The sequence below is a fragment of the Prosopis cineraria genome, unplaced genomic scaffold (genome assembly GCF_029017545.1).
Source record: "Prosopis cineraria cultivar Desert tree isolate PC_DT_omini unplaced genomic scaffold, ASM2901754v1 PC2, whole genome shotgun sequence".
NCBI classification, from domain to species: Eukaryota; Viridiplantae; Streptophyta; class Magnoliopsida; order Fabales; family Fabaceae; genus Prosopis; species Prosopis cineraria.
Window position 1 is genome coordinate 15,095,502 of NW_026555333.1, and position 72,089 is coordinate 15,167,590.

General features: G+C 31.3%; 4 protein-coding genes, 1 long non-coding RNA gene, 1 other non-coding gene and 1 pseudogene across 6 annotated transcripts in view; 2 read left to right on the forward strand and 5 right to left on the reverse strand.

Annotated features, from left to right (window-relative positions):
• LOC129303680 (U-box domain-containing protein 4) overlaps positions 1–2,023 on the reverse strand; it is a 3,529-nt gene extending 1,506 nt beyond the window's left edge. The window contains exon 1 of the mRNA XM_054943154.1: positions 1,671–2,023. Within this exon, the coding sequence (XP_054799129.1) occupies positions 1,671–1,984 (314 nt within the window). The 5' untranslated portion in view covers positions 1,985–2,023. The remainder of the gene's footprint in view (positions 1–1,670) is intronic.
• A 23,437-nt stretch (positions 2,024–25,460) lies between these two features.
• LOC129299216 (transcription factor RHD6-like) lies at positions 25,461–27,175 on the reverse strand. The gene is made up of 5 exons (XM_054937684.1): positions 26,578–27,175; positions 26,367–26,480; positions 26,170–26,235; positions 26,006–26,071; positions 25,461–25,866 (listed from the first exon to the last, which is right to left on the reverse strand). The coding sequence occupies exons 1-5, from the start codon at positions 27,118–27,120 to the stop codon at positions 25,735–25,737; spliced, it is 921 nt and encodes a 306-aa protein (XP_054793659.1). The 5' UTR covers positions 27,121–27,175; the 3' UTR covers positions 25,461–25,734.
• A 3,757-nt stretch (positions 27,176–30,932) lies between these two features.
• Positions 30,933–31,620, forward strand: LOC129303003 (uncharacterized). The gene is made up of 2 exons (XR_008591373.1): positions 30,933–31,152; positions 31,276–31,620. It is a non-coding gene; the product is annotated as an uncharacterized LOC129303003 (long non-coding RNA).
• Positions 31,621–34,857: 3,237 nt separating this feature from the next.
• LOC129303002 (double-stranded RNA-binding protein 2-like) lies at positions 34,858–40,149 on the reverse strand. Its single transcript, XM_054941979.1, has 6 exons — positions 40,073–40,149; positions 39,738–40,000; positions 38,794–39,062; positions 37,854–38,061; positions 37,390–37,783; positions 34,858–35,160 (listed from the first exon to the last, which is right to left on the reverse strand). Exons 2-6 carry the CDS (start codon positions 39,919–39,921, stop codon positions 35,067–35,069), a joined length of 1,149 nt encoding a protein of 382 aa, XP_054797954.1. The 5' UTR covers positions 39,922–40,000; positions 40,073–40,149; the 3' UTR covers positions 34,858–35,066.
• A 4,027-nt stretch (positions 40,150–44,176) lies between these two features.
• On the reverse strand, positions 44,177–44,258 carry TRNAS-AGA (transfer RNA serine (anticodon AGA)). The gene has a single exon. It is a non-coding gene; the product is annotated as a tRNA-Ser (tRNA).
• Positions 44,259–54,866: 10,608 nt separating this feature from the next.
• On the forward strand, positions 54,867–58,271 carry LOC129301659 (probable serine/threonine-protein kinase PBL7; annotated as a pseudogene).
• Positions 58,272–60,222: 1,951 nt separating this feature from the next.
• LOC129301862 (probable fructokinase-6, chloroplastic) lies at positions 60,223–66,170 on the reverse strand. The gene is made up of 7 exons (XM_054940474.1): positions 65,725–66,170; positions 65,336–65,544; positions 63,977–64,189; positions 63,590–63,787; positions 63,301–63,438; positions 62,434–62,550; positions 60,223–60,686 (listed from the first exon to the last, which is right to left on the reverse strand). The coding sequence occupies exons 1-7, from the start codon at positions 65,858–65,860 to the stop codon at positions 60,552–60,554; spliced, it is 1,146 nt and encodes a 381-aa protein (XP_054796449.1). The 5' UTR covers positions 65,861–66,170; the 3' UTR covers positions 60,223–60,551.
• Positions 66,171–72,089: the final 5,919 nt, after the last annotated feature.

The window sequence follows — 72,089 nt, forward strand, 5'->3', positions numbered from 1 at the left end:
AACAAAAAGGAAACAAATAAAGGGGCTATATGCAACGATTTAAGCTAGAAAATGTGATAAATGTGTGATTCTTGCCCAATTGTCAAGGCACCATCCTCTCTGTTAATGGGAAAAATTGCGCCACAGAAATGACAGAAACAGGACAGGGAGAGAAAAATCAATAAAAAAATACATGTATTCTGTCCTCAAACTCCATCCGAATTATAAACACCGTTTCATCAGGAAAAGTAGAAAAGAAACAGCACCACGTACAGGCACGCCCCAGAAGCGTCATCCTTCTCTCAAGTGCATCAAGAAATTTCAGTTATGATTGAATCATTTCAAAGAAAAAGCAGGAACAAGAATTACCAAGAAAAAAGTAGGAAAGCGATTCAATGATTCAACGCCAAACCGAGACATAGACATAAAACGACTCATTAAAAACAATCTGCTGGTTTCACAAAGCAAATATGAAAGCCGATCCACAACTGTCACCATGATAATCATAAACAAGGAAAAAGTGAAAGATGACAAAAGATCAGTATGCTTCTATAAATCATTACAGTATGCCTAAAATTCTTCCTTTCAAAATTTATCAAAATATTATCCAATTTTTTGAAGGACAAGACATTATCTGTTAGAAGGCGAAATTTTTTCAAGAACAAGTGCCCCCATCCCTCCCCCAAATTTTCTAGAAGGTGAAATTTAACTCTCACCAACAAATGATATCAGGATAACTTGAAGGTGAAGACCAAAGAAACAAAGACGACAAGGAAAAGGGAGTACACATGTAAACCAAAGTTAGTAAAGACTCCAATCAGATAAACTTAAATTCCAAGGCACCCAATTCTTTCTTATGACATGATATGCTCGCCTCCAACCCATCAAATATAATCGTAAAGCAACTCAATTGAAATTCCAGAACCCAACAGTTCACCAAAAAAAGATTCTAATGACAAACAAGTGATTGATACTTTTAATTAATCACGGGCTATTCCTCCAAAACTTTTCAGCAATCCAATCTACTGGGGGAAAAAAAAGTCCCTCAAGCATTTTAAACTATGAAAAAAATCGTTAATTTCAAGTGAATTTCATTCAAGCCATCGTTCCCCACCCAAAAAAAAAAAAAAACGGGAAAGATTAAAGAAAAATACTATCTAGCCAGCTGTTGGAAAAGAGTATAATAGTATATCCAACCATCCTACTTCAAATATACCAAAATTTATTTTAATTGGCACACCCACCAATCAGATGCAAATAGAAACTGGGAAGAGGGAAAAAGAAAGAGAAAATAAAAGAGACATGGGGAACCGTAAAGATTACAGAATCTATAATATTCCACCAAATTCCACAATTATATTCCGCGAATTCGTGTTATTTTAATTCTTTTTCTTTTTTTAATCGAAATCCCAACTGGACGACTCCAATGCATCGCGCTTTATAAAATAAAAGGCACGATTTCTTAAATCAGGGAAAGCAGATAAAGCACTTCAAACGAAGAGAAACAGAACAAATCACGAATACGGGCATCAACTTGCATAAATACGCAAATAGCACATAAAAAGAAATTAAAAAAAAAACTCCCACCTCCAATAATCACAGATTTTTGAAAAACAATTTCAAAAAGAACAAGCAATTCGGAACTAAATCATCTGATTTTGTGGAGGAAAGAAGAACGGAAGGTGACGTACTTTTCATCTTTAACAGCAAGGTTGAGCAAAGCGAGAAGAGCGGATTCGTGGAACTCGGAGGAGTCGAATCGGAGCATGGAAACGAGGGGACCAACAGCCTGAGAGAGCTGGCGGCGACAGCGCTGCGAGGTTTTAGTGAGGCGGCGAATATCGCGAGCGGCTTGGAGCATGAAATCGCGGTCGTTAGATTGGAGGAGCTGGAGGGCTCCCCGGACGGCAAGGGGCGTCCGGGGGGTGTCGGCATCGAGATTAGCGTCAGGACTGAGAGCGCCGGAGGAAGAGGACGAGGAAGAAGAAGAAGAAGAAATGTCCATCGAAGGAGCGTGAGAGAGTAGAAAGAGGAAAAATCAGAAAGGGATTTAAGAGAGAGAGAGAGAGAGAGAGGAGAGAAGAAGGGGATGTTTGGGAGAGGCGTTAAGCAACAGTTGGTGTTGGTGGTGGTGTAGTTATAAGGTAAACCAAAAGGTCACATTTTGAGAGAGAAAGGAAGACAAATAAAAATAAAAAGAAGAAGGCAAAAAAAAAAAAAAAAGTGTGGTTGAAGTAGCAATAGCTAATACGTGATGGTTCTGGTAGCAACAGTGTTCGGCAAGATAAAGTCCTCGTTAGACAATTAGACCATTTGCAATTATGTATGTTACGAAATTTCAGCATTAAATTTATTATTTATAATTCATAAGTTATACATTTTTATAAATTTTATAGTAAAATGTTGATATATTAATTATCTACCTATATATGCATCACTAATTTGGCTAATGCTTGTTTAAATGTGTGATTGTTATTATTAATGATAACTTTTTTAGAATTATGGGTATTTTAAAAATATCTTTAACATTTTTATTCAACATGAATGACATATTTTAAAACTTAAATTTGAGACATTATGATAAGCTTATTCTACTTCCTTGACCAATGGAACCAAACTTCCCTTGATCAGAGTAGATCTATTTTACTTTATGCTTATTGAATAAAAAAGAAAAAGAAAAAAAAGAGGCTTGAATGGTAAGGCTATTGGTCTTTAAACAATTTATTGAATAGTCTGTTTTTAGATAAGAATAGCGTATATGAATCAGATATAGTTAAGAATAGTCTGTTTTTAACTCTTGTATCTCTAAAGAAATTAGTTGCTCATGTCAATAAAGGATGCTCCTGGTTTCCTCTATTGAAAAATAAAATATATCATTATCTATAATTTTTGAGTCATATTCTTTAAATGTGCGAGAATATAATATATCCTTTTTTTGTATTAACTTTTTTTTACAACATGTATTAAACTTTTTTATTGTAAAAGCGTTGATACACTTTTGAAATAATTTAAATTTAGTTTTTTAAATTATTTGGAATCTCTTTACATGATCAAGCTATTGTCAAGTATCTAATCGTTTTTATTTATTGACCTCCAGAATCAATCAATCATAGAAATTGATAAAAAAAAAAATCACCTGCGTGGATTAAAAAAATAAATGATCCAGCCAATCAAAGCTCAACAGGTTAAATAGGTAACTTAATTTTAAATTTGTTTACCTATTGTACAATGCAACACTTTAATCACTGCCGTTGCACAAATGGCTCTTCGACCTTTTTTTCTTTTACTTTTGCTAAGCTTGCATAAGTTCCTTACAGGAATTGTTATAAATTATCAAATAATATATCATAGTTAGATAATTTAAAAATTAACATTAAAATAAATATTAATCAATATAAATTTAAAATAAAAAATTTATAAAAAAAGTTATAATATAGATGACTAGTTTACTAAAAGAAAATTAAATAAAATGATGATTAAATACATGCGTGGGTTTACATGCTTTTTCTTTTTATACGCTGACACTATACTGCCATTCTTTATTTGTAAAATCAGATTTTGGTTTTCCAAATGAACTTGATTTGTGCAACTTAATCAAAAGAAAAAGGAAAATTCAAAGGTGTAATTGAAAACATCTACTCCTAGTTTTTGACGAAGGTTCCTTGTTGCTCAAGAATTTTAGTCGAACAGTTTCAACTAAATAAATGTGTCAAATTGATGTGAGAATTCTTTCTTCATATATATGGTCAAATTGATAAGGGAATTGAATAAATATGTTATATACTTTTTTTTAATTTGGTCAATATGCATCTTCATTTTTTATTCTCTCTGAATTGATTGGTAAATTGTACGGTTTATTATTTGTGGGGGGAATTCAACCTTTATCATCATGGTGTGTTTATGTTCTCAAAATGGTATGATTTTTCATGAGTATGGTTGTTGAAATAGTTCAGCATCCAATTTGTAAGAAAACAAAAAATTGTTATGCTTATCAATGGTATCTACTAAATATTTTTTAAATAAAATCTCAAATTTTATCGTTATAGATAAAAAAAAAAAAGAAATATGATAAGTGAGTTTATCATTAAATAGATCAGATGGTGTATGCTACCCTAAAAGATATGCCACTGCAAATAAATAATAGAAGGAAGAGGAGGAGGAAAGAGAAAAGAAAGGAAAAGAAATTGTCGTTTTCAATTGGCTTTTTCTCACCCATCAAAAAAGTATTTTTTTTAATATAGTTTCCATTTGGGCAGAAGAAAAAAATTGATATTCCTTGTTTTATTGGTATTATGTTGTTTTAATGAACAATAATACAATTATATTATCGCACTACCGACTCATACATAATATCATGAAAATAATAATGCTAGAAATATTGTTTTTGTACGACACTAATTATTTCTTGATCTGTTACGGCTGAAGATAAAAAGTTAACGTTGCCGTCCCAGACAAAAAAAAGGAAAAGAAAAGAAAAGAAAACTGCTTTTTCGAGATATATCGTTTTTCGTCTCCATGTTTTTTTTTTTTTTAAGAAAAACAAACGCATAATGCTCTCAATTATAATATTCATAGAAGTCTTACTTTTATTATTTTATTTCAAATATTTTTTTCTTTTTAAAAGCACAAGAAACATTTTCTTTTCCCTTTTATTCTTACTGTCATTCGTTTCATCTGATGCTCTTTATGTTTTGAATAATTTTCCCTCATCTTACCACAAAATATTTATAATCGACGTGACAAATTATAATTATAGGTTAAAAAAAATTATTACAAACAATACAAAGTAAGTCACTATTCATAAGTCATTGACTTCCTATAAAAAATATATAATGATGATTGTTTACTATTTTCTTCCCTTGAAGATAATCCCACTCAGCCCTATGAATTTCTAGTTTCTTATAATTTACTCCCTCCATTTAATATTATAAAAAAAATTTCAAGTATCATGTTTAAAAAATATAAGATATCTTGAGTCTTTCATGTTATAATTAACAAGATTTTTTCAAAAATAGTCTTAATTAAGAAATATAATTAATAAAAATTTTCAACTAGGACACCCCATCAAATAAAGATATTTATGAAAAAATATATAATTTTAAAAATAATTAATAAAATTTAATAAAAATAAAATTTAATTAAATGCCTCTTTTAATAAAGAATAGAAGTAATATAGTCAATCATCCTCATCCCTCTCACGGATTAAATCAAGAAGTGAGTGCGCGTTACTTTCTTTCTTTTTTTGTTTATAATTAAAATCAAGAGCTAAAAAAATTTATAAGAAAGAAACTCAAGAAAAAACTTTCTTATCATCATCCACCACCTTCAAATAAAAAATGAAGGTGGATCAAAAGATTAAAACACACTTATTTTATCTAAAGCAAACTTAATCAAAAAAAATAAATACAATAATTGACTTTTCTAAACATAAAGTTAATCAAAATATCCTATTTTCTATAAAGAAGGGATTGAGCTTGATTAATAATATTCACAAATGGGTGATAATCTTTCTTAAAACTAATGAAGAGGTTCATTACATCTGCACAATTAATAAATACTTTAATTTTTCACAGCATCATAGTTCAACGTAGTTGAAAATTATATATAATCAGGCCACAACCTAATGAGTGCGCGTTACTTAGAAAAAAGGACAAAAACAAAAATAAAAAAATTGTGGACGAATTAGATTGTGAAAATTGGTCTGATAAAATCATGAAGCCATTAAACAAATTTGTTGTGTGCACGTCACATGTTTGTGTGTGTTTGTTATCCTCCACTTTTTCTTTAAACTTCTGTCGGTTGTGAAGTAGAAAGTTAAAGGCAACTTTTACACAGAAATTGACATTAATAATGATAATAATAATAATAATCACAGATTATTCCAAAGCGATATTATATTGTTGTGATCGGCGTAGTGCTCCAATTATAAGGATCCAACATTCATGGATCTTTTTCACTCGTCTCTTAAATTAAAGGGACACTAATAAACATTGCAATTAGATCAAAAGAAAGCAAAACAAAGTAAATAAAGCTTATCAAAGAAAAAGAGAACAAAAGTGAGTGCACTTGTGTCACCCTCCCTCCCTCCCTCCCTCTTAAACTTGTATTTTTGCATTGAACGAGTTGAATGCGAGAGATTTAATTTTTCTATAAAAAGTTGTGTATTTTATATTGTGGTTAATTTATATGATTATGTGGTGTTTATGATAAACAGAGAATAATTCTTTAGAATACCTTCACATTTGGCATGTATTTAGTTTTTCTATATATAAATTATATATTGGACTATACTTGTTTCTATGCATTATAAAATTACCAAAAAAAAATCTTATTATCCATAAGTTGTTAACAATAAATTGCTATATATATAAGAGTTGAATTTGAATCTTAACCCTTATATATAGTAATTTAATTAGTTGAAAAAATCCTTATTCACTGCTTTTGATATTTTGGGGAGACATTCTATGTTATTGATAGAGTATGCTCTTCCTACTAAAAATAAAACTAACAAAACTCATCTTAATTTCATTGCATCTAGCTACCCCATAAAATTGTGTAAATTATGCAATTTTTTCATTGATTAAAATGAATGAATCCATGTATATAATTAGAAAGTCAGAAAACATAAAACTATCGAGAGTGAAACATGATATTAATGGATACATAATAATATTAATTAGTTAGATTTTGAGTGTACAAAGTCATTAGCTCTCCTTTAATTTATTAAGAATTATGAATTTTTACACTATATTTTGTCATCGTAAACACTAAAATGATAACCAAGGTGGGATTAAATTTAAAATTAAGGTACAAAAATACACTTGTGCTAATAAGAATTATCATTTTACTTATATCAACTTAATTTTTTTATTAGAAAAAACTAGGTGAGTTGGATTCCAATTGTTTATGTCATCAAGGCATTTATTTAGGTAATTGCGTCATTTTTTTATATAAATTTACATTAGACATTTAAGCCAAATTGATATTGATTGTGATGTTAATTTTAATATTTTTAATGATTAATGGGAATCATGGATTCTAAACTATTATCGGAATAGCATCTTAAATTATTAACTCTTAAAATATGTATCATAAACCTTAAACTATTACTCAAATAGCTAATTAACCCCTACCATTAATTTACATATAATTCTCACTACTTTTTACTCTGTGGGTTTAATCAAAGGCTGATGTAGTATTAATCCTCCACTTGACACATGACATGCCATTGAGTTACATAACAGTTAACGTTATATGAATAAAACTAGGAAAATTTGTTTAGAATTTACAAGTTAAAAATTTTTTTTACTCATTTTAAGAGTTTAGAGTCAGTAATGCTATTTAAGTAATACTTTAAGATCAAAGATGCTTATTAACCCAATTTTCAAAAATTTATTAATTTTATTAATAATTTTTTTGATATATCAAGAATATTTAAACTTTTACTTCTACCAACATCTCGCCCAATCGCAAGAGGTAGCGTCTTTTTTTTAAATAAAATTATGTGGGATAAAATATATTTTTAATCTAATAATTTTATAAATATCTTTTCAATCATTTAATTATAATATTATTAATTTTGTAAATAAAAAATTTTTATATTAAATATTTAAATATTAACAAAACATTCTTAAATGTTAACATATCAAATTTAAGTGTTTTAAATAGAAATAATTATACAAAAAAAATTATTTAAAATTAATGATATTAAGGTGAGAACACGAAAAAAATAGATTATAAAATTAAAGAACTATATTAAAATCATATATAAAATCAAATGACAAAAATAAGTAGCATCTAACAAATCGACAAAGTATTTATTTTATGGTGGTTGCCTTCATACTATGTCATTGCGTAGTTAATGCAATAGTTAATTAGGCCACTTTTACTTGCTAATTACTCATAACTAACTATTCCAAATTCAATGGCTTCCACACCGGTACTCCCTTTTTTTTTTTTTTGGCCAACGGGTACTCCAATTATATAGATCAATCATCTGCCTACCTATTTTTAACCTATCTACTCAGGAAAAAAAAATCAAAATAAAAAAGTAAAATGCAATGATTAATTTAGGGAAGCATCTGAGAACATTTTTTATTTTTTTTATAACTTCCAAGAAAATTATTTACATATATTATAAAAGAAGTAGCTTTATCAAAATAAATTACATTATTAATTCGATAAAAATGTCACTAATTTTTTTAATAACTTTCCATTTGTCAAAATTCTGCTCGAATTTGAAACTTTACTGAAAGAATGAATATTGAACTCTATCCATCTACTGGACGCAACTAATTTCAATGAAAATAATTTGAACGGTCCTTAAAAATAATGCAACTTTTCATTATTTTTTAACAGAAAATATTTGAAAATACAAGTTGTTATATGTGACATTCTCAACAATATTTATGCCCTTTTGGTGTACGTGTCAAAGTAGATAAAGCAACATTATCATTTATCAGCAAAAGAATGTGCTTATAATAATAATAAATAATAATAATAATAATAATAATAATAATAATAATAATAGTAACAGTAATAACAAGACTTGAGGTCGGTGCAACCACTGCGTACTCTTGCCACACGTGAGTCCGTAGTGTATTAGTCCACTTGTAAACTTTGAAAAAGGCATTTGTAATTGTAAATTCTATCCATTCAGTATTCATGAATTATTATAATTATTATCATTTCATTATCTCTCTCCAAAAGCAGAAAAACAAAAGCGCTAAAGGCAAGCTTCAAAATTTATTGGATAGGTCCCTTCCTTCTGCCTCAAGCGATATTTTTTCCCCACGACTTTCATCTTTTTTTTTTTTGGTAAAATTCATCTTTTTCTCATTATTGCTGCGTTCCTCCCTCACGTTATGCGTGCGGCTTCCCTCACATCTGTCGGTGTGGTTTTTTTTTTTTTAAAATGGCAATAAAATATTTTTAAATTATATAAATGATAATTTAATTTTTCAAAATACTATAATTTTACTGAAGTCTCTAAAATTTTTTATCATTAATAAATTTATGTAAATGATCAATTTGCCTTTATAACAATATTAAGAATTTGTCATGCTAAATTGTGATTTGCTATTGCATTGTTGCGAATATAAAAAATAAAATTATGATTATTTAAACAAAATTTATAATTATTGCTTGTTATTTATAACACTTGTCGTAATCTTAAAAATTTGACATGCGAATTTATGATTTACTGTTATATTATTGCAAATATAAGAAAAAAATTGTTATTAAATAAACAAAACCTGTGATCATTACTTGTTATTTTCAACACTTGTAGCAATATTAAAAATTTGACATGCAATATTGTAATTTATTATTTCATTGTTGTGAATATAAGAAAGAAAATTGTAATTATTTAAACAAAATTTGTGATTATTTTATTTTCAACAATGACAATTTGGACACTTATATAAATTTCATTAATGATAGAAAAGTCCTTAAAAATTTCAGTAAAATTATAATATTTTGAAAGATCAAATTATCATTTATAAAATTTAAAGAAATTTTATTGTCACTTTCCCTTTTTTTATCCTTTTATTTTATTATTAACATTATTCTTACCAGGTTAATTAGGTCTAACTTGAAACGTAATTAATTATAATTCGATATAAAGGTTCACATGAACTATTTTATGATTTAAATAATAACTTTTTGGCAAACGAAATAAAATAAAATTAGAAAGAAAATTGAAAATAAGAATTCATAAGTGAATGAATATTATATTTATTTTGGCCAAGATTAATAATTATTATATATTATATAAATAATTTAAGAAAATAGTGCAGTTTATTTTTTCGGACTCCCTCTAACGCTATACTACATGCTATATATACATAACATTAAAATCACAAATGCTTGGAAAAATCTGCAGTTAAAGTAATTTAAACTGGTATTTGTTTAGCAACTTCATTTAAAAGAAAAATGGGATAACCTTTTTTATTTGCCAACAAAATGGTACAACCTTAATTAGGTATAAAGCTAGGCATGCCATTAAAATAACTTTTGTTTTTCATAAAAATTACATTTATCCTGTAACACACCAAACAAAAACATAATGATTATCATTATATTATATTCCCTTTGATCTATTACATCAAATAGGCCATAAGTTACTTATTATAAGGATGAGTAAACAACTCGCAGCCTGTTAAATCTATTCCGAATGAAATGAACAAGCTAAAACCTACCCATTTAAAGAAAAAATGAGCAAGTTGGTTTAACAAGCTAGCCCGTATTCAATATAAACAAGTAGGACAGGCTATATATATATGCATGTATGTATAAGAAATTTCAAACCGTGCATTGCGTATTACGCTCTCCCTCCCCCAGGAAACCCTTATTCAATTTGGAATTGCTCTTGGCCTTTCGTTCATCTTGCTCTCATCATCAGTCATAGCTACTCGCTCTCATCTCTCCACCCTACCCATTGTCATTGACTCGTTGTCCCTTGTCCCTCTTCATCACTCATTGCTAGATCTTCTTTTCGAGTCATCCCCCTCTCCTCGTTTGTCGTCCCTCATCTAGCTTCAACCTTTGGTTTGAGTTTAGCAATAGATCCCCTCACCTCGCCTCCTTTGTCTCTCGAACTCACGGTGTCAAAACTCCCCAATCACTACTAGATTTGAAATTCGAAGCTCACTCCCGCATTTGGATCAAGAAAGTTATCTCCTTCCTTGGTTCTCCACTCCTTTGTGAATGGACAACATATTACTAGATCTAAACACCTAATTCATGGCTTTTTTTTTTTATTCTTTAGAATTTGTCTTACTGTGATTCAAACTTGGATGCTTCAGTTCTGGCTTCCAAAGATAAATTTGTTAGAACTTAGAAGGTTATCAATATATGGTTATATGTTTTCTGGCTTGGCAAGTAGAATCGAATGATTTGATTATTTCTACTCCTTCACACATTGATTGATATGAAAATTTTGGATTTTTGTTTGTTAAGTTTTGCTTTCATTGATTTTATTTAGACTTTTGTATTGAAATATACCATAAAGCCATATGTTAGATGACTTATTTCTTGATTTTTTTTTAAAAGGGTAATCATGAAAATAGGATTAGTTTAATCAATTTTAATCTGTCTAAATTAGCCTAACCTATTTTGGAATGGGTTGAGCACAAATATGAATTAACCTACCCCATTTTATCCAAAATGGGACAGGTTATAGATAATCTTTCGAGCTAGCCAATCTTGCCCATTGCACACCCTCATCAACCCTTGTTGGGTTGAGAGCTTTTTTTTTTTTTTGGGTCAGAATGTTGGCAACTATCTAATATAATTAATATTATTTACATAAAATCCAAAGGATATGATAAAAATTTACATTAATTATCCTCAATATTCTAAAAGAGATTAGTTTTTCCTTGTATGTGAACAAAAAATACTTTGGTTAAAAAAATATACCTTTAATTCTGACATTTGTGTGTATGTGCGCAGTGTGTATAAATTTTAAAGAATAGCATATATAAAAATAATTGGAGTGCATGCCGAGAAATATATATATATATATTATATATATATATATATGAAATTAAATATCGGACGAAACAAGATTCATTAAGGTGACATGGCGGGGAGACATAGAATTGGTAAAAATAAAATGGGGAGAAAAATGGGATGTCGGGGGGCCACGTGGCAAGGCATTGATGGCCGAGAAGAAAGGCAGGTAATGGTGGGCCTGAGGCAATAGGCATCTATTGGGTCGCAATCGCATCACGCGAATCTCGTGGGGCTGCCCTCACTGACTCTTTGCCCCTTGGGCCACCCCATCCCGCCACCCTAATTCCTTTCTTGTCTCCTTCATTTTCCCATTTTATACATCTTGCTTCACTTCTTAATTGGCCATAAAAATCGTTATTTTTTCACCATGGTGGAGTCTAGTAAAAAAAATTAATCTTTTATAATTAGGCATATGATTTATTAAAAAAAAGTGAGGAAAAAATAGGATAATTTTTTTCTTCAAAAATAATGATTTTTTTAATATTTTTAGGAATCTTTCCTCTTAACTTTCATTTTTCTCATCCAGATGACAGGTGAAAGACTTTATATACATATACATATACATATATATATATATATATCTAAACGTTAATGTTAAGTCAGGATCTTTTAAGATTTTCAGTGTTGAATTTAAAAATTTAAATTGTGATAAGATCCTAATTTAGTATTAACTTTTTTATCAGGTGGTGAATAATGGTCATTCTCTGATAAAAGGTCGTTATTTTTCCAATCTCACGACGGTGATTTTAAAATTGACGATATATGGTATCATCCCAGTCAAACATTAGGTAAAAAGGAATAAAATAACCCATGCAAACCAAATTTCGTTGAAAGCAATAACAAATGGAATTTGAGTTTGAATTTTGTAAAAATGTTCTCTTTTAATTGTTCTATCAACGTCAGACACTTATACAGTTGATCATGTGTATTAAATTCAAATTGAAAAATAATTATGTGGGGGAGAAAAATGAATATGAAAAAGTATCTACCGAGAGGATATGGATCGACGAGGGGCATGACGATTTAGCCCATATCTGTAAATGCATACGTGGCCGCATTAGAATGATGCAGGCGCAATTCATGGGGTCGGGACCACCTGATTGAAGTTCAAAATAAGAAAGAAAAAAGCAAGAATTATGGAAATGATGGGGTCAATTATGTGAGCGAGTGGGCTAACAGAGAAGCCAGAGGGTCAATTCTATCAAACATCACCACTCACATCTCCTTCTCAATTCACTTCTCTTCTTCATTCGTGTGTGGCTCTACACTCTCCTCTCTTCACCCTATAATCACCAGCCTCGCCTTTATTATTGTTTTCATTTTTCCCTTTCTTTATTATTAATTTAATTGTACATAACCCTCACTCATATAATCCTATGTGGCATCCTAATTGACATCCTATGTATAAAATTCAAGATGATATCCTACATGACGATCATACATCATACTGCCATAGTATATTGTTGGCTTGATCATCATGTGGAATCCCTCCTTGAATATAACATAATATCACATACTCACACTTCGGTCACATCTTTCCAGCCGGATCAACCACAATTGAAAAAAACTCTCTTATAACCTTATTATTATTATTATTATTATTTGGCTTGTCGCTCTCTTTCCTTGAAGAGATAAGCCATGAATGCTATTGCGGTAACTTATTTACTATGTCATGCATGTTTATATATGAGCAGTAACAAAAGAAGGGGAAAAAAAGAACTCGCTTATATCAGTTAATTACGCTGTTGAAGATTATGCAAGTTAGGCATGGTCCTTAATTATGGATCTAGACGTTATACCTGTGAGTCCCTCAAGTCATGTCCACATTAAATCATAACAGAGACGCTTTTCTATATCAATAAGTCCCATAGGAGGGTCTTGTTATAACCACCTACGTATATGGACATCTATAATGATAGGGATTTTTCAAGGAATTATATATATGCACGTCCTAATCGTGGATATGAGGATTCAATTTGTGGAGGACATTATCCACATGTAAGCGAATTATTAGACGTGGTATTGTTTATGATAATTGTAGGAATCTAAGATAAAATTATATATATTGTCATGACGTAGATTGTATAGATGAAGTGTTGGCGAAGAGTAGCCTGTATATCGTGTGGAAGCAAATAAAAACAAGTGATGACCAGAATTTATTAATATCAAAAAGTTTTGTATTGTACATGAATTATTTGATCTACCGACATAAGTTATGAACAGAAAAAAAGATGCAAAATAATATTCATGCCATGGGATAAACATAAAAAGCTAAATACAAAAAATAGATCATTGATTAATGTCCTCTTGCGTAACCAAGTTTACTTGCAAGTGATGAGTGAGTAGGGAAATGCTCTATATAGGGGAAATAATTAATATATTAGTTAGTTACAAATTAATGGTGGGTATAAATTAGCGATGAATGATTGTGCACAACGTAACAATGTCATTAAATGATTGATAATTCTGACGAAAAAACAATGGATCCTTGGTGAGAGACACGTACAAATGAAATGAACTACATATGAACAATTTGTTTTTGGTGCCACGTTTACTAAAGCCAGCTAATTACCAAATCAATGAATGGATTTCAATACATTTTTGTTTGCACAAGATGGATGGTGATGCCTACCTTATCCACTAGGGCCTCGAAGCAAATAGCACGCACCAGAGATTTGATGTGAAAAATATGCGACATCCTCAATAAGATATTCACTAATTAATTATTACATATGTATGTACGATCGAGCATCATTCAACCAATGATTACAAGTACCGTAGGCACACGTGGCTCTCGCTCTGACTCTACAAATTGCTTCATCATACTCCCATCCTAGTCATGGCACAAGTGTAATTAACTTGCAAATAATAAAAGTTGAGAGAGAGAGAGAGAGAGAGTGGAGGGCTACGTACCTATATGTAGTTATTTTGATAACAATGTGGTTTATTGTTTTTTAATTCTTTGTTCGTTTAGAGTTTTAGACAGTTTGAATTGCGAAACGCATACAAGAAAACAAAAACACTCGTAAATAGGACATGGCGGGGATATTATATTATAACACGCACATAAAATATTGCATATAAGCTTTTCCAATTCCATTTGATGAGCAAAAAATTATGATACCTTTATTTCTAGATTCATATATATATAGACACACACACATATCTAGTCTAGCCTTAGATAGTTGTTGATTGGGTTGACAAGAAAACAAAAACACTCGTACGTGTAGAAATAATTGTTTAAAATAAGAAGTAACCGCCCAAAATAAAAGAGAAGATAAATGGGTAAAAGTAATAGAAAGACATCATATCTTAACTCAAAAACTTCAAGACTCAAAAGTTATGTATTTTTTGACTTTAATATATTATTAGTTATTAAATTTTATTTTATTTGATGTGAGACTTCTTATATCAACTCAAGTTTATTTACATTTAGACAATCTAACAATCTTTTTCTTAAACGTGAATCCACAATTTTTTATATTAAAGAGGCACAAATATCAAGTCCCCGGGACCATTTGGACTTCAAATAGGGTGACGCAATAAGTTTCAGCTGGCTACGATGGAAATATAGACCCACTCACCTAGACATCCTAACATGCTGATATTTTCAACATGTAATATTGTTCAATGTTTCAGTAGGATTAAAGGATGTTCCCGTTCCTGCTATTTTGTTGAAACAATTGAAATGTGCTGATTGAAGTTCTAATTAATTCAAAATTTAACGACTTTTTGTTTTTAAGTATTGAGGATAGAATCAATATTTCCATGTGTAGTTGGGTTCAAATTAATTAATTCAATTTTTTCCTTAAGTTCAAATTTAATAAAACAATACACTTTATCTATAAATGATGAATAGTATCGTTGACCTTCCTGTTATATATATCATACAAGAAATTAAAATATGTTTAGTTCAATCCAATAAGTTATTCCGATTGATCCTACTGTTTTGAGAAAGGACTAATCATTTTATGTTGATTTTTGATCACCTGTTGAATAAGTTTTAAAGATGTATCTATATTTTGAATGGTATAATAATTTGTTTATGAATAAGTTTTAAAGATGTATCTATATTTTGAATGGTATAATAATTTGTTGGGTAAAGGTGTGAATTTAACCATATAGTATTTTTCAAGGAGCAGCCAGTAGCCTATACTATTAGTTGGTTCAAAATAAATGCTGAACGATGAAAAAGGGAGCATCCAGAGCCTCCCATCAAAACTGTAGTCACGGACATTAGTTTTTTTTTACAGATGATAGTCCATTAATTTGACTGTTGTGCAGGTTGGTGTGAGTAAACTGTTCATTGTGTTAAAATAACTCCCCACCTACACTAGAAGAACTTGTCGAAGGAAGTCTTCTGTGCAAAGTGAGTGCCATGGCTGAATCAGGTTCATCTTTTACCGCAACAAGTAGACGAAAGGTTTCATTACTAAGGAAACGTGGTGGGGAGGTCAAATATGAAGGTTCAAGGAGAGTATGCCATTGTGGATTAGTTGCTCCTCGATGGACGGCATAGACAGAAGGCAACTCAGGAAGAAGATTTTATATGGGTGCCAAAAGTATTACGAGGTTAGTATGTAAGTATAATTTATCATTCACCCATATGGTTTCTGGTTCCTATGTCTGAGTTGTCGAAGAAATTGATAGGGAGGTGGTTGTGGGTATTTCACATGGAATGATGATGATCTTAGAGAGAGGTCAAAGGTTGTGATCAAAAAGCTTTTGGATCAATAGACAAGCTATACAAGTCTAATTGCAGTTGAGGAGTAAAGAGATTAGTGAAGGCTCAAGTGCAGAGCTTGGTTCGAGTTATTTAGAATTGATGAAGATTAAGAGAAGGATAGCAAAGAAGGAAAGTGAAGTGGCTATGGAGAGAAGGAAGGCTAAAATTGCAGTGGCAGTTCTAGCTTTGTCATGGATTATGTTTGTCTTTTATAGTTTGTGTAATTGAGATGAAGGGATATGACTAATGCTTTGATCAATTTTTGGTTATGTTTATTTGCTAACCTTTGAATATGTTTATTTAACTCTTAATGTCACTATGAAATCTATCTCTCTATATATATAACAGAGTTAGACACTTGTCTCTGAATATATCCATTATAACACTTGTCTTTGAATATGTCTATTGCCTCTTATGTGAGCATGAATCCTAAAATGCTAGAAATAGTCCTCATGCACAGTTATAACATTAACCATGTTAATTAACTAGTAATTAATCAGAAACACAATATACAATAATTAACTAGAACATCAATGTACGTGATTTTCGGTCATTAAACCAATATCAGATTAGTCATAGAAGCTTGAAGGCTTCATTCCAACACCAGATCTATCACAATAAAAGGTCGAAGGCTTCATTCCAACACCATTCTAACAAAAAAGAAGCTTGAAGGCTTTATTCTAGAAATTAAAGTTACAAAAATACAATACTAAACTACTGTGACAGATGCTTTTTGGTCCGAACACATGATTGTGCTTGTAGTTATGAAGTTGTGATGGCTGGCTGTCCACTCCACATGAGTCCTCCTGGTGTGAATGGAAGATTGGAGGGTTGTGACATACTTGATCCCTCACCAGAAAATGTAATCTTTCGAGAGGCTATATTAGAACTTTGTGGAGTGCTTTTTTTAGTCTTTCTCATTTCCCTTCCTCTCATTAGGGATAGGAAATTTAATTTCGAGATCAGCATGATGCTCCATGTACTCAACAGCCGTTCCATCAGTAAGCACCACTTTAGACACCATTTCAGGTTGGAAAATACCATTATTGTTTAGTGTTAATCATAGTTGGAAAATAAAACTTAATCACAATTGTTTTCTCATATTATACACTGTTCTACTAGTGTGGGTCCACTCGAATACCAAAGCCAACTTCTATTCTATTCTTATAAACAGGCCTCTTCTAAAGTTGTCTAGCAGGTGGTTCCTGGGAGGGTGCAGCTTGATTATTCTGGTGGCTTGATCCTGTTTAAATGTTTGGCTAGATTGATTTCTTGAAGCCTATATTAAAAACATAAGAAATTAGTTTATTAAGGGGTAAAAAACCACAACATACTTTAAGTCATTGCAAATAATATTACCCACTTACCTGTTTGCACCTTGATTTGTTGTGTCTAGTTTTCCTACACACACTACATCTCATTATGATTCCCTTTTTACTTAATTTATCCGTGACAGTAAGACCTATTTGAGATGTACTTTGAGGTTGACTTTAATGCAATGCTTGTCCTTTCATTCTTCTTCTTATTGATTATTTAGCCCTCACTCTCTTCTTTTTAGGTCTCCCAAGCAAGTTTGACACTGGAGGAGGCTCTATAGGTTGGAAGTTTTGTGTGTGCCAAAATTTTTTTCCCTCTAACAGGTTGGAATTTAGTCCTATAGGTAGCCTTGAAAATATCCTTATGATAGTAAGTAAAAATGGGTTGAAGGATCAAGCTTAGCATGGTACATCGCATAAATTGCATGCTGGCATGGAATCCCTATTAGATCGCATGCCCTACAAATACATGCCTTTATATCTAGGAACACAGTGTGCCTATCCCTACCTTCAAAAACTTTATAACCCTCATCGCCATTAAAAAACACAAAACAAGTAGCTAAAATTAGTCTATTACTTTCAAATAATTCAAAGCAGTTTGGGCTATAATCTTGATGCCATCTATTACTAATCTTATCACTGTCAGCCCATTTATTCATTATCTTCAACGTAATTCCCTCCCACATACGAATCACAGGCAGAAATCTATATTCATCAATCCAAGCATTCAAACTCTCGCTTAAATTATTGTCCACTACTCAGGACTTACATCTATTGCTAAAAAAAAGCTCTTACCTTTGTTGTAGGAGGTTATGAAACCAAAGCTTCAACTGCTGTCCTATACATCGAACCCATGCTCTTCAATCTGTCTTGAAACTCTTCTTCAAAGGTGCTCCATGCGTATGAAAAAAAACTTTTTCCTCAACTCTTCTCCTCTCTACCTCTTACTCCAATTGGCATATATATGCCTTGCACACAGTCTATGCTCACAATGGGGGAGAACCTCACTCACAGCTTACATTAAACCCTGCAACTCAAAGATGAGATCAATCATAAAGTCACAATACAACCATAATATAATGAAACTAATATATAAGGTAACCATAATGTAATTACCTTCTGCATATCAGACATTACGGTAGCCTTTTTTCCACTGTGAATTTTTAGTGATCTTTACAACCATTGCAAGAACCACTTCAATTCACTGTGTTTTCCTTTTGTGTCAATCCAAAGGCTATAAGGCATAATGAATCATTTGCATCCAATCCAACTGCAGTTAAGAGACTTCCTTTAGCATTTCCTTTGAGAAAAGTACCATCTAGGCCTATAAATGGCCGACAACCTGACTTCCAACCCACCTATATGAACACATGCACTTGTCATTACAAAATACCAAATTTGAAGGCAAAATAGGTTGACAATACTAATATAAAATATTACCTTACAAGCATTGAAGCAAACATACATCTTACTGAATACCCTCTTACCATTCTCTAAGGCATCTTTTCTCAAATCGATGCTCATATCAGATCCGGGGTTTGATAATCTAAGTTCATTGTAATAAGCTTCCAAATTTCAAAACTTATCTCTATAGTTGCCTTCCATCTCTTCTATAATCTTTCTCTTTGCTCTCTTACACTTGTAGATGCTTACATGTAACTTTAGATCTTGCTCTAGATCCTTCTTCATGTTTGAAATTTTGTAACTCGGTCTATATTAAACTTTATTCTTAAAGTATTCAGCTATCTAAGTTGCAGAAGCTCTAGGGTTTTTGAATACCCTAACACACTTATGCTCACCATAATATGTCTTTACTTTTAAACCTGGATTATCTCCCTCTTGTGAAACATACAATAAAAATGGATAATCTTTAGCATATACGGCTTGTATCATGTGTGGACTACTCCTAGAGAGTCTTACCTTCACACCACGTGCAATAACATATCTATCTATTTCCCTCTTCACCTTATTAGGGTTTGAGAAGATCATGCCAACAATAAAAAAGGCCTCACTATCCCCAGCCCTCTTATTTTCCTCTACAGGCCTATCAACATCCAGGCCCAAGTCAGACCCACTTATCTCCTCTTCACTTTCCTCTAAGCAGTCTTCATAGTCATTATCTTCAGAGCTTCTCTATCATTCTCACTCTCATCTGAAGCATGCTCATCACTATGGCCATTATTCTCATCGTTCTCAACATTATCACCATTATCATCTTTAATTCTAGTGTAGGACTCATTCAACTAACTTGCTACATCAACACTAACATTATCATTTCCCTCAACTTCAATATATTGGCCATTTATACTAATGTATGACTCTTTAATCCATTTCTCTACATCTATTATATCATCCTCGATTGCATTATTCCCACTCTCGTGGACTTCTTTGCCTTTAAATTCTATTTGCTTGCCTCTACCACCTTCACTGCCCTCACCCAATTGACCCAAATAATTAGACGAATCACTCCTCTCACCCACAGGACCCAAATCATTTGATGCATCCACAAGACCCAATCTAATCTTAGTTTTTTCAGTTACTTTTTTAGCTCTTTTATATGAAGACAACACCAAAAAGAGGAGGTCTGGTCCTTCGAGCACAAACTTTGAGCTGTCACTTGCTCCGTCACTCCTTTGCTCACGTTTAGACATCTCGAGGGCTTATCAGAAATTTCACTCTACCAAGATAATAATCCATAGTTAAAGAGGGCTTAAGTGAGATTACACGATATAAATAAGTGGTTACCTTTAAGATTTGTTCACACTTTACTTCGAGATTCTTCCCTTTTCGAGATCGATAGAGCTTTTCTGACCTCTGTACCTTCTTGTAGTAGGGGAATCTTTATACACGTGAGACCCACTTCAAAGGTGCTTTTCACCCCTCGTGTCTCCTTACTAATGGCTCGCTATTATAGTTAGCTTCAACCAAGGGACTCACACTCAAGCTCGCTCCAGATGAGTATACAACCAACACTGGCTCGAGGAGGCATTCGGTTAGGTTAGGGCCTGGCGCGCACTTATTGAATGCTTTTATCTTCAGCCTCCACCACGTAGACACTAGGTAGATTAAATTTTGCCACATCTGAAGCCACTACACACAGCTCGGGTCAAAATTGTACATTCACCAAGCTAACTAACGTTTGTGACTATCGTTTTGACGAGAGGCTTTAGGTACTCCCTTTTTCATAGTTCAGCATTTATTTTGAACCAATTAATAGTATAGACTACCGGCTGCTCCATGAAAAATATATATGGTTAAATTCGCACCTTTACCCTAATTTGTTTGATTAACCTTTTGTTAATTTTGTTAAAACTGAAAACCATAAATATTTTTTATTTTTTGACCAAATTATTCTTCGTAAAAATATAGTAGGATGTTTTAATTTTAAAAAATACTTCCTTTATTCAAAATATAATGCATTTTTTAAGGGGTTAAGTATTAAAAATATAAAGTATTTTTAATATTTCAAATTAATGTATCTTTTTTAAGTGCCCCTAACAAATAGATTACTTTATATTTATTTTAAAGTGAAATGCTCAAATAAATAAGGGTAAATATAAAAATATAGTATTAATTTAAAGATAACTAACTACTTTATTGGAGGTGTGATTTGATTAGATATGCCTTACATTTTTTTAATAGAGGTAGTATATTATTTAGTTAGAAAAAAAATTGAAATTGAACTAAACGGTTGAACCTTTTTGTTTCAAAAAAATATTCAAATATATTCCATTTGAAACCAAATTTATGCCGTAAAGATATATTACTAAAACTAAAGCTCCGCCATTAAAAAAAAAAACAACTTTTCACAAATTAATTTAACTATGGTTTGATCTTATTTTGTCATCTCAAGTTGAAGAGGGGACCAAACTTTTTATCTTAAATAATAAAGATATTGAACTTGCCCTCATCAGAATAGGACATTGTTAGCATTCAATCAAGTCTCAAATAAAATTGATTCCACCATGAAGATACCTGTAAACCATATAAAAAAAGAAAAGAAAAGAAAATGAATAGGACGTCCAACTTATATATATATATATATATATATCTTTTACAATTAATTAATAAAATAAAAAGGAACAAAGGGACCTCATTTCTCTGTACCAGACTGTTTCCCATGTTGGACAGAGCCAGAAATATATAAACAGTTAAACACATTTCAGTTTTATTCCATTTTTGGTCGTAATTATATATATTTGCGTTTGCTGAGGATGTTGTATTGCATTATATAAAATACAGCCCGCCATTCCTTAGCTAATAGTCTCATTAAATCTCACATGAGTTTCAATTATTATATAATTTTCCTTTTCATTTTTTGTTGGACTTTGAATTCTTCATAATATATGCGTCACTAATGAAGTGGGGTTAGATGATTGATTACAGGATGTCTACACGTATTAATTTCCTATAGTTGGGTTCTTATTATTTAATTTGTCAATCTCATATTAATATAAAAAATTACTTAAATCGATGTTGGGATATATCGTTGTTGTTCATTACGTGTCATCTGCTAATAAAGATTAGCATAATATAGCGTTAATGTCAGAGATTTGAATCTGGAAAGGAAAGGAAAGAGAAGCTTGCTTTGCTTTGAAAAAAATATTGGAGTTTTATAAGAAAATTATAACAAATTGTCATTCTCATGTGGATTTTTTCATTTGTTTATTCACCTTATTTTTGAGAACATAATGGTCTAGAAGACTTAGGTTTTAATGATTGAGCATTAAATCCACACACACCCAAAAAAAAAAAAAAACCGTTGAAGGAAACATGTATGAGAATGGGGTTTTATTACTTATTTATTGCAAATGTTTGATGACACACACACAAAACCTTCACAAAATGGCTATAATTGTGCAAGTTTATGAATACTAGTCACGTATGTACGTACGTGGAATTCTATCCACACATGCACGCAAAATGACTAATTTTACGTGTCCTTTTCAATAATACCATTTATTTGTTGTTTTTATAAGTATAAGGAATAGGTTCTATCAATAACAAATATTATCTCCTTTGAGACACTAGAAATAAATGGTATTGGCATACATCTCTGAACTAAGTTACTTCATGCATAAGAACTGAAATTCAAATCCCAATTACTTGTTTAAGAAATAAGTTTCTATTATTCATGCTAATTTTATGAGATTTTATTCCTGAATTTTGCCTTTATATATATATATATATATATTACAACAATCATTTTGTAATTATACTGGGAAAATTGATTCAAATTAATTACCAACCAAATTCAAGTATAAATTATCATGACTTGAAAAAGAGACGAAAGAGAGGCATATATGAATTACAATTTATCAGTTTGATTTCGATGTATTCTGACATAACGAAATGAAATGGAAATTAAATGGGAATCAATGATGAGGGAAAATAATGAAAATCAGATACGAACAATTGAATAATTAAAACTAAAAGTAATTTCAAGTGCCGAAATTAATAATATTATTATATGTGGATGTTTGTGGTGTGTTGAGTAAGACTGAGATGTGTGAAAAATAAAAGAATTCATTGGGAATGAATAGGCATAGTCATAACAAGAAGCGATTTTTGTGGGATTGGGCATGTGATTAGGCATAGCCATGTGATCCTAATTAAAAGCCACACGTGATTAATGGTCCCCCACTGCCTTCCCTCACACAGACACAGTATCAAATTCAATACTAAATAATTCACAGTAAATAATTTCCCTTTTCTTTCCTTTTTAAAAAAGAAGAAGCTAGATGCATGCAATTATATGCCATTGATCAGAGATATTAATTAAATCAAAAAGTAGCTAGATCGATCTGTCTTCGGTGGTGCCGATTCTCCTGATGATGATCAATATATATATTTGATTCATTGCAAAAGGAACGCTACGAATTGAACCATCGTACGGGCTCTCATATATGCATTCTAGCATGAAGCATGCTCAATTCAACCTGGATATAATGTTATAAATATATACTTGATTAGAAAACTCAGTATACTATGAATTAATTGAACAATTAATATAATATTGGAACTAGATGCATGTAACTTGGGTTTTCTCAGATCTGGTTCTACTTCTACATGCAACGTCCGTACGTCCGTATATGTGCTCATAAGGAAGCTTGTAAAATCCAATGGATCATTAGCATTAATATACAGCTAATTTTTTGCATTGACTGCTTTCTGCATGATTTAATATTGCGTTTGGATATAGGGAAATTTGGACTTAAATTTGGATTTGAGCCAACTTCACCATCTGGATTCATAAAAATTTAAAACCATATTTAAATAAAGAATTTTTAATACCTGAAGTTTTAAATTTAAAATCCAAATCCACCAATCTAAACTATTAGAAATGGAGAGTGAAGGCCGAAAATGGAGAGGAGATGTAAAAGTAGTGAAAAGACATCAAATTTTAATTCAAAATTCCAAGACTCATATTTATGGATAATTTTTTTATTTTATATTAGTTATTAAGTTTAATTTTATTCACCGTGAGACTTTCTGTATCAGTTTAAGTTTAATCTACACTTGGACATCATAATTCGTATGCTATCTAAGTTTAATATGAAGTTGAAGTCATTCTATTGTAATGTTAATTTTGAACATGCATCTTGAAAGAGATACTCGTGTGTGTGTGTGTGTGGCGGGGGGGAGGGGGACTTTGCTAGAGCTAAGGAAGTGAAACAAATCTTGGGCAGTGATTCTATGGAAGCTCTTACCCTCATTGCAAAAGAGAGCATTCAAGAATTTACCTTTGGATATATCAGTACTTCGAATGAGATAAGAGAAATTGTGATGCATGCATGATTGATCTTTTATAATTCCAACATATATCTTCAAAAAGAACCGAACCAAAACAATTAGTTTGACAAAATTTTGGACTTATAGTTTAAAGTGAAGAGTTTAGTTCAGTTTTGGAGTCTTTGGTTCAGATTGGATTAGTTTGGTTTATGCTTCTGGTTGTTTATAGCCGCAAGATAATTCATTAAATTAAAATTGGATACAGTCATAAATGGAATTTTAAGTGCCTGTTTGGATAACATTTGGAATTAATTTTTGAGGTCAAAACCATAATTTTGTGAAAATATATTCAAACACTCTTATTACATGTTAAAATCAATTGCAAATCTAAAACCATGTTTTCTTAAAAATATCCACACACCCGTATAAAACAAAAATATGAAAGAACTTTTGAATGTGCTTTGGGGTCATGTTGTCAGTCAGTTTTGAATTCAGACTCTGTTAATTTGTTAACACGTATACTTCTTTTCGTTTGTGATGTGTCGGAGTAAAAAATCAAATCACACTAATAATTAATTAATTGTTAATTGATAGTTGATCCCTGTACGTTTTTAATCAATAAAATATATTCTCTTGCTTCTCGCTACTCTTCTCGAGTCTGACATGCATGAAAACTCTTGGTCTCTAGCAATTAAAGTCAAGCTTAATTAATTACACATTAGAATATCTTTCTCCCGCACACACATACACACCAGCTATATTTGTTCCTTTTCACTTTTAATTAACTTCAAACAAAATATAATCCTACCTACAGTTTTGTCTGATCGTTTTCCTTTTCGCAGAAGTCCAATAAGACCCTTTGAACTTTTCACAAGGAATGACTTTTATATATTTCAGTTTCTACTTAATAGACATGACAGTGCATATATCACATGAATATATATATATATATATATATATATGTATGTATGTATGTATGTATGTATGTATGTATGTAACAGCTTGACACACCTTGACAGATGAAATTTCTTAGTAACAGCTTGATATGAATTATCAGTTGGAAGAAAGTCAAAGAACAATGTAGCATTAATTTGTATCAACATTTCATTCTGATCAGTTGATACTTATTTATATCAGATTAGCTGTGCATACATGTGTGTATGTGTTTAAGTTGTTAATCACAGAGAGGAAAGACAAAGCAGATATATATTGATACTTTGTGGACAATAAAACTGGGATTACATAAGTTGCTGACCCAGTACATGCACACTGCCAGGAAAATACTTGAACTTCTTCAATTTTTTCACTCTGCTTACAACTTAATATTTAGACAAGTTAAGTAACAATAAAGTATTAGGAAAAGGCCATTCATTCTGAATTCCTAAAATGCCCTTCAGAACGATCAACTTCTCTTGAGAAAGGCTTTAATTTTCTTAGTCAGACTTGGATTAATTATTATGATCTCGATCATAACTGATGCATTGAGGTTGAGTTCCTGTCTCTCTGGGATGAAAGAATGGCATCAATGGCTTCTTTTACTTGAGAAATATCAGGTGCTTTTCCTCCTTGGACTGGCCAAAATTCATCAGTTGCCAGTACCTGCTCCATCAGCAAATTATCGGATCAATATCACTTGGAGATTTTGAATCTAACCCGGAAATTAAATTATTTTCAAGAAAGTACTGCAAAATTGAGCAAAAGAAGAAGATGAAAGAGAGATTAGTGTTTTAACTCCCACCTTCACTTGCAGTTGAAGAAACTTCACATAACTAATGGCTTTCTCCAACATGGTCACCAAATCAACCTGAAATATTGTTCATCATTACTACAATCAGTGCATCGTTCCAAGTATTTCTGCAAAAAAAATCTCAACATGATCCTTCTTCATAATTCAAGACCAACCTTGGAGCCATTAGGAACTAGTTCTTGTAGTATCTTGAGTCTCTCGCTAATCCTCTCTCTTCTATTCTGCGAGACAAACATTCTATCTACCATGAACGAAACATATTTTAACTTTGCTTAATCTGTAATCAACAAACCATGGGACGTATGTACGTCCAGATGAAACATAATTAATTTGGCTTAGAATAGAAGCAAACCTTGGCTGCAATACTCTGAGTATCCTTAGATGAGTTTGACTTTGTTGGTTTCGTTGTTTTACTTGCAGCATTACTAGCAGTGCATTGCTTCTTCGAGGCCTGCATGCTCTCTCCCTGCACAAACACAAACAAGTTGATCTCAAAATTTATGATCCGTAATATACACAGAAAGTTTTTGTTTTTGTTTTTTTTGTTTTTAAGAAATTAATACCATCGAAAGGCGCTTATGGAAAGATGCTTCTTTTGCTCCTGAAGAATCCTGAAGGCTGTTATCAGAAGGAACATTTAGTTCAGAGTAGAGCCACCCATATGTACTCTCACCTTGCTGCTGCTTCTTTTTTGCACCATTGTTATCATTGGCTACGGAGGATGATCCTCCTCCTCCATGGCCACTAGCAGTTTGAATGCAATTAAAATCCTGAATCAGTCTTTGGTCTGAAGTGGTGGCTCTGGGGCTACTAATCTGATTCCACTGGTGCAAACCATTATTATTCTCCCACACACAGTACTCTTTCTGCTGAAAGCTAAGCAAAGATTCACCACCATTCATGACAGTGTTATACCCACCATTATTGGCTTTGAAGTTGATTAGAGACTGTGCTTCCTCAGGATGATAGCTTATGGCCTTATAAACCAACCCACTTTCAGTCCCACTCAGAGGAGGAGGAGGAGGAGAAGGAGAATGGGTAGTGGCAGAATCGTTGCTGAACCCATCTTCTTCCTCAAGCACAGATTTGTGGTACTCAAGAGCCATTGCGAGGAACAGAATTCAAAGCAGAAACTTCACGAAGGTTTGAATATGTATGCATGACAGAAAGCTAGTAAAGCAGGCTATATGTAGATGCTCAAGAGTTCAACTCAATGATAATTTTTTAATAAGGAAGATGAGAGTGAGACAACTAAAAAAACTCAACTGTATGGAAGAAATCCAATAAAGAAATGGGAAGAAGAAATCAAAATCTATTAGTAAAATACTAGAATGGGGCTTTATCAAGTTGCAGAATCATTAAGTAATGGAGGTTGTTCTTGGGATTGTTAGCTGGCAGGGAGTAATGAAGAAGAAGCAGAAAAGAAGATCGATAAAGACAGCAAAAGGGTCGCCGTATCATTCGCAAAACCCACGTAGTGTCTCTTTTGATTCCCATTTGGGGTTTAAGTCCCACTATTGATGATGAAACTTGGGTGGCTTCTTACTTCCTTCGTTTGGATTTCTAATACCTAAGCACGTGGACTTGGACCTTAAATTTATTATCAAACGCTATACATTCTGTGCAGCTGTCTCTAGACTAGTTTTAATGAACAAGTTTATGTGACACTGATTGGCATGTATGGGCTTTATATTGTTCCATTTGAGTGCTCACTGAAATCTATATATATGATTGTTATTGATATGAAACCAAAAAATTTTTGAATTTTGGATGCCCAGGTGTGTGTATATGTATGTATGAGCTTCATTCCAATTACTAAATCCTCTATGACCACCCCCCATCATTCTTCTTGGTCATGGTGCTCTTAATTCCAATTCGTTCTGAGATGATGCTTCTTTCTTTACATTTTATTATCGTATTATCATATTATTTATTATTTAATAATAAAATTTATGTTATGCTGCTGTTTTTGGAACGGAAATATGCAGTTTAAATTGGTCACACTGACGCATGTTTCATATGAGCACATTAAATATATTGAGATTCTATCATTTTATTGTAGCATGTCACTAGAGACTCCCCCCATTTAGGACCTCAAAATGGTCGACTAACTTATTCAGAGTCACATACAATTCATGTTGGGTTTGAATCTAGGTGCACAAGCTCAAGAATATTGTCATTCCCCTATACCAAGTTTAAAGGGATGTTAATGTAATCAAATAATATTTGATACTATTATAGTTGAATTGGAATAGTTTTTATATTTTCCTATTTTATATACTGACCCAATCCCCTATATTTGTAATTATGGTAGGTTTGATTGAGCATTTATTAGGATGGCTATTTTTTTTATGGGCCATATAAACCATTTTAAATTGAATAAAATGTACTTGCAGATCCTTATTATAAGTTGCCTTCTAGAAAAAATTTCTATTCTTAATATACACTTGATGAGATATTAATTACATTTTTTCAATACTTCCCATATTTAAACTAATTTATTATGAGAGAAAATATAATACAAATTAGTAAATTTTTTTAAATAGAGGTAAAATTAAAAATTTGTTCTATTTTAAGACAAAAGTAATGACTTAACCAACTCTCCTTAACTATGATGAGGTAACTAGATGTGTTTTATAATAGGGATTAAGGGAGTATGTTCAAATTTCATTGATGAAGCTCTCCATAAGTTGCTAGACTTCTTTCTTTCATTGCAAATGGACGCACCTATAAACTCTACTTAAATGAGAATTTTCTTCTCCTTTTTATCTCTTTAATTCATGAATTGAAACTAGATCTACGGAATATTGTTATTCTGTTTTTGAATTCATAAATGTATATATGGCTAATACGGGCATACTTGGTGCATTTGAGATTAATTTTGCATTAGTTTGTGTGCTGACTGATTTAATTGTTATATTCTTTGTTAAATTTAATTGCTACTTGTCAATTTATATAAGTGAGACACACTGTGCTTGTTATATATATGTTGGCTAGTGCTAAAAATCTCAATTGGACACAAATTATGTTATGGTTTGTGTAAAGGTTAAGAGCTATTCAAATTAATTAATCAAATAATTAAGTAATTCTATCTCAATTGAGTAATTAAATTTTGAATCTTGGAGTAATCAACAAGTTATTGTATACAAGAGTCTGAATAAGTAAAGTTCAATCTCAATGACAAAACCCAAAAATGAAAGCAAACTGCTTCATTCTAATAATCAGTGGATTCCCACATATTGGAGATCTCATTAATGGTTAATTATTCGTTGGTGCTCTTAATAATCTCACAGAATAATTAAAATATATAAACAACTATAACTTTCCCCTACACCATAGTCCAAGAAAATGGAAATGACAGTTTTCAAAATAAAAAAACCATCATAACAAGAATTCTTGATTTTAGCTTATATATATATATATATTTTTTGATAAGAAATGCATGAGCACATGCGGAATATGCACACACGTATGTGCATGTATACATGTATGTATACTTACCACACACACACGAGTGCTGGCAAATTCTGACAAATATACAAATGTATATGTCCACACATGCCCCCAACACTTGCATACACATGAGCACTCATAAGTATCCATGCCTGGGACATACGTATAAATTTCACTTGGTATAACTCATTCATCAATCTTCAAGTAAGGACTAAGGACCACTTAATCCATCAAAAGTTTAGAGCACAAATTCAACAAAATTTCACCATTTTTTTCCAATTCCAGTACAGATTCCTCTGGATTGAATTTTAAAACCAAAAATGAATATTTGTGGTCAACTTATTGTTCTTTATCTTTACCTTTTGTTGGGCCAAACCTAATTTCCGGGGTGCTGACAATAGACAATTTTTTTTTTTTTTGTTTTGAGCAAAAGCTGACAATCGACAGTTAAGTGTATCTTTTAGAGAGTCAAAGAAGATCATGATCCACATGTTTTGGTTTAAAGATAATGCTTAATTTTTGGGACAAAGAGAGCAAAAATAAGAGCTGGCATTACAAAAGCCAGCACTTCCTTGTCTCCAGGAGACTGTCTTATTGAGTCTATGAACTTTGGAAACTCCTTTTTTTTATTGATGAATTAAATTCCTTTTTGTGTTATCTTTTGAAAATTCCCATGCTACTTCCATCGACCAATAATTTTGATTTCTCTGAAGAATTTATAACGCACCTTTGATGATGATTGATCCAAGTTTATTATAAAATACTCCCTTCAGTCCGAAAGTTAAGTCTTTTTTGGCCAAAAAAATATAGGTCTTGTTTAAATAACTTCACAAGGACCAGGGAAGGGAGTTTCAAGTCGGTTAAATTCGTCAAAAAAAAAAATTGCAATACTTTGTAACTTACCTTTATTAAAAGTAGGTTGTACAAGTTTCATAGTATAAATTCGCTCTCTCACATTTAATTACAGAGAAGAGTAGATTACTAAATGAGACTCGTTCTTTGAACAAAAAAAAAAGACTTATATTTATATTTTATATTATAGGGGTAGGATTTTTTTTATTCTTTTGCCCAGTATCCTAAGAAACTTGAGAAATTATCACTTCTCATCTAAACTCCTGTTATGTGAAATTATTATTACCAACAATAACCTCATAAGTACGTTGGGGATGCCCTTAACATTTATTTAGTACAATTGCATGCATCAAGACTCAAAGCTGAGATCCTGAAATAAGTGTTTGTTTGGATTACATCCTAATTTAAGCTGGGATGTCCCAAACCAAGGTTGGATGTCAAAAGTATAAAAAATCATGTTTTGATGAAAAAAATCCCAACATATGAGACGTTGGATATTTATTGAAGGGCTGAGATTTGGCACGCTAAGGGACGCTGCTTCTAAGAGGATCTGGATTCTCTACACCGAGCGTTGGTGAGTGGTACAATGTTAGGGGAATATTTAATGCTTTTCTCTCTCTTCATTATCTTCACCTCTACTCGTTTCTCCCTTTGCTCTACTTCTCACCTTCGTTCTTCATTTTGTCATCGTCCCTTGCTCGCCCTTGACCTCCTTCTCCTTTGCTCTGCGATCTAACCGAAGATAGCTGTCACCACCTGATCTTGACCGTGCGTGTTGCTTGTGTTTATGGCTATTGGTAACAATTTTGGCTACGCAACTAGGTCGTTCAGTGGTAGGTATAGGGTTTTCTCTTTCATTGTTACCCTTGCATATGAAATTAGCTATGCAAATTTCAAGTCTACTTTCTTTTTTGATGTTGTTTTCATGGTGATAACCACATATATCAACATTGCAGCAGCTCACAATTTTCTCTCTTCTGGAAAATGCAAGCAAGCCTTTGTGGTTGTCATCGTCTTTGCAATCGCCGCCATCATTGTTCGTGTGTTTTGCCATGGCTCAGTTGAGGTTGGTGTCCATTCATAGTTAGCTATCCATTGTTTGTGGGTTTTTGCATCGTCTCTTGTTCGTTAGCCCATGAGTTCAGCAGTAGTTGTTGTCCGTTGTGCTTGCTTGTTCTAAATCTGGATCTGATGATTCTGGTCAACATGAAGCGGGTTGAGGAAGAAGAAGTGGACTGCGGAGGAGGATTAATTATAAATATATTTTAATATAATTATAATTATAATATTATAATAATTTATTTATTTCTCAATATTCTATTCCAAATTATAATATTATAAGATAATTATAATTATTGTATATAAATATATTGATGCAACAAATAAAATATCAATCAATTTTGATAAAATAAAAATTCTATATTTTATGACATTTAGAATTTAAAATATAAAATATTTGAAATATATGTGAAATTTAAGAAGATAAGAAAGATTCTAAAATATCAAGAACAAATAAAGAAAAATCATAACAAAAATATCATGGTATAACACCATAATATAACATTATAATTTTATAATGTTCTGAATATGTTTTCTTTTTATTTTATAATTTTAATATTTTATTTGTCAAAAAAAATATATATCATATTTAGTTTAAATTTATAAATTTATTTTAACTTTTCATAATTGAGTATTTTGAATCTTACCATTTAATTCTTCCTTTTCAAAAATTAAGATTTTTGACTTATCAATTTTATATTTTTAATCTACATTTTAAATAAATATAATTTTATGTTTAATATTTTTTCTTGAAAATGTTAAATTAGTCACAAAAATATATACAACAAAACTCATGTCCATTTTTCTCATTATACATTTTAACTAATTTTTAAATTAAATTATTTAAATAAATTTTAGTTTGTTCAATTAATTTCTAGACAAAAAAAAATTATCCAAACATAAATGACATTACAGTCACAAACTTTTCTCCTAACCTCAATTGCAAATTTTTTAATCTAAACATACATTAAATTAATTTAACTCTCCCGATTATTTTAACCTAGCACCTCTCATTAGATATAGTTTTATATAAAGGACAACGATCATCATACGATCATTCCTGAAATGGGTGGCCATTCCGTTAATGGTTCTGAGAAGGAATGGGGTATCCCAGGAGGTCCGAGAATCACTATTCCTATTCAAGCAACCAAACTTGCACAGCTTGAGTCCCTTTTCCTACACTACTGTTAATTTCAGCAACCAAGAAAATTACATTGAAGTTTCACACAAGAAAATTAATTATTACAAGGTTTATTAAAAACTGAATTAAACTGCATCGACAACTGGAACTGTATTGACAACACAACCAGTTGTCGATGCAGTTTAGTTCAGTTGTCAATAAGTCTTGCAGTAATTAATTTTTTTATGTGGGACCTAACTATAATTTTCTCTTTTTCTTTTGGGTTTTAATTGAACTCAACCCACGTCGCCCGTCTCCTATGTCACCAGCTTCACCAAAAGGCAAATTCCAAGGATCCAGTTCTTTTTTTGTGAACCAATGATTCATATCTGACTCCTTAAACTACTTAATTCTGTAAAAATAGCACACATGAATAACTAAAATAATTTGACATCTTGCTGTAATTTGTAACCTTAATATAATCAAAATAAAATTAATTAAAATTTCTGAACAAAAAATAATTTTAAATAAGAAATTCAGTATTATTCTTATAATATTTTGAGGTTAATTACAATGATTTCATGAGCGTGCATGAATATTATTAGAATTAAAAAAACTATTTTTTTACGGAAAAAAAAACTAAGGTTTATTACCAAGAGGAAAGTGATTTATCCTCTATTTTTCTATTTCTCAATTTCATTCTGATAACGTACCTACAGTTAGCAGTTACAAAAAGATGAGACGCACCGGAAAAACAAAACAAGAGCCAATTTGGATGAGAATGCAATTTGCGATGCATAAATCTGGAGCACTTAGTAATATTGCATGTTTATGTGATTTTCTTCTTTTGGCACTCACAAAGTTAATGTGACACCCACTTGATAGATACTATAACAGTCTAGCCTGACACAACATGACAAATGACAATCAGTAATTTTATAATATCAAGCCACAATACTTATAATTTTGAGCTAATGAACAAATTTATGTTAAAACTTTTTTTCTAGATACGGTTGGTATCTTAAACTTTTTGTTGAAGTAATATTGTTCATAATATTTCAAAAAAAGTTCAAATTTACCCTACCATTAATTTACACCAATTTTGATTGTTAAATTATTTTTATTGACCAATAGACACCGTGTGGCTAGTTGAGTTAAATTCAAGTATGTGAACCAACAATAACTAGGAGAATGAGAAATGTAGTCGAATGAAGCTACTCGAGCATGGAGGCCTCTATAACTAAAGTCAGAGACCAAAATATTGACACTCCTTGAGTTTGAGGTAGAAAAGAAATAGATGGCACCGACATTGCAAGACTCGCTAACGATGATGTTGACGTAAGCAAATCTTTGGAGCACAGAGAAGACATTGAAGAGAAGCAACCACACCAAAACATTTCATAGAGAACCTTGCTTGCATGTGGGAGGCTCCATGGCAACTAACAGTGCAGTTTTCAAGGAAAAAGGGAATAAAATTAATGAGAGATAAAGGAAGGGAGGAATTGAAAGAGGGAGCAAGGATGTGGAGTGCTTATTGAGAACATAAATGAGTGGAGGAAGAAATGAAGGACAACAAGAAAAAGGGAGGGAAGGGATGAGCAAAACGAGAAGGGGCAATGAAGAGAGAAAACAAAGTAGAGAGAGGTGTGTATACCTATGGAAGAGAGGAGAGCAAGAGCATGAAGGGGCAGTGAAGGATCAAACAAGCATCGGCTCCAAGGTTGGAAGCACCAGCTCCATTGCCAACCTCAACATGGCCATTGTCAAGGCAACAAAGCACAAGAAGACTCCCGCTAAACAAGAAGCACATTAGAGAGATTCCACCTATGAGTAAGGGATCTTCTTCACCACCTCAATGGAATTCTTGGAGTTCATAAGGATGTATGCGTTGTACTTGGTTGGAGTATAAGATGTAAAATAAGAGAGGAAGGAGAAGCTCAGTTGGATACAAGGAAGAAAATAAGGATGCAAGGGACAACAAAGATAGATAAATATTTCACATGTTGCTTTATATATACATATATATATATATATATACATAGAGAGAGAGAGAGAGAGGAGAGGATGGAAGGAGCCAAGAGAAGAGAGAGGATCAGGAGTGTCAACCTCAACTTGCCACGTGGATATCTTTTGGTCAAAGAAATTAATTTAATTGTCAACCTTGATATAAGTTAACAATGAGGTAAAATTACACAGTTTTTAAAAGATTGAGGGTAATATTAGTTTAACAAAAAGTTTAGAATACCAAACGTACTTAAAAAAAAGTTTTAAGGTAAATTTGTCCTTTAATCCTATAATTTTTTCCTGAAAAAGTTTTTAAGCTGATTTCATCATGGACAGTGAAAGAAGGAGAAAAAAATACATGGGAACGATTAAGGACATTGAACAGCTCAATAATTACAGATGGGGCACACCTTCAAAATTCAGCACCAAAGGTCTGGAAACATGAAGGTAAAATTATACACATAATATCCACGGAGTTCCCTAATAAGTAATAACTTGTCCATTTCATTTTAAAGGAATTCTAAAATGAGCCACTATCACACAAATTCCTTCATGGTTACAATGTTACTGCGCCACTGAACAACTAGGCTGGCTGAAAGGAAATGGTAATGTAGCTGGAGAAGGGGCTTGGTGGAGAGGATAAGCAGCAACTGGCAGCCTGAAATTTTCACAACAGAAAGACATGCAAATTAGTCATATGGCATGCTTCTACACCAAGAAGTAACAATTACATAGCCACATTAAAAATTCTTGTTCCCACTCTTTCGAGTCTTGGCCCATGGGCAGAATACATATGAGGCCATGATAGTTATGGATAGAAAAGAGAAGCATGTATTCTAAAGGCTCAATGCACATTTTCTATACAAAAGATAACTTTGTCCCTTAATATTCATCAAAGTCTCCTTTTTTGCTCCCCAGTCCATTCCTATTCTAAAAGAATGCTTTTTGTACCAAATTTCCTTTCACTTAACCTTTGTCCTGTTATTCGTTAGACACTCCAAGCAAATAAGATAAATATATCTGTTGACAAAAACTCAGAACACATCATTAATAATTCCATCTCGCATGACATGTGGTGGATGGTAGTCAGAGGCGAAAGGTGCTTTTAAAGTGCTAGACCTCTAAAATGCCTTAGCTGAAAGACATGAAGAAAAGTGCATGCCCAAGTAAATCGAGGCACTAGAATAAGAAAATGTATGTTTTATAAAATAGAATAGAAAAATGTAACCTGACATAATATCATCATCATTATATATATATATATATATATACCAAAATAAATCACTGCTGTACATTGCCAGCTAATTTTGAAGTGCATGCATCTTAAAGCCTTCGTCCCGTCATATAGGGTTACTTTCTTCCCATTGCCCAAAAGAAAATAACAGAATCTATGCTGCAAAGAGGGGTTAAAATCCTGAAACAAGATACAAGAATTGGATTCTAGCCAAGTTTTGATCTTTCAACTGGGACAAGTGGAAATGCAACAACTGGCAGCCAGAAGAACAAGACAGACAGCTAAAACTCATTATTTCAAACTAATCAAAATCTATTCAGCAGCCATATTCTCTGCAAAACTCAAATACATTCTCTCCCTGAGATTGTTCTATCTTAGAACTCTTTCCCTTTCTCTAAATCAAGACAGCCGTGTATCAGAGGCATTGCGAAATCAAAACACATCAAAGAGAGCACGAGAAACTATTCAACAATATCACATTGAAACAAAGAGGTCCTTGACTAAAATACCTTGTACTTGACTTTAATGAAAAAGAGAGAATACTTTTGGTCCAAAGATCAAATGAGAAGTTGCCAACCTCTACACAACTAGTTTGGAAGTTAGCACTCATAATAAATACAGATAAATCGACTACCGCATTAAGGCAATAGTCCACTAAAGCTATTACTTCGTTGAAACATCAGTTGTGGCCAACAAAAGTCACCAATACCTCATAGAAATAGATCCTGAATGTGTCAATATTTGCTCTGTTTAAATCTAAATTGTTAACAGGAACAATGGCTTTGTTCATGGATGCAGAATTTGCAACGCCCTCCTTGTGTTTGTTTCATCTCAGAACTTTCGTTCCTTTATTCTTTTCTTTAACTTGTGTCTATTGCAACAGAGGCCTCAGCAATACCAAAACATATCAAAAGGAGAATGTCTAGTCAATTTAATGTTATGTTTGGCCGGAGAGAAAAGTAGGGGGAAGAGAAAAGTGAAGGGAAAACTACATTTTCCTCTACTTGGCCAAGAAAAGAAAAATGGGAGGGGAAGAAATTGAGAGAAAAATAACATATGGAACCCACATATTTTTTCCTCCAACTTTTCTCTCCAAAAATAATAAGGTTATTACTGTCCATATGAAATTAAAGACTTTTCCCTCCTCCCTGTTTTTTTTTTCTTAATCAGCTGAGCATAAGGAGAGAAAATTACATCCCTCCACTTTTCTCTTCTCTCCATTTTCTTTCCTCCCTATTTTTTCTTGTTAGCCAAGCACTGGGTAAGTGTTTTATAGAGAAACATAATCTTATATGGTCTTCTCACATCTAATATGTTTTGGGGACTGATGGAAAATTACACAGCACTGTAGATTGACTTTTGCCACATGGAATCCCTGTGGGCAAGCTATGAAGGAGATGTAATTGGAGTTAAGCTTAAAAGGAAATGTTTCAGATATCATGATACCAGCACAGAACCAAGCCAAACAACTTTTGGAAACAGTGAAACAAGGAGGACTCAAAAAAACCTCTTTTCTTGCCATTTTTTGTCCGCACGATAAGTTATGCCCTAACACCAAGTGACAAAAAGTTTATCCAGGAAAATATAAAAGCAAATGAGGAAAATGATGGCACAATCTACTAATAAAAGGTTTCAAATATTAAGGAACCTTACAGAGAATCCGGCAGGGACTTCTTATTAGCCTTTTTCTTGTTCCTTTTGCGCTTCTTCAAACTTGAACTATCATCAATATGCTGTGGTGCAACTGCTTGTTGAGACAGATTTGAAAGCTTGGAGTCTTCAGGGCATTTTTCTTGTTTTGACATCTGGAATTCTCGCTGAGGCGAATGCCCTCTAGGAGAGGGCTCAGGATGCACAACCTCAATTTCTTTACTATTTTCATTATTATTAGCTGCCAAAGGAGCGGCACTAACAGAAACATTTCCTGAGCTACCCATATGTGATAAAGTACTTGTATGTTGTGAGTCCTTCACATTGATGATTGCAGCACAACATTTGAATTTTGACTTTATTATCTCAGAAAGACGTGTTCCAGACATAGAATCATCTGCATATGAAATGAATATAGTTACAAAGAATGTCACCACACAATTAACTATGAACGAAAGGGTACCTACTTAGAATTGAAAGAATAGCAGTTCGTGCAGCCAATTGCTCAGCCTCCTTTTTGGTTCTAGCTGGACAACCAGTATAGCGTTTACCATTAAAAACCAAAGATGATATAAAAAAAGGATGTCCTTCCAACTGATCAGTGCGATATGTAACTTTATCCAGATTCATCTTGGCAGCATATTCATATAAGATGGACTTGAAAACCATAGTTTTCTGGAAGATAATCACAACATGAAATTACCTAAGGTTAATAACATCAAATGCAACTTCAGAACATTACTGATCAATACTCTGGAAGATTACTTGTGCTAAACAAATATCAAGCATTTGCGGCAAGCTTAAGGGTATGTCAAACAGATTCAATAAAGTCCAGAAATAGACAAACAGTTTAGCATTGGAAAAAAATGGTATCCCAAAATACCAATGCTTTAGGCTGAAGACATGAGCTGTTCCTCTTTCTCATCATTCATCCACAACAACCAAAAATAGACAAGTTGAAAAAGAATGTCTTCAAGAGCTTAACAGATCATGTTGAAATGCTTGAAATAACCAAGAGCATACCACTGATCTAACATCTGCACTCTCTAATAAGTATTTGACAAAATAAATTTTTAAAATGTCAGGTAAAGTGGTGGGAAATATATTTTATACAGTATATCACACTAAACACTCTGAAGCCATCCAATTATAAAGACGGCTAGAATTAAATGTTATCCATGAAATAAGTCAGACATGTTTACAACAAAATTTTAATTCCAAGACAATTAGAATAACAAACCTAAGAATGTATAAAAGAACTCAGTCTACGGATAATGCTGAGTGGACAATGTTATAGCAATATACATGATATACAAAAAGAGCAATAGAGACTAGAAAGAGAAATTGTACTATTGAAATTATAATGCACAATGCTCCTATTGAAATTATGATCCTAAGCCAACAAACCTCAAGAATATTTATATCAGGAAGCCCTTCATCTTTCATATTTGTCACTATGTGCTCATATGCAAGTTTGGCAGCATCCTGCTCAGCCGCTTTTCGAGCAGAGAAAACATTTTCGGAAGTATAGTGCTTTCCATCAACCCAAACCGTTGATCTAAACTTTGGAGCATGCACAACTCCCTCATTGATAGTTTGATAAATGGGAAGTGGTATGTTTGACCTCTGAGCATACTCTTGTAACCGATTTTTGTGCATCAAAGGCTCTGGAACACCTAGAGAGATTGATAAACACTTCATAGGATTGAAGATTCTTTTTGTGTAAAAGGTATACTTAGAAGCAAGCTCAAATTGTCATAGGATAAAAATTACAATTAGCATGAACTCATGTTATGTGCAAAAGTCGATAGAAACCAACCACCAACTAAGATCTCATTTTAGTCTCAGGTGTACTGTCTTTACATTGCAACCATTACAATGAACTCTCACATGGATTTTGCTATTATGTGCGGGATGAAACTCTCAGTGTAAGTTGGGGCTGAAACAATTTTAAATAAATACTTATATTTTTTGCGCGAGATATTCATGCAAAGCTCGGCCAAAATCATATTCAAGTCAACTTGGCATGTAACAATTTTGTAATAAAAACATTTATTAAAAAATGAACAAGATAATTACATTTTCACAAAGTAATAAAAAAAATAAAACATAGCTTTTGAATTTTATTTGATGACAAAAATATACGAGCACATTAAAAAAAGATCTGATCAGTTATACAAATTAGAAAAACAAAGTAAGTCCCCGTATCAAAACAAATCCCCAACATCAAAGACTCCTTGGAAATGGAACAGTACAATTTCAACCATATAAATACAAAATTTCACAGCTCAATATCAATCCTCTTTCTGAGCAAGCAAACTAAACAGGGAAGAAAACGGGAAAAAACTCACGAGCGCCAGAAGGCTCCGGCGAGGCGAGGCGAGCTGGCGTAGAAGGTCCCGGTTCAGACGAAGACGGAGCAGGAACCGAGGCCTCAGGCTGAGGTAAAGAATATGAAGAAGAAGGCTGGTCTGGACGGGGCACTGTGAGGGTAGAGCTCGGGTTCGGCGTATTCCTAGGCTCCAACGCAGCCATGGGTGAGTGCGGGTGAGTGCGAATCAGAGGGCCGAGAACAGAGCGCGCTAGCCCACTAGGGTTCCAGTTTCCAAGCCCTCTGCAGAAGTGCAAATGTAACGAACCGATGTTCTCTCTGGCCAAAAAAATTAAAAAAAAAAAAAAAACTAACCGATGTTCTCTTCTTCGGTTCCTTTTCGTCCACAGAAGATATGATATACCGTTTTTCGCCTGTTCGTCTTCGTTGCTATCGGCCTATTTGTCAATTTGAACATGAAAATATTAATATTCACTATTTTTTAAACAAATATTAATACTCTCTCCATTAAAAAATATAAGGTATTTTTTAAAAGGTTAAATATTTAAAAATATAAGATATTTTTTAAAAAATTGGATGTTAAAAAAGGTAAGACATTTTTATTTTTTCAAGGTATAATCATTATCTTTTTTTTTAAAAGTGTCCTTGTTGATAGTAACTTTATATTTATTATAGAGTGTTTAATAGGGATAAATATGAAAAGATAGGATTAATTAAAAAGTAAGTAACTGCTTTATTAAAAAGTAAAATTTAATTAAAAATATCTTATATTTTTAAATGAAAGGAGTATTTACTATTAATAATAACATCAACAACAATAATAAAAACAACTTACCATATTGAAAGTTCATAAAAATATTATTATTTTTTAAAATTAAAATTATTATCAAATTCACAGAATTTTTAGAAAATTTCCATTATTTATATTTTAAAAATTTTAATACTAGTAATAATTTTTAAATTCTTATATTATATAAAATAACACTTAATAATCATATTGATTATTTAAAGTATTTTTTACATGAAATTTTTAAATGATTGAGCATTTCAATATATATTTTTCTTTTCTCATTTAAAAGGCTTGGTTGAGTTCAAAAGAAGAAGTTTGATGTTAAAATATAAAAAAAAAATCCAAAACAAGGGAGAAAGAGGAGGATTGGTTTTAACGATTTTCAATGCAACCCATTGTAATACATCAATCATAAAAATTTCAGTCCATGGAATTAATTTCATTATCAACTTGGTTGTTTAAATTTAATTTGTATCAATCTAATCCCTCATGTTTTCTTAAGATATCGCATTAATCTTCTAAATTTTGAATTTCAAATTGACTCTTAAATTAATATAACAAGTATATATGTAAATATGGGAATATGGGTTAACCTAGACTACATGCTTTGATAAAAATGGGTTAGAGGAAAAATAAGTTGAATTGTGTATGGTCTATTTTTATATGAGTTGTGAAAATTTCAACTTAACCCAAACCATATGGGTTAGTAAATTAAATGGATCAGCCCACCACCTTATTTAACTTTTAAAAAAATTAAAAGTTTTCATACGAAGATGATACATGTCAATATGACATGCAATTTAAAATTCATATAGTAACATAATTATTTATATTAATAAAATAAAAATCAAAAGACATCAAAACAAAAATATAATTATCCATCATAATTTAAGATCCACCAACCATAAATCCCAAAATAAAATATGAATCATGCCATGCTTATCAAAATTCAGAAGTGAGAAGTGAGTAAGGAGTCAAAAGTAAAGGTTGCCTTAGAGGAAGAGAAGGCATGAATAATCAAACACAAGAGGAAGGTGTTGGACAACTTAGAAAGAAATATGGATTGAGTTTTTTTTTTCTTATTTTTCAATCTTGTTTTCTTCTTCTTCTTCTTCAATGAGTGGTGCTAGAATTTTGGACATTTTCTCTTTTCTATCATATTTTTTTATCAATATGAGTCAAGTGAGTCAACCCTAATCGATATGGGTTGAACCATTTGGTTCATGGCCTGAATGATTCAAGTTAAAAATTTTTATTTTTACCTAAGCCAAGTATTTTGCAAACTAACCCAACCTATATAATAAGTTACCTATATAACAAATTATTTTGACTAACTCATATAACTTTATCCATATTTGCAACTCTAATATGTAAAGTCAGTTAATGACTTAACATAGATACATGGCTAATTAATTAACTGTTCACAAGTTACACGAGCTTCTTTTTTTTTTACCTTATTTTCACAAGTCATCAAATAAAGGAAATTAAGAAAAGCAAAAATTAATCTTTTACTCTTTCAATTTTTAATTTACTTGTAATTCAATTCTTCAAGTTTAACTCGCTGTGATTCAGTCCCTCAACTTTTAAATCACTTACAATTTAGTCCCTCAATTTTTTTTAATTCTCTTTTTTCATGTTAACTTAAATTTCACATCAAAGAGCAAAAAAAAGTATTTTAGAATAATATACAAGCATTTCTTTTATCATTTTTATTTGATAAGAAAATTTTAAAAAAATTAAAAAAGGATTGAATTATAAGTGAATCAAAAGTTGAGGGATTAAGTCGCAATGAATTATAGTTGAGGGATTGAGTTGCAATGAATTATAATTAAGAGACTGAGTTATAAGTGAGTTAAAAGTTGAAGGAGTAAAAAATTAATTTTTTCTTAAGAAAATCAGATGGTTTTGTGTATTTTGACTTGTTTTGATTTAATAACATGTATATACATTATACAAGTCATCAACATACTTCAAATACTAAATTAATTTGAGAATTAATTTGTATTTTAAAATCTAGAGGATTAACACAATAATTGAGTAAATTCAAGAAATAAAATTAATAAATATTAAACTTGAAAAACCAAATCAGTAATTAAAAAAAATTTAAGGATTTGTTTAGTTCAGGAGAAGGGGAGGGAAAGGAGGGGAGGGGAGGGGAAAAAAAATTTAAGAATTTGTTTTCCCCTCTCCTCAAGGGCTCCCCTCCACCCAACCAAACACACCCTAAAGGACAAAAAATTTCAATACCTTTGTATTAGTCACAAAATTAATAAGGAGAAAATCACATTTTATGAATGAATTAACACATCCTTAAGATAAGTATTGAAAATTAAAAAATTCATAAATAGATGAATTTATTGGACAAATCAACGAAACACATATTTTAATTACTTGATTATGTTGACCATGTTCCCTCTATGAACTTAAAGCAAGCATATATTATTACGTGCATTTGCATAGAATAAGATCTATTGATCTAGAAAAAAGCTGCTGCCAAAGAAAGTACAAATGCATTGTTAGAGAAATGAAGGATTGTTGCATGAACAATTGAGATGAGTGCTAGAAAATCAAAGTCCATAAATTGGTGAGGTTATTGTACAAATTAATAAAACACATATTTTAATTACCTATTTCATGGTTAATTACTAGCTATCTAATGCATTTTTATTGAAACAAACATAAAATAAACAGTAGCACACATTGGCCGGTTGAATGCTTGGCTATTTCGAAACACTGGTATCTTTTGCATCCAAGGCCAAGTCATGCACTTTACTTGAGATAAGGCTGAAGTATATCTAAGATATTTTTATCAAATCAGGTTTGAAAATATGAACTTCAAATTTAAGGTAGAGTTTTGGAGTTTTTCTTTTTTCTTTTTTATAATAGAATGGGCTGGAATGACTACAATTTTTTATACTACAATAATTAAAAGAATTTAAAAAAAAAAATTGGGATGGCTTGGAGCGGCCTTACTCTTGCAAGCTATAATAAATTCATTTTTTTCTTAACCCCTAATTTAAGGGGTCAAGTTTATAATAATTCTGAAATAATGATTAAATAAAATTACTCATTCTTTCAATAAAATTCATAAATAATAAAATATTTTTGTATTACTTCACTTCTTCCCACTCCATTTTGCTCCTCCATTTCTTTCTATCGCATAGTCTCAGGCATGCTTTAAAAGTAAGATAACAATATTAATAATAAAAATTAGTTACAAAATAAATAATTAAACAATTCATGAAAAAAATCTGCTTGCCCTCATTTAACTAATATAAAGAACCTTAACTAAATAGATCCAGGTACCTAAGTTTTTTTTTCAATTTCTGTTATCAGCCAAAAAATAACTTAATCCCAAAATTTGCACGATGAGTAGAGAAATGAGATGGAAGAATATTAATAAAAAATGCCTAAAAAAGTTAATATCTAACAAGAATCCTGAATAAATCGAGAATGGATTAAAACAATAAGTCAAGACCCATAATAGTAGGGCTGTGCCCACATTCATACCAAAAAATAAGTCCAGACCCAAATAAAAGTGCCGGCCCAAATAAACGAAGAATATGGGGCGTTTCAATTTCCCTGGTCACATAATAATAGATTAAAATTCAATTTGATGAAAAACAACTGTTAATCAGCCTCATATCGTTAGTGAAGTTCTGAAAAGCCGTGAGCGGCAGGATTCGAACCTGCGCGGGCAGAGCCCACATGATTTCTAGTCATGCCCGATAACCACTCCGGCACGCCCACTGTTGATGTTTTGGTTCCTGCAAGTTTAAATACTAATAAATTATAATTTCATGAAATTTGCTTTTCAAATAAATTCATGAAATTTGTTAATAAATAAAAAATAAGCGCCGCTTCAATTAAAAAAATTGATACAAACGTTGTGTAATCGTATCATCGCTTTCGTTTTCCCATTAATTCAACGCCACCAAGTGAAGGCTCAGGTACATTGGTAGTTATTTGCATTTTTAATTAAATTTTATACTTTAATAAAATAATTATTTATTTTTAAATTAATTTTATTTTTTATATTTACCTTTATTTAATAAAGTGTTTCATCCAAAAAATATATAAAATAATTTATTTAATAAGGACACTTAAAAAAAGATAATAATTACACTTTAAAATATTCAAAATGTCTTATATTTTTTAATATTCAATCCTTTAAAAAATACTTTATATTTTTGAACAGATAGAATAGCTGGTTTTAATTAATTTAAAGTCACCATTTTATAAAAACGAAGTTAGATTATGATAAGATATTATCACAAATATTCTTTTTATAATAAAAAGGAGTAGCCTAAGCCAATTATATAAAAATTATAATGATATCAACGAAAATGGAACATAGTTCCCCCCCCCCCCCCATCATCTACTTTTTAGCAATAATCAACAAGCGTGAATATTTATTTGATCACTGTGTCAAGAAAACTAACATATTTTTGGGAATTGGTAGGTGCGCCTTTGAAGAGTAGAAATATATAACAAAGATTCATCTTGCTTGTTTATTATAATATTATAAAGTATAGCATATTAGCTAGCCTCCGTTAGTAGTTAATTAATTTAACACAACGCGAGAAAATCATCTACTTTTTGTCCCTCCCATATTATAATGGATTTTTAATTATTTACATTTTCATATAAGTTAGTTAATAATGTTTAAAATTACACATTTTATTTCTCTTTTTATCCTTATTTAATTAATGGGGTGTCTCAATTAGAAAAGTTTATTAATTACACACACTAATTAAGGATTTTTTTTAAAAATGTATTAATTATATATTAAAAAAATAGATAATGAAATTTTTAGCCTCTTAACTTTGTCTTGGTTATCAATTTGGTCCCTTAAATATAATTTTTGTTAAGTTGATCCTTTATGTATTCTTAAATTACCATATGAGTTTTTTAAATTTTAAAACACAAATTGATTGTCAAACTAATGCCATGCATAAAGTGTATTGATAATTTTTTGTCAAAAAACATTATATTGATAATTTAGCATCTATATATAACTAAATGAGAATAAATTAACCCTCAAATGAGTTTAATTTTTATAAATATAATCCTTTACAAAACATTTTGTTTTCTTATTTTTTAAAAAATTTTAAAATTTATTTTTTATCTAAATAATTATATTCATTTTTGTTAACCTACATGAATGCCATCAATATTCTATTATCTAATTTAAAAAATTTTAAGAACATAACTTCTTTTTTAGATAATAAGGACCAACTTGATAATCAAAGTAAACTTAAGAGATTAAATTAGTATAAATAAAATTTAAAAAATTAAATTGATAATTGAAAAAAATTTAAAAGAAAAAGAGTTATATTATCTCTTAAAAACCAAAATACCTTAAATTTGTTAACAGGATACTTAAAAAATGCCTTATAAATTCTAAACAAAAGAGTACATAAATGAAATATAAAAAAAACTTCATGTCATCAACGTGCAAGGGATTATTTTAAAACTGTCCATTCCCAGCTCCCGCCTATCCATTGGTCATGTCGCCTTCTTGGACGTGGATTGTAAAAAGAAAGAGATAGGCTTATTGAATGTGGAAGAAATCAAAGAAAATGAGATATCAACAAAACGACAAATTAAATTAATTAACTAAGTGGCCTTCGGAGAGAAACACGTCAATGAGAAGACAGAATCAAATATTATATCCCTGTTAGTGTTGCCTAAAAAAGTAAAGATTATATCTTTTGAATTTGTCAAGAATTATAACACTAATGATGATTTTAGTTAATCTACACATTCTTGAAGTCTAATTCGTCTAACTCATCAACCTCTCGAATTTTAACCATTTAAATCCTTTGATCGTCCAGTCCTGTACGGATTGAATTGTCATGAAATTAAATATATATAATGACCCACAGATTAAATGAGTAAAACTTGAATTAAAATTATAGGATGATTGATTTAAGCTTAATTATACCATATCATGACTTCGTTATTTATCCCTAATACTTAAAAAATAAATAAACCAACCAACCCATATTGCCGCTATTAAATGTTAATGACGTTTTGTTTTGGGAAACCTAACCACTTTATCCATCAAATTTATTTTCTCACGCCCAGCCTCTTTCCACTGTACCAGTGTTGGACATCAGTCAGGTGGACTTGGTCCAAGTTCAAATCAAAGTGTATCACAAGTAGAATGCCAAACACGAACTCATATTAATTGCATTTCTCAAATTCTTCAACTAAATTTTTTTTGGGGGGGGGGGGGTTTGCGTATGTATTTGGGAATTCTTGAGCACCAAAGATTCTTGGGACTGACCAATTCATTAACAATAATGATAAGAATGCGATTAGCATGTACTCCCATAATAAGAAAATATCTAGCACAGGACTACTCTTATCTTATTTCCTAGAGTACATGGGGGAGAGAATAATTTATTTGTTATATTTACTCCTTACATCATAATATAAATCATTATTAGTTAATTTATATTTCAAAAAAATTTATTAAAATCTCAGTTTTAAAAAAATTTGTATATCTTTCCAATCGTGCTTTTGAATTTGAATGTAATAAATATATCATTTGACTTATTCAAAACACTCTCACTAATTATTTGAAAGGAATATAATAAAGTAATGGTATTATTGATATATAATTACACACACACTCCTATTGAGTTTTAAATATAACGCCTACCAATTTGTCAATTTGTGTTTGGAGTATATATATAACACTTATCAAATGTCTTATATTTTAGATTTAGATCCAATAAGATATCTAAAAATATTTTATATTATGGTTCAAACGGTGTCTAAGGCATGCTATTGAGTTTTTATGATGAATTTTCTCCTTCAGCCTGGCTCTGTGTCTGTGTGTGTGTTAGTTATTAAAGTATGTAATGGACACGTTTAAAACTTATTTTTTAAATATTATTATTGAGTTTTAAAGTATTTTAATTTTTAAAATATGTTTTAAGTAATTTATAAATAAAATTGAAGGGAGTATTTCTCACTTTAATACAACATTCAAACTTCAAGACATTATTATTAGATTGATAAAATTACGTGGTCCTATCTGAAGTAAATGTTTTTTGATAACACCAAAGTAAATGTTTTAGTTATAAGTAACTTATAGTAATTGTTAAAAATGATTAAATACGGAACGATATTTTTTATTATAATTATATTCATTAACAGCACAAAAAGAAAAGTAATTATTTCTATAACTATTGGCTGTTAAAAATTATTATTCTAAACAGTTATTCAGTAAAATATCAGTAGTCTATACAGATAATAATAGATCAATTATGTCATGATGACATATTATTTGAGAACATATCCCCATGTAAACACGAGACCAGATCTCATATATACCTTTCTACTATTAGAGCATGGGTACGACTAGTTTTATCTTTACGAGCAGAATTTATAATTAAAATATAATGTGTGTTTGTGTGTGTGTGTCTGTATGCTAATCTAATAATACAATAGCTGGTCCCAAAAAAAAAAATACAATAAGACAATTGTAAATTTTTATGATAAAATATAAATTATACATTTATTTGAAGAAATTATAGATATTATGTTCTGAATGAAAAATTAGGCGATGAAAATATATCATTGGATATTTTTTATGTAAGTTGTTTTTGTTATTACCATAAATGTTACAATAACTACTATTATTATAACAAAAGTAACAGACAGAGTGGGTAATTCCTTACAACGTGATAGATAAGATATGAATCCCTATTATCAAAGGTATCTACATTTAGTGGTCAAAAGTGTGTTTAATAAAATAATACATTTACACAATAAAAAAAAATAAATAATGATTCATATATATATTAATAATTTAATTCAGATAATTTACAATAAAAAAGGTAGAGGGAAAATTAATTAGACGGCATGTATCATCATTATATAAATGACAAGAGTACTAATTATTACTTAAGATTAAAGGAGCACCTTATGTGCACAAAAGATGACTGGTTACTCAATGTATAAGTGTGATTGACCATCCAATTGTTTATGAGTATATTAAATGTCAAAACTAGTACGTCTAAGAATGGCTATTTATTTGAGTTTGCTTCAACCATAAGAGAACGTTCAAAGAAATAAGTCGAAAGAGTTAACTTGTGAACTTGAATAATATTCATTTTTCTTAATCCTAATAGACTGTGTGAAGGGCACGATTTTTTAAGTTGACTCTTTTTACTTGTTTTAGTTGTTGAAACATAATAATATTGAAGAAATAGTGCAAAACGCCACAATCACATTGGCACGCGAATTTCTTAACTTGGAAGATTGAGGAAAATGAAACTTAACCAACTTTAAATGCTTGAAGGTTGCATCATCATCTTCATCATCATTTATCAAATGAAATCTGAAATATTCCAAATAATTTAGCAATAATTATTATTTAAACGTTGTTACCATTTGCTTCATATAAAAGTAAATCAATATAGTTTACCAAAAAAAGTAAATCAACGTATACAATAAAAAAAGTTGAATAAATATATCAAATACATAATACTCCCTCCATTAAAAAAATAAAATAATTACTGAATGTTAAAAAATATAAAATATTTTTAATCATTTTAAGGTACGATTATTGCCTTTCTTTTTTCAAAGATGTCCCTATTGATTAAATTATTTTATATTTATTTTAGGGTGTTTATATGAATAAATATAAAAAAATAAGGTTAATTAAAAAATAAATAACTACTTTATTGAGAGGTGAGATTCAGATAAAAATGTCTTAAATTTTTAAATGAAGAGAGTATAGATTTTATAAAAAACCGTACAGTTTATAAGCTATGAATAACATAATTTGTTTTAAGCAAAAATAACAATAAAATTTCATCAAAATATTTAAATAATAATAAAATTTCTCAAAATGCCATAATTCTTTCAAAATTCCTAGATACCTTTCTAATATTAGGTTAAATGAATAAATTGTCCATTGTTTAAAATAAAAAATAATAATGGGTTCACGTGGGAGTTGTGATTTTTTGTTTCATTATTGCAATTCACAAAATAAAAGTTGTGATTGCTCAAACAAAAGTTATCACTATTTATTTTTAAAAATAAAATTTTAATGATAAAAAAATTTTCACATGAGAAATTGTAATTTTTTATTTAATTAGTGTGATTTACATAATAAAAGTTCTAATTGCTTAAATAGAAGTTGCTATTAGTTATTTTCAGAATTTGAACTTTAATAATAAAAAAATTTCACATAAAAAGTTGTGATTTTTTATTCAATTTTTGCAATTCATATAATCAAAATTATGATTAAAATTGGTTATTTTTAGATCTTGTTTATCAATCATAAAAAAAATTCATATAAGAAGTTATCATTTTTTATTCAATATTTACAATTTACAGAATAAAAAATTATGATTACTTAAATAAAAGTTGGGTAGAAAAAATGGATCCAGACCATTATTTTTATTGTTAACAAGGGAAAATTTAATAATTTAACCTAAAATCATTAATGTCAGAAAAGGTATCTAAAAACTTTAAAGAAATTATGATATTTAGAGGGACCTAATTGTTATTTACATATTTTTATGAGATATTATTACCATTTTCCCTTATTTTAAACTATGCACAAAACATCAGGCTCGTCTAATAATTTAGAAAATAATACTGTTCATTGGGCAAGTGGTATGGTATATCCTAATCTTTCATTTTTTGTTTTTTTTTTAACCATACAAAATCATTGAAAGCAACGACAATATTTACTGCTATGGTAATTAATAGCACAATGGACTAGTGAATTTTGAATTTTAATTTAGAACGTCCTAATCCTTATTCTATCGATCTCTAAAATAAATTCAAATAATTCTTGTTTATTCGCTTTTTTTTGTAAAGTTATCTTTTTATGATAAAATACATTTATTTTAAAATTGTTCGAGTTTTTGTCTTTTGAATTCGTAGCTAGCTCTTTTTTGGTATAATTATAACAAAAAAATATTGAGTTGATATTAGTTTTTATAAGGTTAAAATAAAAATCTATTCTCAAAATTTTCACTTAAACACACCTCTTATCTTTAAGTATCTTTTAGCACAATTTTGTTCCAATGTTTTTCAATTTAACATATCTCACCCTATCATTAAGGTTTGACTGTGTTGACTATTATTTGACCATTATTTGCTTGCCAGAGACCCAGAGTGCCACATTGACAACCACATCACCTTTTCCTCTTTGACATGTCATTTTTTTCTTTAATTCTCATTCACCTCATTACTGTTGTTGACCTATCTCTTTCTCTCCCTCATCAAGGAGCAGAGGAATTACAGGGCTTCTTGAATTTCATGTGGCAACCAAAAAATGATTAAGAGCAATCAAAGAACACATAAGGCATTTGAAAAATCGAACCTACTTTGTCACACCTTCAACATTCTTTGTGTCAACAAATCTAGAAGCAAATATCGAAGCAAGGATAGAAATTCAGGGACATAAGTAAAACATCATATTTGAAATCAACAAACCAAAAAGTATAAATCAAAACCAAAAAGCATAAATCATCGATGATGACAGCAGATGTTGCAGTTGCAATTTTGCAAACTACTGTGAGAGAGATTAAGGAAGAAACAACCACATGGAAAAGAAGCAAGCATGAAGCATGAGATGCTTGATTTTTGTTTTTGTGTGAGAAGAGATTCTTTGGTGAAGAAAATGGCGACCTCAAAATAAGAAGTGGAGGAGGTAGCAATGGAAGCAGTAACCAATTCCACAATTGGCAACATCATTTTTCAAATCATTAGGATTTTTCATGCCTCTAAAGGGAAGGATCGGCACAACAAGGTAATGACTACCAAGGGTTAAGGAGATTGAAGGGTTCGATTTATGACCACAACAATGCAATTCCATGATCTTTAAGATTGTTTAGTTACAACCAACCCAATAAAGCCATGGAGTGGCTAACCAAAGCAGCCTTTGATGCAACTTTTGAGCTTCCTTCTTTAAATAGTAGAAGTATAAATCTGTTGAACTCTTGTTGTTTTTTATTTGCTTGAAGGAATTTTCATTTTGATTTTTGATTTTGGGTTTATAGTTTTTTGGTGATGATTTTCAAAAGGGGAATAAGAGAACTTTTTGATGATGATTTTCGGAAGTCTCATCACTACAAAGAAGGTTGGAATTGGGGAGATAATTTTTAGAGTAGGAGATGAAAAATGAACAAGTGGCAATGCTTAAAAAAAATATTAGATGTGGATACCAACATGGCACCCTAGGGAGATAGATAACAGTCAAAATATGTAATTTAATAATCAACACGGTCAAACTCTAACAAAATGATGAAATTGTACTAAATTAAAAAATGTTGACATAAGATTACGTCAAAAAATATTTAAGGGCATGAGATGCAACTAAATAAAAACTTTAAGGTAAATTTGTACCTTAATTCTATTTTTTATCTATGCCTCAACTTATTTATTTGATCAAAATTATACATGTCTCCACTCTAATTTCCAACAAAATTTATAAGAATTTTATCCAGACACAACAACGTCAACATTCATCTTTTTGTTAATGGTTGAATGTAATTTTTCGCAAAATAAAATTGATGTGTCATTCTTGCCATTCTGTTTTCCAGAATTAAAAATAATATTTTTTATTCACAAAAAATAATATTTTTTAATAGTTACACACGCATCATTAATTCATTTATCAACATATCGGTATACATAATAAAAAAGGTAAGATTTATTTACTTAAATTTATATAATTATATTCAATTAAATCATGATAGATGCATCTTAATATATCAATTAAATTAATGAAAAAATTTATTATAAAATAAATAATCTATAAAAGATTCATATATCTTGATTTAATTGAAAATAAGCATATTAAGTATGTAAGGCAAATATGTAAGTTTTTTTTCCATAAAAATACAAGGTAAGTTAGGTTAATTTATAGACTCTTTTTTTTTTTGCTAAAAAATTATTTACAAGTCCTAATAATAATGAATTTCATTTTTTTTAAAAATTCCACGAACATCTCTAATTTAAACATAAATGTATTAAAACCTTCCGACATGTGTATCTTCTCAACCTAAAATGGAGGGATAGGGATTCCAACTATAAAATGTCAAACAACTAAATGTGACAATGTTATCAATGAATTCTCAGAAAGTTGAGATAAATATTAAATATATTCTGTAAATTAAAAAAATTAAACTCATAATTAGAACTAATGATGACAATAATTGTTGGTAACTGTCGTTATAATATATAATCAGCTATTATGCACCAAAAATCAGCTATTGACCTATTCTTATCAATGTGATCTGAAAAAAATTAGAAAATTAAAGTTTCCGTAGATCCTTAATTCCTTACCCCTTAATATAGTAACATATTTAATTATTTGGTAGTAAAATCCGAATCCCACAGGTATGAGGATTGACGACCACATCATCATGATATTCCAATTTATGATGTGTGTGTGTAGGACATGATTTTGAAGTTTCATATCAAATTTGATTTTAAACTTGTGAAATAAATTTTAAAATAAAAAATTAATAAATTTTGAAGTATTCTAATCTAATATAAGAATTTCAACTTAATGTATATCATGCATATTTTAAAATATATGCTCCCTATGTTCCTTTTTTATACGTCTTTTTAGGTATTTTTTTCTGCTTTTCTGCTCCTTTTTAAAAGCTAAGTTACCATTAATTGCTATATTTTTCAATTAAATTCTTATCTACACCAATTTTAAGAGTTCAAGACAATGTTAATTATTAAAATAAATTAAGAGCATAATAAAAAATTATAAATTTGACATAATAATTATATTTCTTAATCTTAAAAAATCTATATAAAGAAACGGAAAGAGCATGAAGAATCGATAGTTCTATACCATCTCTTTCATGATGGTCCAGCCGCAAACTAAATTTTGCATGTTTTGACTAGTTATTGACAACCATGTCCTAATAATATAGGGATTCCAACTTCCAAGACATGACTATTTTTGCATCTAATAGAGATAAAATTATGAGGGAAGAGATAAAATTGTCGGAAGGTTTTTGCATTAATAAATTAAAATTAATACAAAAAATAAACATCCTTCTATATTTAATTTTAATTATTTTATATTAACTGGCTACTAATTGACTATTATTTTATTTTTAAAATATGAACGTTTTTCATTAGTAATCACAAAAATATTAAAATCATTACACACACACATGTATATTATTTTCTCACAACTTTTTTTCTTCAATGCACCTAAGATTCATGCATGCTCAAATAATTGATTATTAATGTTATAATATCCGATACGGGCAAATAATAATAAACAAAATAAATGGTTGCAAAACCAAATACCCAATTCTCATCAATCTTCAATAAATAATATTAATAATAATGTAATGCCTTACTTTGTCTGACTCTGACAAGAGATAATGAGATCTGATCGACAAAGGTGGGCCGTAATGAAGGGTTGTTAGGGGATAACGTGGGTTTGAGCCGTTGGATGCTCACCAAACAACGAAAGCCATTGGATGCATCTTACGGCTAATTTATATAATTTTTAATTTTATATTCAAATCAAATCCCCTGCCCCGAAACAAGAATCAGCTTCCACAGATTGCTGTATCTGTTATCACATCGAATTATTCCATTTTATGTCATCCTTATTTTGTCATTTTCCTCAACTCACTTTTTATCACCTCTTAGAAATTAATTAAAATGATGGCAGTAATTTTTTTTTTTTAAAAGTTTGGCATAAGGACCCTCCTTTCTTTCGAAAGCAATCAAATGATAATAATAATTTTAATTATTCTAAGCCTTATTTTAAATTATTATTTTTATAATCTTAACATTTACAATTAAATTAGTAAAGTACCGTGTGAAGATATTACAATTTTTATTAATTTATTTTTAAATTTGTTCTCCATAGGTCGTTATTCCTATTAACAAAACCTAGGTGGATCTCATGTATCCCACAATTTAAAAAATAAACTATATTGCCCATGGCTTATCAACTTGTTATTAGTTTGATGCTTGATATTGATATTAACAAAACCTAGGTTGATATTGATTCAATGATAATGATGAATTCAAGACTTGAATTATAAAATTTATTTACATTTTTTTATTAAGAATAAAGCAAACATATGAATAATAATTTTTTTACCATCTAAAAATTTCATATTAAGCTCATAAACTTAAAACATAGTATTTTTAATTAAAAAAATTCGATTGTAGTTAAAAATAAAATGTGTGATTTTGATTTACCTCAACTCATGAAATCGAAAGCTTCTATTTTTTTTTTTTTGGTTACTAGCTGTGATCAATGATCATGAACAGCAGCTAATTCCGGCTAGTTTCTTTCTTCACCTTGTCATAAATTATGCTCGGAATTCATAACACTGTGATGCTTCATGTCTTCCTCGGCCGTACCGGCAGGATTCTCTGCTTCTCTCTCACCCACCCAGTCAATTCATGCTCTTCCTCCTTCCCATAAATAAAGGCCAAAAGCAAGAACATCACATTTTCACCTTCTTCATTTATTTATTATTTTATTTGTTCATAACTTCTCTTTGATATTGAGAAATTCTCTCCCACTCTTCAAGCAAACTACCTTCAAAGCTTTAACCTTTCTTAGTCATTCTCTCTCCCCACTTCTTTCCTTACTTGATTTCTGTGATATTGTTGGGATAAGCTTCTAAATGGGGCTTTCCCAAGAAACCTGCACCGATTCTTGGGAGTCTTCAAACGCACAAAATGCTTCTGATACAACCACAGATCACTACGACTTTAACAAGCTCAAATTTAGAAGCACTTGGAGAAAAATGGTCTGGATGATTGGGTTTGCTTGTATTACCCTGCCTCGTCGCCGGCGGAACGCTGGGAAGATTCAGGGTCAGGACAAAAACAAGGCGTGGCTACTGGCGGAGTCCGGTGGGTGTCCGGCGGAGTCGACGAATGCCGATCCACAATCGGTTCATTCATCTTTCAGATTCAACATATGTTCTCAGGTTGAGCTGGAATCTTTGGAAATGAGCTCTTCCGCTGCTGCGACGGTTTTGATGGTGAATTTGGACAATGGGATGAGTGAATCTCGAGCTCGAGAGCTGAGATGGTGGAGAATATATTCATTGAACAAAACCATATATCCAGTAACCAATACTCTGATCACATTCAGCTACAGTGAAATCCTGTCAGCTACCCAAAATTTCTCCGAAGGTAATCAATTTTTCTGGGTTATTCTATGAAACATTTGGTACTTCAAATCAAACTTAAAACACTGTATATGTTGCCATGTTTAAGAGATTGCAGTTCATTGTTATCTTATAAGCAGGCAGAGTATTGGGAAGAGGGGCTTTGAGCTGTGTTTTCAGAGGAAAAATTGGGCTCCTGAGGAGTGCCGTTGCAATTAAGAGATTGGACAAAGAAGACAAGGAAAGTGCAAAGTCGTTTTGTAGAGAATTGATGATTGCTAGCTCTCTTCATAACCCAAACGTTGTTCCGCTTGTGGGTTTTTGTGCTGATCCGGAGGAGGGTTTGTTTCTGGTGTACAAATTCGTCTCAGGAGGCAGCTTAGAGCATCACTTGCATGGTTCTTACCTCTCTCTGAATCTTATTTCGTGTGGGCTTGTTTCATTTCAGATTCATGAGTTTCACTGACTCAGGTATACTTACAAACATTAATGCCTATTCACAGGGCAGAAGAAGGGTGTAAAGGGAAATTCACCACTGCCATGGTCTGTGAGGTATAAAGTTGCAGTTGGGATCGCAGAAGCAATCTCTTATCTGCATAATGGAACCAAAAGATGTGTTGTTCACAGAGACATTAAGCCCTCTAACATTCTTCTTTCCTCTAGAAAGTCTCCCAAGGTTAGATGCTTTCTTTGAGATCAGATTTATAATCAAACTATTCAGGATTTCAGACTCTAACTTAGATCATGCAAGTAATTCTGATGGATTGTTTTGTCATGTTACAGCTATGTGATTTTGGATTAGCTACATGGACTTCAGCACCTTCGATTCATTTCCTTTGCAGAACTGTTAAAGGAACATTTGGGTAAAAACTTGACCCCTCTTAAATATTCTGTCAAAATTTTTTACCTCTTTTTTTTTTGGGATGATTTGTTCTCTTATTCAATTTACTGAATCAGTTTCTTTCGGCATTTCTGTTTTGTCCATATAGTTATTTGGCTCCTGAGTATTTCCAACATGGGAAGGTGTCAGATAAGACTGATGTTTATGCTTTGGAGTGGTGTTGTTGGAACTCATAACCGGACGAAAGCCGATCGAAGCAAGAAGGCCACCGGGAGAAGAGAATCTGGTGTCATGGGTAGGTTAATTCTTTGATTCTTGCAAACTTGTGCTGGTTTGTGATTTGGTTGTGGTTGAACTGATTCTTCAAATGGTTTGTGGTTGAGAATAACCAGAAAATCATAACTTGTAAGCACAAGCTAAGTCCTACTTGTGCTGTTCATTGACTTTGCAGAAAACAATGATGTCTTTATGGCATCAGCTCCTAACGTCAAGATAAATCAGCTCCTATAAGAAACAGACAGAAAGTACTGATTATTGTTAAAAAAAGAAGTCAGCTTACGAAAACTAACTACGTTCGGGTTGAGCGAAAGGGACTCGATATCCCTTAGGCAAGGTCAATGTTTTGAATTTTGTGGATGGAAAAAAAATTACACTGGAAGAGCTACTCGTAATGCAAAATAGTTATACCAAAAATGAAAATCAGCCTATCAAACTATAAAAACTTGCTAAATCCATTACTAGTTTAATTTATTTACTTCTTTTTTTCTTTTAGAGAATCTGTCTTGTCAAGCAAGACAATTCCTCTTGAATAGATATGAAAAATGGAATATTGAAGGCAGTAGGAAATTAAATTACAAAAAACAATTTGAGAAACAGAAGGCATATGCTTGAGACCATCATTTTTGGTAATTTCTTCATTGTGTTACATCTCTTAGTAACACGTCTCTCTGATATTAACACTGTTTCAAACTACTAAATTTTGTCTTCTTTGAAGTTTGAATTACAGTTGAGCCTTGTCGACTCACATCTAGTCTGGCTTTCATTGGCAGGCTAAACCATTGCTTCCGAAAGGGAAAGAAGCCATTGAGGAGCTGCTCGATCCTCAAGTGATCAAATGCACCTTAAAATCCTCAAACCAGATATCTAGAATGATTGGAGCTGCAGCAGCCTGTGTCACAAATGAAGAATCTCGAAGACCCAGCATCAAGGAGATCATCGCGATACTGAAAGGCGAAGAACAAATCTTCACTAAAAGGAGGAAGTCTTCTTTTCGTGCGAATGGCTCCATCATTGATTCTTATCGTCAGTTACAAGAAGCAAACACAGAGATCAAAGGTCATTTGGCTTTGGCAATGTTAGGTGTTTCAGAGTTTGAGGACGATGATTACCTCTTTGGTCGTTAAACTGAAGTTTTTGGGGAAAGATGTTAAGTGGATTTGACATGCAAAAGACCGATAGGCTAACCTAATCATAATATAAACTGTAAAAGTTATAGTAATAATTGGTTTAGTCTGTAATAATTTTGTAAATCAGGTATGCTCAAGAATCCAACATTTTTTTTTTTTGCCATGATTTGTCTCAGTAGTGCTAGGAATAGATGTGGGCAAGTCTTGAATTTGTATATAGATTGTTTCGTTGATGCGTTCCATTTACCCTTTTGCTTCCCTCAAAGGGTGGAGTGTGATGGATTTTTTTTTAAAATCCAATATTATGGTTCTCACAATTGTAATATTTAGTTGCCATTTTGATATGCCCAATTTGTTAAATAAATCTCTTCATATTTAATTGTGTTGTGGGGGTATTTGAATGTAATTTTTCATATACTTTTGGATGTGTACGGCTCATGGAAGAGAGCGAGAGAAGTCTTAATATTACGTATGAATTTTTTTAATTTACATTCAACTCATTTCTCAATCATGTTTATTATATGTTTAATATTTGCATTAAAATATGAGCATGGCAGTTCATTCTTTTATTTAATATTTTAAACATAAAAGACATTGTAAGAGTTAAGACCCTATTCAAAGCATACACGAAAAAGTGGATGAGGTTATGGCCAAAATAAAAAGGCAAAACATAGTGGCAATAGGTGCCCAATTTTTACTCATGCCAAAATTTCCACATTCATAAATGTCAAAGTTTCATGATCCTTTTTTTTTCTAAATAAAATTGAGATGAAAAAAATGTAGGGAAAATCACATTCAAGAATCTTAGTAAATTACATTAACAAGTTATACAAGTTCAACTGTAAACCATGTAAAATTTATTTACTTGTAAATTACAGAAGCTCAATGGTAAATTATTTTCAAATCAAGCTTCTGTAATTTACAAGTAAATTGTGAATTGCGCATAATTTGTGTACAAGTAAACTGTCTAGAATTTAAATATGTACTGTTTTTTCAAAAGACATCTTCATTTATCAAGAAGTATTTGGTTTAATTAGTTAAAAAAGTTGAATCAATTTATGATGAGATCTCAAATTCCATCCTAATGAATTAATTTAGGTGGTAGGTAATAGTATCCTTAAGTTTCTCGGAACAGTGGGTGATAGGGGGAAAAAAGAAAAGACATTTTCATCTAAACAAAAGTCAATTAAGGACTATGATTCTTTAATACATTATTTCTCAAATTGGGGGCTCTCATTAGTGAGGTCCTTGCGTATGATTTTCCCAACCTCCATTATAATTCATAAATGTCCTTACCACTTATGGACGGTGCCAGAAAAAGTAACATGAGAAACAGATTATGCTCTCAACACAAACAACAATAAAATCACATACATACATACATATATAAAATATTAACTTTTAAATTTTATGATTCTAAGTAATCCTTATTTTTTTATTGATGTGAAATGTTTTTTATATAGTTATTTATCTGAGTCACATTTAAATATTGTCGAACCTAATTAAAAATAACTCTCTCAAAGACATTTTTACATTCTCACAGACTTAACTTTGAAATTTTGTACTTGAGTGGTCATAACTTCTTCCATTAAAATTAATGCTTGTTGGTATGTGAAATGTATTTACCATAACCTAGTCTAACACGATTACACTGGGGCAAATTGCAGCCTAATAAATCACGTTAACTCTTTTAGTCAATTTAGTAGCCTTACTGATATGTTTATGTGTCCGTACAAGAAAAACAAAACCATTGTCCATTGGCAAATGGCAACAACCACGTTATGTATTGTTACTAGCTTCTTTATTACATTTTGCAGGTCTCTAGGTCAACCACGATATGTGGAAAGAGGCCTCTATTATTGAGTCTGGAACATGACCAACATGTTACCCAAATAAATTATAAGCAAACGACAAATGATTTAGCACCTCAACGACTACCGTCGGCGCTGCTAAAAGGAAAAGGTCATATAATAGGACCAACAAGATTTCCAAATATTTTGTTATCGCAGTTTGTGCAGCAAAGGCTAAGAAAATATGCAATTTGCTATTAAACATGTTACCCCAATATTTTTTTTAACAAAAAACTTGAGCTCCCTGGGGAATTTTTTTAAAAAATTTAACTTCTAAGTAATCTAAACTTTTTTTCTATAAGAAGAGAGGCGCACACACTCACGCAGAGTCACATTTACTTGCTCACTCTGGAGTCCGAAACCACAATCTCTCCTTTCGAAGAAGTGTTTGGTGCCACTGGATTGGTAGGAACATTCTTAGAAGGTTGCAATTCACATGGAAAAATAAGTATCCTACATAACAGCTCACACTAATTGGACATTTTACATTTAATATTACATTAGTCCCCATCAAATATATTCAGTAAGAATAAACTTGCACATGCATGCAAACAGAAGCACTCCAATTTGGTATATACCAAAAGTTCAAAACCCATGTTGAAATGAATTCTTGACAGAGGCTATCAGGAATCCAGGTCCAGTTCATTATTCAGTGATATGACACAAGTATGATTCCTGGCTTTTTATTGAAACAAAATTGTTCTAATCTACTTCAGAAAAGCCAGTAGGTGCCAAAAGAATTTTCAGAAAAGCAATGAAAATGCCTCATTGTTTAGAGAGATTAGGTTGTAAATTTACGATACTGACTTAAGCATGGCATTGAAGACAGCTTCCTTTGTAGGCAAAGCTGGTATTGCACCTCTCTCTGTCACAGTCAATGCTCCACAGGCGTTAGCAAACTTTAGGGCATCTCTCAGTTTTTCCTCTTTCTGCAATTAAACCACGCACTTAGGTCTTTAGGAAACAAAGAGATGTGAGAAAGAAGGAATTGAATGTAATGGAAAAAACACACACACACAACCCAGATGACATCTAGAATGTAAAAATGAAGTTACTGAATTCGTGAAATATACTAAATACATTTGAGGCTGTTAATTAAAAAGTGAGACAAATGCAAATAGAATGAGAAAAATTTAAGATTGACCTCAAACATGACTCGAACAAACGAAACCGCTAACTATTTTTAAGTGATAAATAATCCAATAGTTAACTCTACCCTATAGCCAATCCCAAGCCTAAATAAAAGGAGGGGGGGTGTTAAGCTATCAATAGTTAATCTAAAACTGTCACATTTCACATAGACATGGACAATGGGCATTTTTTTTTTGTTTTTGGGGCACAAATCCACCAGTTATAGGCATTTCATATTATATCCTGACCATGTGCAAGTAAGGAAAATAAACGGGAGAAACGCTGAAATATGAGCCAGCCTGGTAAAGATAGACTAACAGTCATTAGTATGTCGGTATCTGTAATTACTGATTACTATCAGTGACGTTACATGCACATTTAAATGGGCGATGATCATTGGCAACTAATACTCAGTTGAATGGGGACTTGTGAAGGGAGGTGATTTTAACATAAGCCATTTTGATAGTTTTTCCTTTTCAGTTTTCCCCCAAGTGACAGGAATAAGCTGGCAATAATAAGATCTGCACATATTGTGAAAGAAAATAAAGAAAAATCTATTTGAAAATTCAAATAGTAATATAGTACTCCCTCCTACATCCTAACTTACAAGATACTTTTAGATAAAATCACATATCTCAGTAAGTTCATTAAATACACCTTATAACCTTATTTTTTTAAGAAAAAAATATAAACTTTCAAGAATTCCCTTTATTTAATATTCCATTTATGAAAGGATATTAAAGAGAGAAAATATAAGGAGAAGGGTAATATTGAAAAAATATGATTAATGTAACTTTATTTTTGTCAAAGTACCTTATATTTAGAGATATCAAATCTCCTCTAAAAGTGTCTTATAAATTGGGACAAAGGTAGTATTTTACATGACATGGATTTCTAGATCTAGAGATGTAAGATGCAAACTTTTGGAAATTCAAAGTGAGACTATTCTGCAAATTCATACAGCATATCAAAGACATAGTAGACAAATAAATCTAACAACATAATCGCAGAATTTGTTTTGATTGTTCTCAAAGACGACCTAAGTATCATTACCCAAGTAGGAACTATCTTCTCATTATAGGCCAAATAATAGAATACTAAGTACATGATCAGGCTGGTTAAAGTGGTAGGAATATGGTGGTTTTTCTAATTAATGCATTTTTATTAAGAAACTTGAGCATAAAACAACATTGTTCTGACCGCAACCTGACATGTGGTAATTAGTTATGTCTTTGGCTGCTATTTGGATTATTACAATCACTGATTCTCTCTTAACCTCCATTGCTGCCTTACAGAACACTCAAAAGAGCTAGATTGTCAGAAATGAAAAAAGAAATTGATACTCCATTCTATGTAGGGTTTCTCTTCAATTTTTGTTAGGTTTCGTGATGTTTAACAAATACCTGACAAGCAAGACTATGTGTTGTCCAGGAAAATATTGCCATCAAATTAACTCTCATGTTGATGAACCCACCCATTTTTCTCCAATATTTAGGGTTATCAAAGTTAAATGGTTTGTCTTATTAACAAAAACATCTCGCCTACCTGAAGCAAAGAAAGATCTACAGCTAATTGTGATAATATTCCAGCCACAAAAGCATCGCCAGCACCGGTAGTGTCAACAGCATCCACCTTAAATCCCTTGACTCTTCCACTGAAGTCCTGAAAGGAAAGAGTTACGAAAATTTTCAAATGATTATTGACAAGAATTTATTATAACCAGCAAGATCGTAGCTAAATGAACTTTACCAAATGCTTCAACGTTAGAAGTTAAGTCACATGCTACATGCAGCACATACTCCCCATAAGAAAATCAGTTACATATATATGAGGAAAAAAAAATAGTCATTTAAGGCCTTCCTTATAAATTTCCTAGAATCTTATATCAGTTGACTGCTACCTATTCAAAAGCATATATAAATTTTAAAACACAGAAAAATTCTAATATTATCTTCCATATATTTTAGTTCCAACTATTCTGCACAATTTGAGCAGAATTCAAGTCACTTAGTCACACCTCCAGAGGGATGATTGTTGCATGTCAAGATGCTGTATGTGTTTGAATCTTAAATATTTGTACCAACTTACATAGTTGTTAAGAATTAATCAGATGCTGTTTCGGTAGATGGAAAAATTATTCTTCTTGTTTGCATAACGGTAATGGCTTTAGGTTTTTGTTGATTAATCAACATGTCAAAATGATTTATTCATTTATTTTGCTCAAGAATAAACTGTTTCACATCTTAAGCTGGGAAAAAACAAATAAAGATGCTGTTCGGTGCAGCAATAACTTAGTTGCTCACCATTAGTATCCTCATTTATGATATTGAAGATAAGTCAGAGGGTGGTCAACAAACAAGTTAGGGCAGATGAGTTGAAAAGCATTGTAACAAGCATCTTTGGAAGGCTTACCTTGGTGTAATATCTGCAACCATCTGGACCTTCTGTAACAAGTAGTAACTTGAGGTTTGGATGGAATAGTTTGCGAACAACAGCATCATCATAGGGATCTTCTCCTTTTGTGAGGAAAGAAATCTCTTCTTCACTTATCTGAAAATAGTTAATCAGATTTGTGTCAATACAGATGGCATTGATTCTCTGTTCCCCTGAAGTCCGCATTCTAGAAAAGGAAACAAGAAAAATCTACTGTGAACTGAAGGATATATGGTAGTATACTGAGCCTAACTGGCAGGGGACCAACCTTAACGATATCTGCTGCCTCCCATATACTTAGAATTCCTTCTCTGGCACTTTCTGCAGAAGACCATAAAGGAAGCCTCAGGTTAGGATCATAAGACAGAATTACACCTGCATCTTTCGCAGTCTTTGTGGCAGCTATGTGTGCTGATTTGCATGGATCTGTAATGAGGCTTATAGAACCATAATGGAATATTTTGGCCTGCCAGATAAACCAATATTAACATAATCAATTGATGAATCAAATTATAGAGGCAAAATGGACAACATCAGCAGGAAATACAGAAAAACATTTTTCCATTTTATGTAAACTTGAAGAAACCAAAAGGTGGTTAAACTAATTCTGTGTGACAATCAGAATGACCTCAATACAGTCAGTTGGTACAGTTACCTTCTTTATTAAGCCAAAATCAAGTTCAGCTTCTTGAAGCAACATATCAGCACTAGGATTACGATAAAACATGAACTCTCTTTCTCCATCCTTCCTCAAAGTAACAAATGCCAATGCAGTGCGTGCACCAGGGTCAAAACGCAGCCCTTCATTGTTTACATTATTTTCTTTCAATATATTGGCAAGCATGTAACCGAATTCATCCTCTCCAACCTGTTAAGTACAACGAAGCATTTGACTGCTGTTAAATAAATAAGGCAGAGAAATCTTTGGTATGACCTCTAAGTTATGAAGTAGATTATCACTCAAACATTCAATATAATTCAAGGTCGAGTATTCATAGATAAAAGCTATCTCTATTCATTAGCAGATTACATTAAATTCTGGGGCTCCTAGCTTCAATAATAGATGAACTGAGTTTACATAGTTACATTCATCTTCAAAGGCATATAACATTCCATTATTATGTGATCAGATGAGCACCAAAGATTCGAATCTTGGAGTCTAGGGCTCCCTACAATTCAACATTTTACTGTATGCTCACTAAGTTCTAATAACAGTAAATAACAACTACTGTGCATGATAATTATTGGGAAAATCATATGATAATCCAAACCTAGCACTAAAAGTTTTCAACAGTTAAGACTGAGAAACAGCCGTAAGAGCATAATTATAGACAACTCTTTTTCTTAGCACGCGTGGAAAAATTAGTTGAGTCACATATTATAATATATTGGGAGAATAATAATGAAGGACTTTTAAAAGAATTTAATATCTAATAAAGTCCTGGATGGATCAAATATTTGTTAAAATAAAAACTTCACTTGTCAATTATTAATATTTACTTGTTAGCAGTCCTTTTATGAAATTAAATTGGTTCCAAAGTCCTTTATTGATATTCTCCCTAATATATTTTTTTTGGTAGAGCATATTATAAAATTTTCATTAATAAGAAATGAGACACATCTTCCTATGCACGGCTTAGATGAGTCATGCTGTTCATAACTCATGAATGGTGAAGCTTATTAGAGATATTGTATCTAATATGGATGATTCTCATGTAAGGGGACTGATCAACTGACCAATAATAAAGGGGATACGACGTTAAGACATTTGATGCCTGAAGGTTCAGTATTATAGGCGCTACAGACAAGATCTAAACAAAAAGGTAAGTTAGCACAGGCTATATATGTCAATCACCCAAGGTCCCCGACTCACTATGTAAAATGTTGTAAAGAAATATGGCTATTCTTTGCATGCATCATCTGGGTGCAAGAAATGGGGTCGAAATCTTCAATCAAGGTCAGTATCTATCGGCTGTATGATTTAGTTTCAATAAAGGTTATATTTTTGTGATACCTTCCCGATAAAAGCTGCCGAGCCACCTAAACGAGCTATGCCTACAGCAACATTAGCAGGGGCACCTCCTGGAGCTTTTTTAAAAGCAGGAGCTTCAGCCAAGGAAAGCCCACTGGTAGTTGGAACAAAATCAATGAGCATTTCCCCAAAGCAAACCACAAGCGGCGATCCCTTCGTTTCAGGCGCCGCATCACCAGAGTGTGCATTCCCTAACAAAATTGACGTCCCCGGAATGAAAATTACAATAAACAAGCACTCGAACTGCTTAAATTCAAAGCTATTTAGCATCACCTAACCCCACAATTATGTCAAAATGACGCAGATAGTGCACTAACACTTGATCAGGCTCAAATTAATAACAGAAAACATGAGTGTCATAATTCGAATACCTTTGACATTCAATCGGACAATCGGAGGGGAAAGAGGGCAAGAAAACCCCGATGGTTTGACAGTGGGTTGACCAAACTTGACTGAATTTCGGGAAGGGACGGTTCTGCAGCAGAGAGTAGCAGAGTAAAGAGCCATGGAAATGGAGGAAGTAACGGGCCAAGTGAATATTCAGAGAGTTAAAAGTGAACCTCTGACGAAAGGAGGAAATGGGTTTGATGAAAATGCATGCAGAGAAGAGAAGGGATGGAGATGGAAGAAAGGGAAGACTTTGGAAAGACCGAGAGAGAATGCAGGCGGGGTGGATTACAGAGTGTTTGGCCAGCTCGTGGGTTTGTGAGCAGCGGAATAAGCAAGAAGAGATGCTGTTTAGTTTAGTAATCGAGTTGCTTATTGCGTCCGCCGTCTTGTCCAGCCTCTTGTGCTTGCTCTTGCGCTTGGTAGGACACAGTCTCACCCATAGCCATTAAGCAACTTCTTATTATAAATGTCTATTAGTATATTAATCCATTGATTGCATCCTCTAGTCTTTCTTTTCTTTTTTTTTTTCCGGATACTTTTTTTTTCCCGACTAGAAATGAGGAAATGTAAGTTCGAATTAGCTTCAACAAATGATGGTAACATCTTTAGATTTTTCAAGATATCGCCACAAAATAAAAGAAGAAATAAGAGAATTTTCATAAATAATTTAAATTAAATAAAATATTCTACTTTCATACATATATATAATAATTGTCGTTGAATTTTTTTTAATTATCATTTTAGTTTTTAAATTTTAACTTGAAACAACTTAATTTTTGTATTTTTTTTATTCAGAACAATTCAATCTTTCTAATTTTTTTAATTTGATACAATTTATTTTTATAATTTTTCAATAAAATAAATAATAATAAATGATTTATATTAATTCAAAATTCAAATATTTAATTGATAAACTAGAGAAAGTTTTTTAAAAAATATTATTCCATTATTTTTAATCTCTCTCTATCAAGGTATCACAAATTGAAAAAACTACTTCGGAGATTCGGGCTGGGAAAAGCCGCGCGATGTTTACTTTATGGGCTAAGTGCCTAACTTGTGGGCCATGTGTTGTTCTTCATTGTTCTCGTTCTTCGGTCCAATTTTGTTCTTGTGTGTTTCGGGCGCTCTATTGTCGGTTTTCCAAGTTCATGAGATCCTAGTATACTGTGTAGTTCTTGTTTGTTCTTATCGGTTTTTGTTTGTGTCCTATGGTATTTGTGTGGGTCCTTTTATATATATTCTATGTAAGGTTTCTTTGTTTTAATCTTTAACTGATCGTTTTATCGAATTAGAATCGATATAGGCCAGAAACAAGGATATTGATTAATCTTTTGGGCTTACAATGATGTTAGACGTTACTTCAAGCATTAGGTGACTTGGGCCTTTGCATATCCAAGGATTACGTTGGAAAGTTCTTTTTAAAGATATTAGGCCCAAATCACTACTTTGAAACGGCCCCAAGAGATATTTCTAAAATGCTCCACATTTTACACCCAAGCTCAAGTTGCATCAAATTATTGATCTTTCGATTCATGAGCCGTGATCTCGCATTAGGGAAAAAAACACTTATGCCTCATTTGGTGCCATGAAAATGATTTTATTGAAAATAAAAATGGATATAAAAATAGATATCAAGTTAAAAAATATGTTTAGTATGTATATGGAATCATGTTATAATTTTTATTAAAATAAAAAATATGCATATAATGAAGAGACCAAAATATCCTTATTAAAAAAACCCTAGACTGTCAAAATCTCCATCCACTGTCAGAGGCATTGATTCCCACCGTAATACCATCTATCAACAACATCAATCATACAAACGGAAGAAGATTTTAGAACAACAACAACAACAACAAAATATAGAAAATGTCAATGAAATCCTACAAAATTAGCAATTCCATTGCAATCCCATGGACTTATCTGACAATATTTTTTTTTTTTTGAAATGATCAAAATGACCTTGCTGCGTAATAAGGGGAAAAAGAGGTAAAGAAGTTGTTGCCTTTGAAGCCATGGTTGCTACCATTGAATCTAAAGTCGTTATCCTCAAAGGCAACTTTTTATTCAGTTTCAAGTTTCTCAAAAAAAAAAAATTGCAATCTTGTAATTGACTTTGTCAAAAGGAGTTGCTAATTTCAAGCCTATAAAATTATTAATGTTGAAAACCAATGTTGTTATTTGCGAAAGGAAACTTGTCATTAACTTTTCAGGTTATTAGCTGTTAATGCTGAAAACGAAAGCCATTATTCGTGAGAGGCTACTTCTTATTTTGTTTCAAGTTACCCATGAGGAAAGACATTTTAATTAATTTTATGGAAATGAATTGTTAATTTCAAACTCGTTGTTGTTCATACCGAAAACTAAAATTGTTATCCATGAGAGGTCACTTGCTATTGTATTCATAAAACATGAAGAGTCATATTGCCATCTCACGAAGTAACCTTAATTGTTAGATGAGTCCACTGAGATCATAATGGCATTAGCTTACTTCAAGGGATTCCATTGACGTTACATTAATTCAATGGACCATATTTGTCCTGTCCCATGAGAAGAACAAGTGTTTTCACATAAAAAAAGTCTCAATTATAATTTTGTCACAATGAAAAACCAAACCCCATTTGATTCAATATTTAAGTGAAGCATCATAACATGTAAGAAATTGATGAGATTGTATTAAAAAGAATTGGTTTCTCATACATGATAAATCACTGTTTAAATTCCTGATGGGACGTACATTTATATTTAATATTTGACAATGTATCGAATAATAGTATTTTTAATCATGAATATCCAAAGAATATAACATACATGAGAGAATATGAAAGGACAAGTAAAACCCACGCATACCTTTGGCCATATGCCTTTCTCTCTCCAATAAAGGAGCAAATATGGGAGCATATTAATACTCAAGTCAAGAGTAAGGTAACAGCATACCAAATATTCTACTATATCAAATTAAAGTCAATTGGTTTGCTTGTGGAAGGAAGCCTTGTTCGTGCAAGTTAGTTGCGTCATGACTTGTGAGCTTAAAATTGACGGTTCTAAAGGGAGGGCTTTACAAATAAAATTAAAACATAAAAATAACTTAAATATTTATTCATTTATGTATTTTGCATTGGAGTTAGAGGTCATCAATAAAGGTTGGCTGGATACTACAAGCCACGTTTTTAAAGGCTCACCCCCATAAGCCCGCAAATCCTAAATTGATTATATTCTTTAAGGTTGGCTATTATTAATAGGGTTTAGAGGACGTTTGAAAGTTTATAACTGATGAGAAAAGAGCAGTCATTGAAATTAAACGAAATAGAATGGAGTAGAGTGAAATAAAATAAAGTAATAATAGCAATAGCAACAGTCGTAACATAGCCTAGCCTTGTTGGAAACATTAGGGTACACAGAGCCACGACAAGGGTCAAACCTTACCTTTTTCAAACATGCGCAAGTTTTTTTATTAAAAATTATTATGAATTATATTATTTTTATGATCCTTTATAAGTATTTTATCATACAATGTTTTAAATCTCTTTCAAAATTTAAAATTTATTTTTAGCTTATTATTATATAAAAATAATTGGCAATTGCTGTTCCTTTGAACTTGAAAAAAAATTACTTTTAATTCTAATATTAATTTTATAAAGAATATATTTTAAATATTATTATTATTTTCAAGAAAAAAATTTTTATAAATTTTTTAAAAAATACTTCTAAAAATATTTTAAAGCCAATCGGGCTAACTTGATGCTCAAGTGCACATTTGGCTGGGCACTAAGTTGGAGTGATGCTTGGCCTGACTCTATCCATGTGCAACTCTAACAGCAGATGAGAGAGATGACTGAAAAATAAAAAAACATATGAGATTCTTTTTATTATTAGAATAGAAGATTGGGGGTAATTTTATAAATGAAGTGATTATACTGTATCACTTCATCCTTGACCCTCAATTTGGAGGACAAAAAATATTGAATTATGAATAGCAAAGGAGGGCTTTAGAGGCCTTTTTTGTCATTCCATCATTTTTTAAGTAAAACTCACAAACAATAATTTATATTTTTTTAGCTATCCCACTTCATTGCATTTTTCTCTAAAAAAATCTCTCAAACATAGTGTTAGGCGCAAGACCCAAAAATCTATACAACTTTTTATTTTATTTTTATTTAAAATTACTCATGTTGATACGTGATTTAAAAAATTGGGTCAAACCAAACAATTTTAATCATGTTATTTTGTAATATTAACTTTTTTAATCAAATAATTTACTTATGATTGATTTTAATCAAATAACTTTAATCACATGCTAACAAGAAAAAGAGGGAAAAAATATAGGGGTTAACATAGTTAGCTTGAGCCCATTTTAGAAGGACTTATAAGAGTCTGGTCTAAAATGACACATTTAACTACTTATTTTTAGAATTTTTTTTTTTGTTTTGAAAAAAAATGAAAAATAAAATAAAATTGTGTTACTGCTAACTATTTTGAGAAAAAAAAGTCGTTCTGAAATATTTAAAAACCAGAATATATTAAAAAAAATGTTTTGTTTCATTTGTTATGCGAAACTAGGGACAAGACGGAAAGTATCACGCCATCATTAATGACAGTTATATTAATAAAATAAATTATTCTTTTACTCCTTTTTTCATTAATTTAGATATATTTTTTAAAATAATTATTTAAATAATTTTTTTTCATTTCTTATTTCCAAAACTTATTATGAAAAATTATTCTACAAATTTATTTTGAATCCTATTTATAAGTAACTTTCAACAAAATTAAACCAAAATTTAATAAAACTTTAAAACTTATTAACTTTGTTTAAAAATTTAATAAGTTCTTAGCTTTGCTCATCTTAAATATACATACTGTAACAATACATTTTTTATTTCCAACATTCAAGAAAAAATGTGTAATAAAAATTTATTTATGTGATTTATTATCACGACCACAAGTTTTTTAGGTAGAACTCACCCCCAAAAGGCTCCTCATTAGGGGAGGGTCCTAGCTGACTTGCAAACCACACTTCACTAATGTAACCTTTTGATGTAAGACTTATAACATAACTCATTCTCAAGAGCTGGCTTTTGTGAAGACTCATGCTCCATGGTGTTTCACTTAGCCTTTGGCAAGTCAATCTTTTATTAGGAGGCCCTTTCTGCAAATAACGACTCTTAATGAGTGCACCAATATCATGATCATAAACCCTTTGGATAGAACTTAATCTCATAAAGGCACCTCATAGGAGGAGGGTGTTTAATTGACTTATAAACCATACTCTATTAATGTAGCTCTTTGATATGAGACTCATAGTATTTATTTTCTGTGTTTTTATATATAAGAGAAAAAATTGTATTACAGTTTAAGAAAATCAATTAATGATAATAAATATGTTTAAAAATTAAAAAAATAGATTAAATACGCTGTGTTAATGAACATAAACACACATTAATTTATTTTCTTTAATGTAAATTATAAGAAATAATTTAAAAAATTTATAATAAATGTTTATTGAGATGTATGATTTTATTTATAAGAAATAATTTAAAAATGATAATTTTTTTGATAAATAAAAACAAAGGGAGTATAAAAAAGATTAAAAAAATTCTTCGTCCACTATTCTAAAAATAAGGACTAATTGAAGTAGATGATGATGAGTGGAACGGGTAATCCGAAAAGAGTTGGGCCCTCATTGAGGAGTCCAAGGTAGTAATTAACGGGTGAGATGGGATGGAGGAAGAGTAATAAATACATTGAGCAAAAAGCTGAGAAGCAGAGGGAGACGGTTGACAATTTGAGACAATAGAGCAACGAATGGCCTATTTCATTATGCAAGCTTCGACTTTGACAGCAAGACATGACAAAACGCGTGGCAGTTTGTAAGTGGGTGGTCGGAAAGCTAGTTTTCCTTGTTACCTAATCTAGACGAAACAAGTAATTATTGATTATGTCAACATCACATGCTTCTCATTTCAAGTATACAGGTGTAATACACACTCTAATTCAATCTTCAATATCCAATCAAGCAAAAACATATATATGTAATTATAATTAAGCAAACACAATTATATTCTTAAATTAAATGTCCAATTACCTCAACTTTAAGGTTTACCACACCAACAGTGTAACTTTAGACTTTCAAGAAATCTTTCCATCAATGCGACGTACGAAACACAAGGCTCTGCACACAAATGTTAAAAACAAATTTAATGACTAAGCGTTAGTAATTAATTCTTAATTAAGGCTAAACTCCTAAGTTTGATTAAGCATATCTAACCTTAAAACTAATTTCTATTAATATATCTCACTTTCACTAGACCTATTAATCAATGTCGACTATCCTCATAAATTTTAC

Excerpts from the sequence above, each read along its gene's own strand:
- LOC129299216 (XM_054937684.1), bottom strand. The coding sequence starts at position 27,120 with ATGGCTCTTGAGTACCACAAATCTGTGCTTGAGGAAGAAGATGGGTTC. Across the intron at positions 26,481-26,577 it reads TCCATAAGCGCCTTTCGATG|GGAGAGAGCATGCAGGCCTC; the intron begins GTATTAATTTCT and ends GTGTTTGTGCAG. Across the intron at positions 25,867-26,005 it reads TTCTTCAACTGCAAGTGAAG|GTACTGGCAACTGATGAATT; the intron begins GTGGGAGTTAAA and ends CTGATGGAGCAG.
- LOC129303002 (XM_054941979.1), bottom strand. The coding sequence starts at position 39,921 with ATGGCTGCGTTGGAGCCTAGGAATACGCCGAACCCGAGCTCTACCCTC. Across the intron at positions 38,062-38,793 it reads CTGATATAAATATTCTTGAG|AAAACTATGGTTTTCAAGTC; the intron begins GTTTGTTGGCTT and ends ATTATCTTCCAG. Across the intron at positions 37,784-37,853 it reads TGCTATTCTTTCAATTCTAA|ATGATTCTATGTCTGGAACA; the intron begins GTAGGTACCCTT and ends TTTCATATGCAG.
- LOC129301862 (XM_054940474.1), bottom strand. The coding sequence starts at position 65,860 with ATGGCTCTTTACTCTGCTACTCTCTGCTGCAGAACCGTCCCTTCCCGA. Across the intron at positions 62,551-63,300 it reads GTTGCAGATATTACACCAAG|GACTTCAGTGGAAGAGTCAA; the intron begins GTAAGCCTTCCA and ends CTTTCCTTTCAG. Across the intron at positions 60,687-62,433 it reads TAGATCTTTCTTTGCTTCAG|AAAGAGGAAAAACTGAGAGA; the intron begins GTAGGCGAGATG and ends GTTTAATTGCAG.